Source organism: Chanos chanos, chromosome 4 (genome assembly GCF_902362185.1).
Source record: "Chanos chanos chromosome 4, fChaCha1.1, whole genome shotgun sequence".
Taxonomy (NCBI): domain Eukaryota; kingdom Metazoa; phylum Chordata; class Actinopteri; order Gonorynchiformes; family Chanidae; genus Chanos; species Chanos chanos.
Window position 1 is genome coordinate 40,740,308 of NC_044498.1, and position 71,375 is coordinate 40,811,682.

Below are 71,375 nucleotides of genomic sequence, written 5' to 3' on the forward strand. Positions count from 1 at the left end.
AGGAATGACCTCATCAATTTGACGTATAACTTTGAAACCGCTTGGTATGCAAACAAGGATGGAAACACAATGGAGCGAGCTCATACTCCAGTGCTCTGGCACTCCTGCTGCAGTGAACATGAAAATGCACTGATAAAACAGAGATCGAGCTGTGAGCTTTGGAGCGTGGAATGTACCCAATGGCTGCACGTTTCTGTTAACTGCAGGAATGTGTTGCTGCAGAACGCTAGCATGAAATTTGGAAATTCCAGAAAAAAAGCATTGAGAGATTCCACTGATTTTAACAAAAGTGAATCTTCTACGGTCTCCACTTACGACCACACTTCTTAACGGTCTTCACCGTATTCTTCTAAGATTTTCCATCAGAATAACCAGAACAAACAGATGACAGAAGACTAGGTGATAAATGATAAATGAGAGGTCACTTATGTCGTCAGCTCCCATCTGTTACCATCAGAAAACGACCCCTACAGGTGTGCCTGTGGAGTTATTACCATGACGACAACTTTAAAATGGGAGCGATTATTCACACCAGCAATGTAGAAATCACAAACATGAGAGAGATAAGCCTTAACCTGGACTCCGTAAAAATCAGGTCCTCCACTCCTCAATTGGCCTGCATAAAAGACTGGTACATATACTAGGCGATTTGTAGGGGGATGGGGGGGATGCCATTCCCCTTGTTAGCAAAATGACCAGAATGCCTCCCCCTTGTTAACCTGCCATCCCCCTATAGACTCTATAGAGTAGTGTCAGTGACCATTGGGCCATCCCCCCTGTTAAAAAATAACAAATCGCCTATTGAGTACATAATAAACATTGTTTATTGCCCTAGCTATGAGCTTTGGGGAGAGACTACCTGTGTCAAGCCGGGAAAAGGTTGAAAAACTAATGCGGGCAGATGTGGGTTTAATTATTGTAGTTTGCCATGATTTGCTGCTCTCCCTCAGTGTGAGTCGCAACAGAAACTCACCAAGTTAGGCAATGCAATCATCATAAACGTGTTCCTAGGCCAAATGTGGAGGTAGCTGGGCTCCATGGCAAACTAAGAAGGGAAGATAAGAGAGAGAATGGGGGAGAGAGGGAGCGAGAGAGACACACAGACAGATATACAGACAGAGATTCAATAACTGAAACAGAGTCAAGTCGTTTTTCTAAAGACCACATCAAAAGCCTCATCATAAAGTGGTGTCAAGGCCTACTTCACTGCTATCAAACACAACATAAGAATCAGGAGAACATAAATTAATGAACTTTTCAAAAAGTCCAATAATCATATCTGTAATACTACCAAAAATTGTATATACTGCATTATAACATACAATCTCCTTAAAATGCTTTATAGGACAAGAAGTTCTATCGTACTGTCATACACTGTCTGTGTATGAAACACTGATTCAATATGCTGAGCCTATTCATAGAAGGAATTATCAATAAATCTTATGGTTAGCTTTGAAATAACATGAAATAAGAGCTCTCTGCCTGGCACTCACATCCCCATTGCGAGGGGGCATAGTAAGCTCGAGGTATCCGTGAGGAATGTACGTCTGATTGTAGTTGAAACGAGTGCGACGGAAGAACTGCTTCCTAATGGTCGAGAATGCCCCGTCACATCCGACAATCAAATCTGCCTGGATCTCCCTCTTAGACCCATCATCCCTTCATAAACCCAAAAAGAAAAAAACATTAAACAACCACATATTAATACTTGAGAGCAATGTGGTTACTGTACTGTTCTTGACAATACATAATTATTTAATAAAGTTTTAAAACAAGTTTGAATCAAACAAAAGTTTGAATCAAACAAAAGAATAAGGATTTTTTTTTTTTTACTTTGTAATTAGAATGAAAGAGTTTTTCATCAAAAAGGATTTGATTTTTGTTTCCAAAGCCCAGTATGGGGCAAATAAGGGAAGGAAAGACTTATTTTTCTCCCAAAGTTCTAGATGAGTCTACGTGAGTGTGACTATAGTAAATAAACCAGAAAAATTACCCTTCACATGAGCAGGGCTGAATAGAACTTAGAATCTGATCTCATTTCAGTTTTTATCAGTGCTTCACAGAATATGTAAGTGCCACTAAAAATCTCAAAATGGACTGGGTTTAATATGGCTGTAAATTGTGTAACAATGTCCCAAGAACATGTCATTTCAAGCAAGTATCCAAAGGCACATGAGAGGGTTTTCATGCGCACACACACACACACACACACACTCACACACAGAGGTGCAACTATTTACCGAAGAAAGGTCATGGTTCCACTGTCAGGACTCCAGTCCAGCAGTTTGTGGCTAAAGTTCAGTTTGGTGTTTGGATATGTCTCAGCCGCTGCAGTGACACACAGAACAAAAAACAGACTAAACTGTTCCATAAGCCCTTGTCTCATAACCATGACATAATAAAACACCACCCAGTGGTTACATACTCTAATATACATTACATTATCTCTGCATGTATCATCTTAATATCACTGAAAAAAAGGTAGATTTGGGATGTGTAACACATTAGTCCCTTCTTATCCTAGAATAGCATGTATGTATGTAACTGGAGTTCATAATTAGCTATACTGCATAGTCAAGTGTTTTAGTGTTTTAAGAGATTCCCCCAAAATGAAGTTCTTAATCACTTTCTCAGTCATGTTTAATTATTTCTTGATTGATTTCCCTAAATTCCTTATATCTAAACTGGCTCTCTAAGTCAGATCCACCTCTGCTTCGAGAAAACGTCTGCACAAAAAAAAAAAAAAGGCATGCGATGTGAAGCATTTTCCAGTTCAGGCGCACTCAAGAGCTTTTGAAGGTGACTGTCAAAAGTGTTAGACTATACTGGAAATCTGCCTTATTTTAATATCCACATATTGGAGGAGAGATACTGAAAAAGAGAGGCAGTCAGTTGATCTAAGACCTGAGATTTACCGTACCTCCTGCTGCGGAAACCTTTTTGCATAATGCTGTGCTGTGCTGAGCAGTGAGAAGCAAATACGAATTAGAGCACTAAAGATAAAAGCCTAAACATCACAAAGCAGTGAACACTTAAGGAAAAAAAAAAAAGAGAGACATCATTTTGTAATCATTTTAAACAGTCAAGAGAGAGACTGTGTGTATAGAAATACGTGTGTAATCACTCTCAGTTTGGACCAGGTGCCCTTCTCCTGCTGTCTTCTAACATAACTGCATTAGACACATCAGAGCATTAGAGTCTCACTGAAATGACAGGTGCTGTCAACTGATATTCAATTGTTAACTTTGCTGTTGGTCCATCAGTATTGGTGTGCAGCGTGGAAAAAAGATTTGCAATCTTTTTTCTGCCTTTAAAACCCCATGAGAGCTGATCACCTAGTCTACTGCATTTATCCTTCTGTGAGTTGAATGTGAGTGAATACCTTTGCCCAAAGCAATACAAAACCTAATTTAGCCTATGACTCTGAGTGATGAAGCAAAAACACTTAAAACCACTTACTCATTAACAGACAATAAATGATTACCTGATAACAGTTCCCTATTGAGGTTGCTTCTGTCCACAGAGAGAATGCACTGAAAGGAGAGGAACAGATTTGCTGATAGAATCCATATCACAGTCTTCACTTTAATTTTCAGAATGAAAATGGCTGATGCTAGTGTGAATAAATCAGGCCGCAGTATTAGTATTCAAACAGTGCATCATGAGGGAATCTGTGACATTAAAAACTGTGGTACAACAAGATGAGTCTTTCCTGGAATGACCTTTCCAAAAGACTAGCAGTCTCAATTAGAGTAATGATCACTGGTGAAACTGCACTCTGTTCATGACAAATCACTGCTCTGTTAAAGCAGTCTGTATAATCTTGTATTAAGTTTCCAGAATCATCTTTCCAGTTATGACTGTGCAGGCTGCTTTACATGTTAAATCATCTTTCTGGTTAACTGATAAGTCATCCCCTTCTCCTTTTTGCTCTCTCTCTCTCTCTCTCTCTCTCCCTGATAAGAGCATTAGAAAAATACTGCAACCATAGATCATGTTACATCCTTTGACAATCCACATCTGACTTCTCTTCCATATTGTCAATATGATCTCTGGCTGACCAGAGGGTGGCTTTATGATGAACGAGGTTGAACCGAAGATAAAAGCCTGCTTATGTGTTAAATGCACTGTGCTTTTACACGTACTAGTACAGTTACAATTACAGTTACTTACTAGCACAATGCAGTATTTCCACTATGCATCACACTTTTTATTTACCAACATCATATTATCAGACACTGTCCTTGTCTTTTGACAGTGCATCATGAGAAACGTATGTTGACATGTATATTTAAGGTAGATCTAAAGACCTCTGTTATAATTCAAGACAATGAATGAAAGTCCTCTCCTTTTTTTTTTTTACTACTGTAGAAGTAATGATTAACAAAGTCATTTCACATGGAGGTAGTATCGATTCAGCAGGGAAATCTATGGCCATCGATCATGCTGAGGTCATGTATCTGCACTGAGTGTACTCAGGAGAGCCATGTAACTCTGATGTAAGGCGTCTGAACTGTTACATGTATACAACTGCTCTTTGTACCACACTCTTACACTGTTTAAAGAAAAGAGAATGTTGGAATGTTGTTTGTGTCTGCATGTGTGTGCATCTGCATGCATGCATGTGTGTGTGTGTGTGTGTGTGTGTGTTTGTGTGTGTAAGAGTATCTGTGTGTGTGAGTGAGAGACATGTTACCTGTCCCTTCTTGCCATAAGGTAAGGAATATTGTTTTCCATTCAGATTGTGGATCATGCGAGCGTACATGGGGACACCTTTCGACACAATCTACAATCAAAACAAAACACCACCCCCGTATCAGAGAGACTTTCATTGGCTGAGCCTTATCTGAGACAGCTCAATGCGGCAGACAAGTTCAGGTCTAATAAAACAACACAATACAAACAAAGACAAAGAAACAGCTTTATCACTACTCTCCCCCATCTATAGGACACATTTTATAGCCTCCAGTCTGCTGAGACATGAAAGTTTTTAACAAGAGCAACTTAAACTGACTGACTATTTGGTTTCAGATGAGGTTCAGTTCACAGCGGAGCGCTACATGCTTCTGTAGGTGTGAGATCATCTAATGTGCCATACAGAAGAGTCACGTAGGTGTAAGACTTCCAGATGCTACAGCTGCTGTTAAAACTCAAACCTGCCTCATAAGCCCACTGTGGGGCTACTAACAGGGAGGCTGCCCTAACCTGGGTTAATCTCCTATATTTAGTGACAAGTACTAGGCAGTAACACCATCTGCTGAGCTATATTTGACTGGATTTTCACCTGAAAACTCATATATAAAGCAAAGCTGTTAAAAATGTACTATGATTTGCTTTAAAGGCCTTATCTTACCCTAAATATCTTCTAATGACTCTTTATTTGTGTATTAACAAAGGCACAAATGCTATAATGCAACAAATATAAAAAAAAAAAATAAAAGATTATATATGCAGTTACTGCTGTGAGGGACATTTCAATTGAGTGTGGCTTTAAATCAGGACCATCTGGCTGTGACAAAACTCTCATTCTCTTGATATACCTCTGTTCACATACAGGGTGTAAGGACAACAATGTTTTTTGGGTGTCTAACCTCTGTTTTGGTGGTTTAGATGGTAGATCTGTGGGTTAAGCAGTAGTTTGGTGAAATTAGTGGTGGTGTTTTGTGAATTTTGCAATGGTATTTAGTGGGTTAGGCAGTCTTTTTGGGGATTAGGCTGTGTTGGGCATTTCTAGCTGCAGACACCTGTCCATGGCAACTTGGGCTTGTTTAGGCTCTCAATCACGGGCAAAATAGCAGGAGTGTCAGTTTAAAGTTCATGATTTAGTTGAGAAAGACAGTCAGAACTGTTGGGCAATACTGAGGTCTCCACTTTATGGGACAATTTTTTAATTTGATTGTTATAAAAAATTACCTGACACTGTTTGAGTTATTGAGCTACTGTTTGAGTATCTCAGCCGCACAACAGTCAGACTTTCAGTGATCACACAATGGAGTCTGCATGCAGAACTTTAATCCAATCTCTGGGGTTTACAAAAATGACTACTGCAAATTATATCTGACCATCACAGCACACTCACTAGGCCACAATTAGTCCTACATTACATGTACACAGAGTTCTTCAGAATACACTTTAGTGAAACTCTAAGCTTGGTACATTACAATGAAAAAAGCCAAACTTACCTGTTCTTCCATCCCCACCTTACCCAGTGCCTGACGCCCTCTAACGGAGAGGGCTAGATTAATGCTTCTGCCACGAGCAAGCTTAGCCTGCCGAATATCTGATGGAAATCAAACAAAATTGAAAAGGTGTCAGGTATTGTGTGATGCTTGTGTAGTATTCTGTCTGCACAAGTCTATGTACCAGACACACAATTTATTATTTAGAACGTTTGCATGATAAATGATATAGTTATGGGCAAACTGAGTCAATACATTTTCCCAGTGCACTTCAGACATTGAAAAACTAGCACCATTCCAGCATATTCCATATGCTTTCATGCTATCCCTGATTCTAAACAGAAGCCACAGCAGTGTCGGCTTATACTGTAAGGAGTTACACAATGCATCTGTTAGGAAGGGAGGAGACCAGGATTCATTAGCTGTGTTGAGGTGTCAGGGTTATCAAAAAAGGGGTTATCAATGGTAGTGAGACAATCAACCACAGTGATTATTTGAGTGCAATGGGATATTTATTCAGCAAGTCGTCTGGGGGAAAAAAGGCTTGACCTCTTAACGTCACACACGCTAACAACAGATTTCAAAAACTAAAAACCTTAGTTTTAACAAAACCGTTTCCAATTATGCAACCAAACACACAGAAAGGGGATTAAATTGTCAGAGATAGAGAAACAAAACCTGACACGACCATCAGACAAAAAATAAACAAGAAAACTGAACGTTCAGATGTCTAATTGTCTTGCATTACTGTAAAACAAAGAATATTTTCCTTACCTTCTCGGTACTCAAAGACTTCTACTTCAAAGCCTCTCTTTGAAAAGTAACATGCATTCAGAGCGCCAACCTGAAAGGGTTTTACAGTAATGAAGAAAAATATTAAACATTTCTTTGTGAAATTGTATAATGTATGCCTTCTTATAAAAACCCACAAAGAATTTCAAAAAGTACGGACGTGTTACTATAAACCATTCATTAAATTAACTAATGCCAAATCTGGACTGTCGGGGGCTTTCACAATCGGGGGTGAATCATTTATGTGCTGCCCCAACAAGTTCTAATAAAATCTGTGACTTTATTCATCATCAAACTCACTCTTCGGATGATTCCCAGAAGACCAGCTCTCAAAGAAACAAATAAATCTGTGTCAAGTTATCACAATCACAATGTGCGAGTAAATGTGTTTTGAATGAACGTGGAATCGCTCTCGATATCCTGAACAAACAGTAAAGAATCCGTGTTTAGCGGCAAGCTCACGATACATTCCAATAACTACATAGTCTACATTAGCCTACTGCAGCATAATTTATCTACAGTTGCTAACAGTTGGTAACGGGGCGGCACGGTGGCGCAGTGGGTAGCGCTGTTGCCTCACAGCACGGTTTCGGGTTCGGTTCCCGGCCGGGGAACCTTTCTGTGTGGAGTTTGCATGTTCTCCCGTGTCTGCGTGGGTTTCCCCCGGGAGTCCAAAGACATTAGTGAAGAGACACTAAAATTGCCTTAGGTCTGACCTTTCGCCCTGATAGGGATAGGCTCCAGCACCCCCGCGACCCTAATCAGGACAAGCGGTCTAGATAATGAATGAATAGCTAACATGTTAAACAGTAGTTTAAATCTATATTCAACCGACAAAACAATCTACTGCCACTGCATGCAGCGACAAAACAACCGCTCATACAAACACACATCATACACTGTGAAAAGCGATCAGCTATGTAAACTTCCTCGCTACAATTCCACTGTCCACTGCAACTTTTATCTGGACTCACCAACCGCCTTACCATCCGAGTTCGGCAGATAAAAAGGAGTTATGAGTAACTCATGGACTCTTGTGGTGTACAACGTTGTTCAGATCACTTACTCCCAGGTTACGATATAAATATCATGAGTATAACTCAAAGAGACTTCAAACTGGCATGCTACGCAATACTGTAAAATGGTAAAAGCTACATATTGCAATCTGTCTGATAACTGCATGAGTAATGAGTGCCGTCACTTAATTAAATCCAATCTATCACGAGGTATTACAGAGTATCCCCAAATGCATAACTGTTTCATAAAAGTGTTGGCATTTCTCTGTGAATTCAATTCTTACCAAACCACCTCCAATGACAGCAACAACTTTTTTCTTCTTGGATGATTTTTCTGTGGATAAACTCTCCACATTTGCGGTTACCGGAGCGCTCTCCATGTTTAGCCTTCACACGGTGGGTTCTGGTACGCGAGAGCACCTGTTGAAGCTGAAATACACAGTGACCCTCGAGACTTATAAGGGAACACGAGGTAAATACTGAGGAGGGGCGAAACTGACACTGAAAAGGCCCCCCTTTGGTGCAAACTCCGTTATTACAATGCAAATAGAGCGGAGGGCAGAGGCAGGTCCACCTTTTGCAATCTTTGTACTTTTAGCATTTTTTCTTTCTAAAGCACTTACTAGCGTAAAACTTTGGCCGATTCATCGCCCTCCAACAGGTATACATTGTTCTCATGGCCGTCAGATGACGTTAAACATCGTTGACAATTGTGGCTGTTATGAGACCACATATTTTTCAAATTGACAATCTCACAAATCTTCTCATGATGCATTTGTAGCCGGGTAGCGTCACCTCCCCTTTTTGTGTATCCATTGCTCAGTTTGCTGGTGACTAATTAGCCTGACAACCTCTTGTGCATAAATAGCCCAGGTAAACGCTACCTGAAGGTTTGTTCTCTGGACACCTGCCCCTTCTTCCACCGTTCCTTCATTATTCGAAAGCTTTTTTTTTTTTTTTTTTTTTTTGTAGTTACTGACAGCGTGACTTTCGGTATGTTCCTTTGCAACTGACACTCCCAGCTTTCGTGCTGTATTTTCGTGCTGTTACTTTCAAATATAAGGTTTATTTTCTTTTTTTTTTTTTGTAATTTCATTTTGTTCTGACAGGTAGCACTAGACCTGCAAAGGGGAATTGGCATGGACATGCCGCATCTTGGTCTAAACTGCTGTTTTGTCTCCTTTTGTTTTGTCTCCTTTTTTGTTTTGTCTCCTTTTTGTTTTTGTTTTGTCTCCTTTTTGTTTTTGTTTTGTCTCCTTTTTGTTTGTTTTTGTTTCTAGCATTCCTTCGCTTATGTTTCGTCAGAGTTAGTTGGTTTATACCGACTCTGGAATATTGCTCGCGCTGTTAGACGGTCAGTCTTTCAGCTCAGTGTATTCTGTTTATCCATTATTGTCCGGTCTGCGCAACGTTTGCGCAGGGCGTATTGTGTTTGTCTTTTCTTTTTCTCTTCATTTTAGTGGTTCACCTCTGGTATGACTTGTGGATGTGTGATTTTGTATTTATTTGTTTTGCTTACCAACTGGTATGTGATCTGGAGTTTCCACTATTCAATTAATTCTCTTGCATCCAGGCTGCAGCCGAGTGCCCCTTTTGGGGAAGCTAGTCACTGTTGGTGTCCCCTCACAGTGTGACGTTTCCTGGATCACCTTAGCTTAGTTCACCTATTGTTTGCAGTGTGTGTGCATGTGGTGTGGGACCTGGGCACCTCTCCCAATTAGTCTGCCTCCCCCAAGGTAAGCCTCAGCACTGCTGTCAATGCCCTCTCTTTCACTCTAGTTGCAAGGGTGGGTAACTGTTTGTATGATGCATGTGATGGTGGAAGTCTGACTGTGTGTGATAGTGCTGTGATGGTGTGTTAATGGAAGTATTTTATATTTTTGTACTGCTACAATTTTAAAGGCTATTGTTGTAACAAAGAATTCCTAATTAGAGGCCCACCTTGTAACTTGCAGGGTTGACTGTATCTGTAATAAATATTGTTCGCTATTACATTGAAGCTGTCACCAGAATCCTTTTTGCAGTGATTCCATTACCTTCTTGGTCAATAAAATTCAGTTTTACATCTGAAACCCCGTCTCTGGCTTCCTGGTATTAACAAACCTGTGTTCTATGTGCTGGTACTGGGTTGAAATGCTCTGGGTGAAATTCCCAGGGTGGCGTAGTTGGCTACAATTTAATTTTTTTTTTTTTTTTTTTTTTTGATTTGGTGTACTTTAAGCCCTTACTGTCTTGCCACACATTGTATGTATTTTAGGTTTACTGTCATCAGAATAAGCAATTTTCATTCACACACTTAAATTTGAGTGAAGGCTACACGAATGTTACTGTCATTCATGCTGTGGACATGACTAGCCTCAGTAAGAGCCTGTTACTGGGTAGTCATTCATGTCTTATCTGGCCACTTAAGGGATCGGGGCTAAATTAGGTGTCATCACTTCTACAGAGGGATGTGCTGACACGGATAAAACACTTATGAAGATGCTTAGTTCTCATGTTTTTAAAGGCATGGAGTTTTGTTTTTTTGTTTTTTTAAAATGCATTTTTCCATGATGCATGACACAGTTCTAGATAAACCATCCATGTTTACAAACACCAGAGCTGTTATTTTCCCCATGTTTGACCCTCACCTGTTCGTGTGAAGCTTGTGATTACCTGTTGGTCCTGTATTTCACAAGAGTTATAAAGGGCCATGCTGAAATACATGGATGCTTTGTCGTCATTTCAACCATATACAGCTAGTACACAGTGAGATGAAACAGCATTCCTCCAGGGCCATCATGCTACATAGAACACAGAACCACATGAGACTACACAGAACTTACTGAGACTATACAGGCCTACACAAGACTACATGAACTGCACGTGTGCAAACATGTACAAACAGCGCAAGACAGTGCAAAAATTCTAAGACAGACAGTTCAAAATTAAAGTCAGACAGTGCTAAATCACAGGACATCTGCTGGGAAATATAAACTGCTGTTAAAAAAAAAAAAATGTAAACGTAACTGCCATAAATATAAACAAAGTACAGTGTTAGCAGCAAAGTACAGGATTAGTAGCTAAGGTGGACAGTGCAGTACTTAAGAAGGAATATGCAAAACATAGCACGGTGAGTGGAATGGTGTTCCACTGGGTATGAGTGTGTGTATGTGTTCATGCATGTATGTATTTGTGTGTGTGTGTGTGTGTGTGTGTGCGCGTGGGGGAGTGTCAAATCCAGTCACTGGTTGTTGAGGAGTCTGATGGTTTGGGGGAAGAAACTGCTACACAGTCTGTCCGTGAGGGCCCGAACGCTACGGTACCTTTTGCCAGACGGCAGGAGGGTAAAGAGTTTATGTGAGGGCTTTCTGGATGCAGCGTGTGGTGTAAATGTCTGTGATGGGGGGGAGAGAGACGCCAATGAGTTTCTCAGCTGCAGTGTCTTGCAGTCTGAGATGGTGCCGTTTCCAAACCATGTAGTGATGCAGCTGCTCAGGATGCTCTCAGTACCCCCTCTGTAAAATGTGGTGAGGATGGCGGGAAGGAGATGGGCTTTTCTCGGCTTTCACAGAAAGTAGAGGCTGGTGTTGAGGGTCCAGGTGAGGTTCTACACCAGGTGAACACTAAGGAATTTGGTGTTCTTGACAATCTCAACAGATGAGCCGTCGATGTTCAGCAGAGAGTGGTCACTCCATGCTCTCCTAAAGTCAGCAACCATCTCTTTTGTTTTGTCCACGTTCAGCGACAGGTTGTCGGCACCTCCTCTCTGTAAGCTGGCTCGTCGTTCTCGCTGATGAGACCCACCACGGTCGTGTCATCGGCAAACTTGATGATGGGATTGGAGCTGTGCGTTCCTGCACAGTCATGAGTCAGCAGAGTGAAGAGCAGTGAACTGAGCACACATCCCTTGGGGGGCCCCAGTGCTCTGTGTGGTGGTGTTGGAGGTGCTGTTCCCGATCCGGACTGATTGAGGTCTTCCAGTCAGGAAGTTCAGGATCCATTTGCAGAGGGAGGTGTTCATGCCCAGCAGGCTCAACTTTCCAATCAGGTGCTGGAGGGGTGAGGGTGACTCTAAAAATGCCTGGGGTCAGAGGCAGTTTCCCGCGTGTGCAATTTTTGCAGTGTTTGTGTTTTTCCTCTTTCTAAAAGCATTTTTTAGTGCAAAAAATTCAGTTAACTCCTTGCCCTCCAAAAGATGCACATTGTTGGTATGACCATCAAATGACATTTAACACCATTGACCACTGTGGCTGTTGTAATCTTATGAAAATACATTTTTTAAATTGACAATCTCACATATTCTCTGTGCATGTATGCTATGTATCTTAAAGCTGTGACTATGTTTACTGTCATCAACATAAGCAATATTCATTCACTTCCTTTATGAAAATATGAGTGATCAGAGGGAGGTCCTTCTTCTGTAAACACTGCATCTTTGCATCATTTTGTCTCTCTAAATACAGAAGGGGGTAATTAACCAGCTGTTTGCCATTTGAAAAGTCTGTGTTGTCATATGTCTATTGATGGCTTGGGTAGCTATTGAATTCACATCTGATATATTCATTTAAATACTGAAATCAATCAGTATGTCATAACAGCTGTTTGATTGATTAAAAACATACCTTGCCTGACTGATTCATAGATCCGTGGTGTGAGTGTGTGCCTTGGTGTGTTAGCACTCAGAGATGTTGTATTGCCCCCAAGTGGTAAAATCAAATACATGTGATCAAGATATACATGTACCAAAGCTCAGCTCTGCCCATTGAAATATCTCCATTTGTGTGTAGTGTGCCAATAATAGAGGCACAAAGCCAAGAAACATTATATACACCTGATTTCAGTCATGAGGGAGATACTGACTCCGATGATGTAACTTTGCTCAGTTTGAATCAGGTTGGAGCACTCACATTTTATTGCTGTGTCTCTACAGTTATGCATACTCTGCTGTTCTGACTTAAATGATGAATAAAAGTGATCATTATTTGATTTAACCATGGTAAAAAAAATGATTTGTACTGATCATATCCTTGAATCTTGCTCTCTCTACACTGGAACAATGAAGACCTCCTTAAAGGGTTCCTCAAAACAAGCTCTTTGATTTAACACAACAGCCGCTCTGAAAGAAACTCTTTTTAGTTAAACAAATGGGCCCGCCTTAGACAGGGCTGTGACAGTGCGGAATAATCAAAAGTAAATAAATAAATAAAACAGTAGTGGGTGGCACATACACCATGGGCACTCAAGAGCAAGAAAAGGCTTAGAACAGATATCAGAATGATGTCACTGACTGGGAAAAGCAAACAGCAGAAACAAGGGGGTGCTGAATTCTCATGTTTAGTGAATTGACCTGAAAGTATTTTTCATCATTGTTATAGATCCAAAATGGTGGATAGATGCTATGGCTCAATACCGTCTGTGCTTTTGTACCCGCTCCGTAAGAGGACATTTTCACTGCGGCTGACGTACCCCGAGTTCAGTAATAAACCATGCATCTCTGTGCCACATTCAGTTTTCTTCTTCCAAAGCAAGTGCCAGTACCTCAACCCAGGGTTCTCTTTTTCTTTCTTTCTTTCTTTCTTTTCATTCTTCCCTGCTATCGGGTATTGGTGTCCTTTTTCAGCAGCATATTGGTTAATTTTTTGTTTTCGTTTATTTATTTGTTTAGCAAAAGGTTCTTTGTACCTTAAGGTTTCTCTTTTTTCCTTTCCTCCATATATCGTGACGAGTTCTGTGTCTTTACTTCATTTAAGATGTAGAAGGATTGAAAGTGCCCAGTCTGGGTTTTCCAGAACTCCATCATATTATTTCTCTGTGCGTCTGATTCGTCTTGCTTCGTTCTCTTTGGAGTTCTCTGCTTTTTTTTCCTTTGTTTGATGGAAAGTACACTAGGCACAGTTTTATTACACACTCTGCAAATAAGATACATTCCTTGCTCATATGTTCTTTGCACAGACAAAAACAGAGTTAATTAAAATTTATATTGTGAAAACTGATAGTATGCAAGACTGCTGTTAAAACAGTCTGAGAACTCCTAGTTGTCAGGGGTCAGATGCAGAATGATTTTATATATATATATATATATATATATATATATATATATATATACATATATATATATATATATATATATATATATATATATATTGCTGTAATGAGTTTAAGACCTTAAACCTCGCTCAACTGTTACAAAAGATTCTTGGCAATTGGTTCATGCAAGTCCTTCGTCTGACATTGAAATGAATATCGTACATGGTTTGGGAAGACAAACAACAATCATGAAATCATGAAAGTTCTAGGTTACCTCCCTTCAGTTTGTACAACTGCACTGAAGTAGGCGCTTCTTTTTTAACGGGATTTTTGACGCGTAATGAAAGGATCTTTACAGGCGCTAACTGCCACCTGCTGGACAGGAGGATGGCAATAGCCGTACCGAACAGCTGACCCTGATATGAGTTCAACGTCAGGGTGTCAACCCCCAAACTGGAATTTGCATTTTTTTTTAGTGCAAAAAGTTCGGCAAACTCTTTCTCCTCCAAAAGATGTACATTGTCTCTATGGCCATCAAACGACAATATTCATTCACTTCCTTTATGAAAATATGAGTGAACAGAGAGACCATGGGCAGAGAGAAGTTCATCTTCTGTAAACATTGATCTTTGCATCATTTTGTCTCTCTAAGAACAGAATGGGCTAATTAACCAACTGTTTGCCATTTGAAAAGTGTGTGTTGTCATATGTCTATTGATGGCTTGGGTAGCTATTGAATTCACATCTGATATATTCATTTAAATACTGAAATCAATCAACATGTCATAACAGCTGTTTGATTGATTACAAACATATCTTGCCTGACTGATTCATAGATACGTGGTGTGAGTGTGTGCCTTGGTGTGTTAGCATTCAGAGATGCTGTATTGCCCCCAAGTGGTAAAATCAAATATATGTGATCAAGAAATACATGTACCAAAGCTCAGCTCTGCCCATTGAAATATCTCCATTTGTGTGTAGTGTGCCAATAATAGTGGCACAAAGCCAAGAAACATTATATACACCTGATTTCAGTCATGAGGGAGATACTGACTCCGATGATGTAACTTTGCTCAGTTTGAATCAGGTTGGAGCACTCACATTTTATTGCTGTGTCTCTACAGTTATGCATACTCTGCTGTTCTGACTTAAATGATGAATAAAAGTGATCATTATTTGATTTAACCATGGTGAAAAAATGATTTGTACTGATCATATGCTTGACAAGATGTCTGAGAACAGAATGAATTTTGTATATTATATATACAGATGTGGACTAATTTGTCTCTACCCTTACAGCTCATTGAAACAATGCTTCATTCCTCCTGATAAGTGATTGAATTAAAAGCAGTTGTCTCATGTATACCTGCATGCCTTTGGTATTGCAAGGTGAGACAAAACTGGAGCTTTTTGACAAGTCACATCAGCTCTATGTTCACAGATGTAAAACTGAAGCTTTTAAAGAAAAGAACACCATAGCTACTGTGAAACATGGAGGAGGCTCGGTTATGATTTGGGGCTGCTTTACTGCGTCTGGCATGGGGCGCCTTGAAACTGTGCAGGGCACAAAGAAATCTCAAGGCTACCAAGGCACTCTGGGGCGAAACATACTGCCCAGTGTCAGAAAGCTCTGTCTAAGTCACAGGTCATGGGTCCTCCAACGGGATAATGACACAAAATACGCAGCTAAAAGCACCCAAAAATGGCTAAGAACAAAATATTGGAGTGGCCCTCTATGACCCTGATCTGAATCCTATCAAACTTCTATGGAAAGAGCTAAAACATGCAGTCTGGAGAAGGCACCCTTCAAACCTGAGTCATCTGGAGCAGTTCACTCAGGAAGAGTGCCCCAAACTACCTGTGTGAGAAATGTTTTGAATGTATTAATCATGGATGATTGTGAATTTTAATTAACTGCCAACTGTCGCTTTAGTTATACTAATTACTGTCTAAGCATTAATGTTCTATTCTGTGTGTCATATCATTTTATAGCTGACACTCAAAGTGTCATGAAAAGGTCGCAGTGGAAAATAACAGACAAAGGAAGTAGCACAAGCAGTAACTGGGGAGTGTGCCCCGGTCAGACCAAAGTCACGCTAGAGAGAGAAACATCAAGGATGTTTGTGGTGAAGATGAGAAGTTCTTGGAACAGGTATAGCGTGACTAGGAAAGTGAGAACAATACCTAGAAGAAACCACCCCACCCTATATGATAGGTAAGTTGTTTATTCCAGTGTATAAATGCTGTTTCTTTGTTTTTGGAGAGACTGTGCTTGAATTAAGTAGAGTGCAGTGCAGGAGAGACTGCCAAGTCTGGGCCAGGTGTGACTGAGTCCCAACGCCACACTTTATGCCTTTCTCCAATGCTACATCTTCAGTAAAATTCTCAGTCTCAAAAGCAGCCAAAGTCTCAATGAGTCTGATGCAGTGCAAGTTTACTGCATTCACTTTTAGGCAGAATACAACAAACTGAGTCAGGTCCCAGGAGTGACTGAATCAAACCTCTAAGATCACTTGCTTAAATCCTAATTCTTATCAAAGTACTAAAAATAGACATCCAATGAGCATACAAGATAATCATTAGATAATCTTACATTTCACCACCCACCGGGTTGGACACCGTTTTGTCCAAAACTTTCCAGAACTCGCTATTCTATACACCTTTCTTTCTCAGGTTTCACCCTTCTGAACAATAAAAAATAACTTGACCTTGGCCTCAGCTTACCTCAGATGACTCATTTATGAAACATGGTTTTGCTCTATGCAATGGAGCCAGGTCGTGCTAGGCTGATACTGGTGCATCCTAACCAACACAGCTATTGCACAGAGGCCCATTTTTCTTTCTCCAACAGCACTCCCCTGTGATCATGCTATTGGAATAAAATGAATGACTGATCATGCCTGAAGTTTGTTGTCACTGAGACTTAGCAAATTTCTCATGGGAGACCTCAAATTGATCTTTTCTTACACTGTACATGTAGCTCTAGTAACTAAGTTTACTTAGATCCTACCACTCAGATTTTTTATATTTATTTATTTTTTGTTTTTATATATCATTATATTTATCTTTCTCTTTTTTTGGTAAACGGAGGATAAGCAAAGTAAGAGTAATCTTCAGTTCCTGTCTTTCTTTTTCATAAAGTCAAAGTCATTTGTTGCACCTATTCAGTCACTAGTAAACAAGTGAACAAATTATTATTTGAGGAGTCTGGGATTGTCCAATAAGACCAGAACTTGTGTATGGCAATTAAAGTAAGTAGATACATTTAAAATGCAATACAATCAAATACAGTGTAATATAATCCAGTATTAGGCACTTCTCAGTTTTATTTTGAAGGATCACATTCATTGCATTAAGGCTGAGTCGCCATAAATATGCCTGTTTTCATGAGAATGGCCTCGACTCCATTCCAACCACAACTGCAATAAAAAAAAAATAAAACAGCCCATTTGTCAGAGAAATAAAACTCATACAAAAGTGATGACAGGGTGACAGGACCATCATCTAAATCAGTGTTCATACACACATTCATCTAATCTGACAAAATATTTCCTAACAGTCACATACAATTTAAACCAGCACTTTTCCAGTTAGACCAAATCAGCGTTTAAAAGATTAGTTGTCATTGATGTAGTCTACTGATGTCAAATACTATATAAACCACAGGAACAGACAATTACCAAGAACAGTCAAAAGCCAGTGAAAACTGGGAAAGAGAGCATGAGAGGAACTGAAGTTTTCCCATGTCGCTGTCATTTATTCTGTAAAATGATGAGAGAAAGGGTATCCAGAACATAAATATGACCAAACATCTGACTGTGAGCTTAGAACATTAATCAGACTTCTTCAGAAAATTCTTGATGGGAATCATACATTCTCTTGTGCTGTATAAACAATGAGGAAAGGTGGTTAGAAAGTATATTCCCAACCTCAGAGATCCAGTGATGAGCAGACCACATGACACAGAGGGGAAAAAAAAAACATTTCTCCCTTAAGCTACATCCTGTATGCTCTATATAAGTCACACTAGACAACTCTCATGCCAAAGAGAACGTCTGTGTGTGTGTGTCTTAAAATCAGGAAAGGTCAACATGGCTTTGAATGGGTTTTCAAGTGCACACTCCAACTATATTTATAAGGGAATTTTTTTCCACACTGGGAGCACTGGAAAGGTTTCTCTCCTGAATGGATTCGCTGGTGTTTTCGAAGGGTGTCAGCTCGGCTGAAGCTTTTTCCACAGTCCGTGCAGGAGTACGGCCTAAATTCCATGTGACATCTCTGATGGAGTTTGACTGCACGAACCTCAACAAACCTGAGACCGCACAGGGAACAGGGGTACGGTCTTTCTCCCGTGTGCCTTCGCAGGTGACTTTCAAAAACACCCGGACTGGGGAACTTCAACCCACACTGGTCACAGGTGAATCGTTTTTTCTTATGCTGTTTCTGTCCATTATGAGCTCTTATATGTATACCAAGCCAATCAGATCTCATGAATGCTTTGCCGCAGATTTTACACTGGTATGGCTTTTCTCCTGTGTGTATTCGCATGTGCACTCGGAGGTAACTTTTATGAACATAAGCCGTTCCACAGAGCTCACAAACATGTTTCTTATCCAGAACTTTACTTTGCTTGTTCTTCACCGTTTTCAAAACTCTTCCATTTTGCTTTCTCTCAACAAATTCACCTTTGCTATCTGACTTACTTTCAAATCTCACTTGGTATTTTAGTGTACGACAAAAGTTCCTCACATTGCTTGGATTTTCTACATCACTTAATACCAAGATCTCAGAACGCATCTCTACAGGATCTGGTTCTGTTTTGAGCACCAAACACTCATGATTAAAGTACTCCTGCTGCTCCTGTTTAAAATGAAATTCCGGCTCCTCCTTTTTAATGAAGGGTTTCATTTCATATTGGGGGGCAGAAGTCTGTCCATCACCAGGCCACTCTGATTCACTCAGGTTCCGCCACTCCGATTTAAGTTCCATCTCTTTCACAAGGTGCTTGCTGACTGTGCTATTTCCATGCCACTGTGTTCTGGATCCTCAGATGTGAACTTAGATGGCCTCAGAGAAAGGCTTCCTTGCTGAGCCTGTTAAGGTTCTGTCATTTTTTCAGAGGAAGAAACCAGAAATTACTGACTCATCTAAACACTGTAATGTAAATATTTACTGACGAGGAAGAGTGGCTGTTGATATTTCTGGATTTTGTGGACTTGGATAATAGTTTTTCCAGAAAAAAACACGAAAATAAATCTGTTCGGTTTTTGTTCTGTTTGTGTGTGTGCGTGTACCGCTAAAGTGTTCATTTACCGTGTTTTGATGTAACGCCAAATTGTGGAGGTCCGAATCCTTCAGTTCAAATAAAGTCCTTTAAGTCCTCGCTCAACTGCAACAAAAGATTCTTAGCAATTGCTTCATGTGAGTCCTTCATCTGACATTGAAACGAACATCGTACATCGTTTGGGAAAACAGACAACAATCATGAAATTTCTCGGTTACTTCCATTCAGTTTGTGCTGTTACTGCCCAATATTGTGCGCTGCCCGATTTTCGCGGAAATACGAAAGTCCGGAAGTCCGGTCTGAAAATATGAGGGAATTTTAAATATACTCTGGTGGGGTTTGGTGGGGTTTGAACAACATTGAGAAAAAAAAAAAGAAAACAAACATTTACGGGAGCCGTAAGACAAAATCTTTGAGAGTGATGTGGGTAAATCAAAAACTAATGTATACATTCATATTATAGCTACTGATTTACACTATTGTATCTCAACCACCCTGATTTATTTTATTAACTAGCACCTTTGATTAGCACCTTCATTTGTCATTACTCAGAAATTCATTTTATTTCTCCAACAGCTAGATGTGGCTACGATCCCAACCACAATGTTCACTTACTTCCAAAATAAACAATCGAAAATGCACAGAGTCAGATGCAGTATACGTTTACTGCATTAATCCAAAACAGCATACAACAAACAGGAGGTCCCGGGAGTGGCTGAAGCAACCTTCACAATGCACCAATTTTTACAACAAATTCTTACCACTTCTAAAAATAAAATATGCCTTGCCTCATCTCTTTTCGGATGGGTGAACCTGCTGGTGACGTCTTGCAAATTCCTCATAAACTCTGTAATACACCATTACTTTCATCGCGCCGGAATATTAATTAAAAGTTACTGTTGGAGAAATATTACTCTCCTTTAAGATAATGTGGGTGAAATTCTCAGCCTGGGCCAAATGAGACTGAGACCCAACGCCACACGATACCTGTTCTGTGACAAAACAACAGGAGTCTAACAATGAGTCAGATGCAGTGTAAGTTTATTGTATAGTTCAAAAGGCATACAACAAACAGAGTCAGGTCTCGGGGAGTGACTGACTCCATCTCACAAAGCACCGGCCTTTATACACGTTTTCTTAAAAAAGATACACATTCCTTAGTCTCTTTGTATGTAGGGCACCTCGGCCAGCCTGTCTTCACAGACTCCTCTTATCGTCATTATTTTCTAGTTCCTTTCACTCCTAGCATAAGTTGTCACCAATAGTTACTGCCCTGCTAAGACGTACCCTGAGACCTTGAACATTTCGCCATCTGCCTGCGTTGTTAATGACAACAACACTCTGGCAGGGGCTCCTTCCTTATCTCACAGGCAGTCCTCAAGAGCCTCACTGACCTCTTCTTTTTGAACACAGAGAACGTGATATTTCTTGTAATAAAAAAGATTGTATAGTTATAACTTTTAATATAAATGATTACATTGATTCACCCCTATAATAATGAATACATTGTGGTTACATTGTTTATCATGGTTACTATGGTTAGCTTAAAGGAGAGTAATAATTTTCCAACAATAACCATTGTAGCAACCGTGATAAACAATGTAACAATAATGTATTCATTATTATAGGGGTGAATCAATGTAATCGTTTATATTAACAGTTATAACTATACAATCCCTTGTATTGTGAGAAATGTCAAGTTCTCTTTGTTCAAAAAGAAGAGGCCTGTGAGGCCCTTTAGGGGGCAGCATGTGAGATAAGGACGGCGCCTCTGCCAGAGTGCTGTGGTCAGTCATAATATATGGAGAAAGGACGGCGCCTCTGCCAGAGTGTTGTGGTCAGTCATAATATATGGAGAGGGTGAAACGTTCTAGGTTTCATGATAAATCTCCACTACTTAGCAGGGCAGTCAATATTGGTGACGACGTATGCTAAAGGTAAAGGAAATAAACAATAATGAAGTAACGTAAACCAGCGATGAGAGGGGTCTGTGAAGATGGGCCGGCAGAGGCGCCCCACATACAAAGAGACAAGGTAATGTGTATCTTTTTTTGAGAAAACGTGTATAAAAATCGGTGCTTTGTGAGAAGGAGTCAGTCACTCCCCGGGACCTGTTTGTTGTATGCCTTTTGAACTATACAATAAATTTACACTCCATCTGACTCAATGTTAGACTCCTATTGTTTTGTCTCAGAACAGGAATTGTGCGGTGTTGGGACTCAGTCTCATTTGGCCCAGGCTGAGAATTTCACCCACATTACCAAGATCTGTCACCAGTGTGTACCTTAAATGTTTGACCGTCTACATTCTTGTTAATGACCATGCACCACAAATGTTCCCCCATCATTCCAAAGAAGTACCTATTTTACCACCAGTAGGTTCACAGATCTCATCCTTTCGAATAAAAAAATATCTTGAATATTTATTTTAATACAAGTAATTATATCGTTGTGAAACTTAATACAAATGATTGCATTGATTAACTCATATAAAAGAGACTATATAATTGCTAATTCACCAATTACTATTAACAATTTACTGTAGTTTACTGTAGAGTTCACCAGAATATCTAGTGAACTATAAATTTCTGGAAATTCGATGGCTTGGTAAAAATCCTGAATTTATTAATAATAATTATGATTTTAAAAAATTAAACCTTAAAAGTGTCAAAAGAAGTTAAAAGTTGCCTGTAAAGGATGGGTGCACTGTATGAGCGAAACAAAAATAATTTGGTGGTTTTCAAACCCCTGGACTGGTTTAATCTGGATTTCAGTTTCTCTATGTCTTTTGAAAAATAACTCACTTATTAGAGGAGATGTCTCAAAGCACGATTGTTCTTGTAATATCTATTTCCTGTTTTATCTTAGTTTAGCAGGGTCACCTTGGAGAGGAAAGAATATCAAGTAGTACTCTTGCATAATACCATAGAGAACAGTGCATTTCACACAGTCATCAGAGTCTGCATCTTAAGTGTTCTTCCATTGTTTTGTATAATGTCTCTTCATTAAGGATCACAGTGTTCCCGCTACATAGCCCAAAAAGGGAAGCCAGAACCTTCCATCTGCTCTTTGCTACGTCTTGGCAGTGGGGAAACCAGGATGGGCTGACTTCTATGTACAGTCTAGATCAGTGTTTCCTAATCTGACTCTTAGATGCCAGAAGCACTTTTAGATGCACATTTTAGATGTCTCCCTGCTTTCATACCCCATAACTCAACACATCAAGCTATTTGTCAGACCCTTGATTATCTGAACCATTTGTGCTTGAGCACAGAAAAAAAACCAAAAGTGTAATTTATGGGCTTCCAGCAGTGTTGGGAGACACTATTCTATACTGATGGTTCTGTAACCTTGACTACGGTCCTTCTAATTAATAAAACTGAGAAGTTGCTGTCCTTATTTTAATGTGAAGATATGTAATTTTTATGAATTATGAATATTTAATTTTTGTAATTTCAGAAAGGAATATGTAATTTGTTTATGAATAAATAGTCACTGACTATTATTTTTATTTTATGATTTGTCAAATATTTTATTCACTAAAAAATAATTCAATATTTTATTATTTATTTTTTTTTACTTTTTTTTTTTTTTTTTTTTTTTTTTTTTTTTAGTACAAACTTTGTCACACCCTTCGTGCACTAGTTTAGTTTGCGTTGACTGCTAAATGTTCATTCAAAATCAACATAAATAAATAAACAAATAAATATTCAACGGCCTTAACTCTTGCTGTCATCCTGTTTCGTCGTCAGTCAGATGACCGAGGTCAGCTGACTCTCTAAAGAAAAACATGGCCGAAGAGGCAGAGTATCGATAACAATCACACGAATTGCAAAGAGTACTTAAACTGTTTACCGTATTCATGACACAAAGAAGGCAGACAAACGTGAGTGGCGAATTTATACAAGGTAAGATATGTGACCCATGCTTGCTGTTTTGATAGTGTCAGTCATTCACAGTTGTGTTAGCATGCTAACGGAGCAAGCTAATGTGGTGTCTGACTTAGCCTTATGTGACAGTAAGAAAACGCATCTATTCCTTGTCTCTTTGAGTTTCTAAGGAATCGTGCCCCTACTACTTACGTTTAGCTGGGATTATGAATTAAGGTTGTCCATGCATTTGCTTGAGTTTACCTTACCACGTTTCGATTTATGCAGGTAAGGCTTGCTAGATTCAGTTGCGTTTAACTTGGTGCTAATACAGAACCAAAATTGAAAGACAGGTTATTCAGTAAAGCCATGTCTGACTTTAGGCTATATTATTATTATTATTATTATTATTATTATTATTATTATTATTAATCTTGTTAAAGAATAGAATGCTGTTGTTTAAAAATATTTGAACGCCTGTAATTCATTGTTAGTTCAGGATCTAATCGTTTTAACAGGGGTAGTATTATTGGTCTCTTCCTGAAGGTTAACAGAAATTTTCCCCAATGGAGAACGGCCCCAGTAATCACAATGGGGAAACTGGGCATGTATGGGAGAGGCCCTGGACACTGGAGGAGATGCGAAAATCCAGGGCTAACTGGTCTTTGGCTGCCGACTCTGGGGTAACTTTGTACATGTCATTGCATTAAGTAATAGCGAATGCTGGCAGGACTTTTGATGTGTTTGCAGAGTGAGATAGAAATCACAACACCGAGTTAATCTGTTGTTCTGTTTTTGTTCCGTAGCTCTTTCTATTCCTGCAAGACTTCTCTCAGAGAATGCTGTCTAAGACCCATGAGATTGAGAAGCAGTTAGATGGGCTCATTCGTGACACCAAAGCCACGGACAGCTGCCTGCACACTGTTTTTAATGACTTCCTTATGTTGTCCAACACACAGTTCATAGAAAACGTAAGGCCACATTAATTACTGCTTTGTCAGATTATTTGCCAATTTGAATGCCAGTCCAAGTAGCCACTTCCTTCATTAGTTTGATACCCTGTGGTAATCTGATTGTCTCTGCCCATGTTTTCAACACATAAGCGGGTATATGATGAGGAGGTAGAGGAACCTGTGGCAAAACCAGAGGGCCAAGAGAGACAACCTGAACAGGTATACACTTCACTCAGTTCAGTGCTTGGTGGGTGTCTGTGATTATTGCTTTGCCTGCCAGAGATTCACTCTTCTTTTGTGCACTTGTCCACAGGAGAAAACCCGTGAGCAGAAGGAAGCAGAGTTGATTCCTAAAGTCCAGGAGGCTGTGAACTCTGGCTTGAGGGTTTTAGAGTCAGCCTTTGAGCAGCTGGACATTAAGGCTGGAAACTCTGACTCTGAGGATGAGGAGGCCACAGACCGTGTGGAGCCCATTCTAGAACCCAAGGTTAGAAACCAATCGTACTGTTTTTATATACAGACCATTTTAACATGTTGATGGCTTTTAGGACCAATGTCACATAAGAATGTTTTGACTATGCAATGCAGCAATGCCACCCTGTGACAGAATCGGTTTTTCTTTTGGCTAAATTTCTTGCAGGACTTGTATGTGGACAGGCCACTCCCATACCTTATTGGCTCCCAGGCGTTTATGGAACAGGATGATGTGGGGCTGGGCGATCTCTCCAGCGATGGTAAATATATGATTGTTGCCTCACCAGATACATTCTGTTAACTTTCACCTGACTCAGTTAGTTTGAAAGCAGTTTTAAACTGTATTCAACTAAGAGTTCAGTTCTGTGAACCTGAAGTTTTATATGGACTGCCAGAAGAGTGCACTGGTCAGCTCAGCGTTCTGTCTTAAGACAAGAGGAGCTGACTTTTTAAGGTTTAAGATGTGTAGAATGGTACATTACCCAGTGTAAACGTGCGCACATTGCTCAAATGATGAATGAATATGTATCCTTCAGACAAAAGTGAACATGTGTCTCTCTCACAGACATGTCCATTAACAGCGACAGAGACAGTGTCATCGAGAGTGAGGAAGACAAAGATGCAGATGTAAGTTTTTATATAGCTTTTCATGCTGGCTTTGCTTTCATATGTGGATATTTTTAAGAGATTTTTTTTTAGTCTTAATAGATACATACATTTTTGAAACTTTCTGGAAATATACTATAGTTTTTATAGCTGCTTTTCCACTGCATGGTCCTCTGTTCGCATTTTGGGTACCTGGAACCTCGTTCGTTTTCCACTGCAGTTAGTACCCCCTTGATGTAGCTGGTGACATTGGGATTACACCCTTGAAAGAGAAGCTAGATGTTTGGCTACCAAGCCATGATAGATACTTGTTCAGCACATGTTTATTTACTTACCCCCTCTGGTTTAATAATTTCCAGTGTACTGACTGTAACTACAGGCATACAAGTCACAAATATATTTACCATTGCTTCATTTAGGCAGAGTAAAATGCTATAGTTTAACAGCCATTCCGCAATGCAGTTGAGAGCATCCTTTGTTACCATGACTTATACTAACCTTCTAGAATTAATGTTAGGTAGCAGTCTAGATTTGCTAACGACTGAAATAAACACAAACACCAACCAGAAACTCTTAGGACTCTCTGACCAATCAGTAGTCTGCAGTGTTTTCACGTCACCTTTTGGTATTGCCTCAGCTCGGTTGGAACTTCGACAGAGGTGATACCAAAAAAAGTACCAGGTGCCAGATACTAGATACTAGATTTGCCTAATGGAAAACCCAAAAAGGCGAGTCGAGTCGAGCCGGTACCATGCAGTGGAAAAGCGGCATATGTTATCTTTGAAAATAAAGTTGTGTTTTTCGACGATGTTTGTTTGTTCATGTTAGTCCTTAAAACCCTTAGCATCCAGGTGCATTGCAGTCAAAAACTACATCTGCTTATGAATAACATAGGCAAAGTTCCTGGGTGTTATTAATTCTGTAACTGATTTTTATACACAGCAGTCTGATGAAGACTTTGAGCAGGATGAAGACGGACATGACCGTTGGAAGAAGGCGAGTGCTGAGAGACTCTTTCTCACAATATCTTTCCTAAAACATGAATATAATGTATGAATGAATTTGTCCTGTCATCAGCAAAGAAAGTAGGTAAAATGATGAAAAATAGATCCTGCCACGTAAGGGCATACTCAGCTGAACTGTTTGTCTGATATTTGCATTTCTACAGAAAACCGTTTTTGACTTAGATGGATGTGTTAAGTTGTATTATGAATTACAGTGTTTAAGTTGTTTTGAACTTATGCAACGTTCACTAGTACTGATGTTAATTATCTCAGGTAATCATTCTCTCCCACAGAAAAATTCTTTGGGTAGTTATGATGAAGATGAAGAGGAGGGTGATGAAGATGAGGACTCAGACATATTTGGGGAATCAGACAAAGATGAAGATGAGGACAAAAAGGTAAGTTTGAGGTGTTTTTTTTTTTTAACCTGTCATTTTAGGGTTGGACTACGTCAAACGTTCTGCACAAACATTGCAGCCCTCTGCTCGCCTTAATTAGGGGGAAGACGTCTCTGACCGGAGATGTGTAATTGAATTAAACCCCTGCACAAATTGAATTAGTTCTCTGATGGGGTTTTTTTTTTGTACAGTCTTGACTTAGCCAGTATGACTCATGCCGTGAGCGCTGCCTAATGGAGGACTGCAGGAGCCTGTAATTATCTCTCTGATCTAAAGCAGTGACACTTACTGTGTTTTTCATGCTGTTCATTGGCAGGACTCTGCAGGACCATCGTCCTTCGCTGATGAGCTGGCAGCCCGCATTAGAGGAGGTCCAGCACCTAAGTCAGATCCAGATCAAGCATGTAGGCTCATCTGTTTAGTTCTTTTTTTTTTCCTATTTTTGTTTATTAACATTCATTGTTATTTATGTGTTTTTATTATTACTTTTTCATTTATAATGTTTAGGTTTGAGTGTTTGTTTGGGGAAGCGAGTGTAATGGTTGAATGGGAATTGTTTATTTTTCTAAAAGCTTATTTTGTCTTTTTTTTTTTTTTTAATCTCTTGTTCAGCCTTGTCATCAGGTCCCTCAGTTACCAAGAAGAAGAAGAAGGGAAAGAAAGAGGCGAAGCCGGCAGGTCAGGGCAATCTCTCTCTCTCACCCCTTACACCCATCTTCACCCGTTCCCCAGACAAACCCACTGATTTTAGCACAGACTCTAATAGACTTTAATACAAGTTCTATTGCAGACTGAATTACCATAAATGCAGAATGACAGACTTCTGGTCTCGGTTGGTTTAAAAGCAGAAGTACACCATTTTCTTTCACAAACACAGGAAATGGGACTCTGATTTAGCCATCAGACCGCAAACTTAACACACATCTTATGCACAGACCCACACAAGATCGAACAGTTAGACTTCCTTGTCGAATTCAGAAAGCTGGGACATTGTCTTTGAGTGTTGAGGGGTGTTTGGACACATTTTGGCCAACAGTCTTACATCCTTAAATCCCTTATAATTTTGGTTGGTTGGGAGGCCATTAATACGTCATTGCAGAGACAGATGTTTTTTACCACATCCAGTGCAAACACTGGACACTTGTTTAAACCACAAATAAACCAACGCTAAAGAGATTCATCTGTGTAGGCTATGAACAACACTCTGAGAACTGATATCCTAAATAGAATCGGTTGATTACTCTTTAAGAATATGACTATTTATGTAAATTTACATAAACAGAATCTCTACTCGGACTATCATTACTGAACTACCGCTCAATACTGTTCCACTTCCGTTGACCAGGTTTATGGCTAGCACAGTATTGTTAGGCACTATACCAGCCAGATTAATAGAAAACAGACATTTAGTATGCCATGTTGTTTAGTCAGGGCAGATTCAGGCTTCATGGTTCATACACAGAGACTGTGATTATAAGTGTAATCTGTTTTCTTCAGAGGAAGAAGACAATGATGAAATGTTTAAGCCTCCAAGCATGGATGATGAGGAGTTCTCTCCATTCGGTGGGAGAGGGGGACTCTTCAGTGGTGGAAAAGGCCTATTTGATGATGATGATGAGGTGAGCAGAAAAACACACTAATAAAAAATATATTGCTGTGCTCCCCTGTTGGTGTTCCTGATTATGAAACTGATGATAAAATGTGATTGAAGCTGGTTCTGTGTTTGGTTTGTTGAACTGATGATGAAATGTGGTTGGTTCTGTGTTTGGTTTGTTGAACTGATGATGAAATGTGGTTGGTTCTGTGTTTGGTTTGTTGAACTGATGGTTCTGTGTTTGGTTTGAAGGGGGATCTCTTCTCTGAAGCACCCAAGAATGAAGCAGAGAGGAGGGAACAGTCAGTGAATGAACCTACAGGTATGTCCTCTCTAAGACTGCTTCATCATTCTCCAATTATAAGACACATCCCCAAAAATGGGTATTTTAAAGGTGTAACCGGTCACTCTATTCCAGATTAATACTTTAATGAAAATTAATTAATAAACTAAAACAGCAACAAAGCTTTTCAAAAATAATAATGTAAGAAAGCTAATTATCAGCACCTTTATTTTAAGGTTCTACTTTTACAAAATGAGTGTATGAAAAGTAAACTTGAGCAACAGTTATTTAAATCTAAACATCGTTGCATTTTACGTCAAGCTTTACTTTAAGGTTCTTCAAGAGAGTGACTACAAGAAAACTAAACCTGAGCATCATTTATTTTGAAGTTTGTCTTCTAGACGATCAATATAAGAAAACTAAACTTGGTCGCAGACTTTGAATTGAAGTCAAGGTGTTCAGTATCCATTGGATAGGAGAACATAGACTTCATGGTACCCAAGTGCAAGCAGATCCACTCAGAGTGCATCTGGCATAGCAAGCTGCTAAAATGACAGTTGCTATTATATCACAGTTAGGAATGCTTAGATAACCCAGTTACAATCACAACAGTTGTTCACCAGTTTCTGTTTCAAAGAATAGCTGAAGGTGAGGGTCAAGTCACTGAAGATAATGATTTTAAGACTCTATGTCTGTCCTCTGTTTTTCTCTGTTAGAGACTGTGCAATCTAAGCTCACTCTGTTTACACTTTTTCCACTCTCTTTACATCCTTTCTTTCTTGTGGCCCTTGTGTGGCGGGGACTTAAATGGTTTCTTTACTTTTTTTCTTGAATTTCTCCTTGTATTTTTGGAGACATAACTCTAAATGTCATGTTGAATTGTTTTTTTGTAGAACCTGAAAAAATGAAAAAGATTCCATCAGGTGCTGTCTCCATATTCCCAGGTACATTTCAAATTTGAATTTGATTTCAAATGATTTTAATTTCAAACTGTTCATTTTAAAGGCTTATTTGTTCTATGAAATGTTCGATCCTTGACAGAGGGAGGTCTGTTTGGTAATGGCTCAGAAAGCCGCAGTCCCGTCAAACCCAAAACACAGGCGGCTCCTAAACAGCCGTCTGCCGGAGGGGGACTTTTTGACGACGACGACGATGATGACGATGATGACTTCTTCAGCGGGAAGACTGTCAAAAAATCCAGCTCTGGTTTGTCTCATTGTCACATTTTCAGAATCTCTGATGTTTGAGTTCAGTTGTCATGTTGTTGGACATGCGTTTTCTGTAGTGAGTGACTACACTCGTTGTAGCCGAAAATTGCGGTGTTGGGCTTGTGGTCAAAACCTCCATTGTTCTGGCCGTGGAAGGGAACAAGTGACCTTTAATCAAATGTGTTGTGACTCCCTACTGCTCAGTCAAAACCTCTTATCTAAAACCCCCACTGGCCACACAAATGACGAGCGTAATTTCAGAAGGTCGGAGGTGTGTTCCATCTTGGTCAGGTAATGTGCGCTGTTGAAAGGCTGAGGGAAGTTCTGTGTGTCTTGTAGCTGGGCAGGAGAAGCCCCAGCCGAAGAAAACGGTCGATCTGTTCGGTGGCGATGAGGATGATGACGGCAGTGACATTTTCAGCGGGAACTCCAGTGCTGCTCCTCCTCCTGTACAGAATAAGGAGGTGGAAAAGGAGGTTGCTCCATCTCCAGAGAAAAAGGTTAAAGCTCTTTATTTCTTTTGTCTGTTTCTCTCTGTTAAATCGTACAAAATACCAGTCAAATATGGGACCTTTCACATCTGTTTCGAGCTGGTTTAATGTATAAGCTCGTTCCCTCTGCCTATATGGTGGCATTGTAGTGTAGAAAATCATGCAGGCCTGATGTGCTGTTTTTTGCGACAACAAAAGAATCTATTTTTGTCATTGTCTTTCATCCCACGAGAAAAATTTTGGAACTTTGCAATGAAATTAGACAGTGATCCTTAATGTCACTCAGTTTAGCCACATGGGTCGGCTTATACCTCTCTGCGTTAGTGAAAGAATTCAGCATTGAGAGAAGAAGCCCTCTCCCGCTGTAGTCATGCGTGGATTATTCAGGCTGACTGATTAACATCATTATGTTAATTGAATGCTATGCTATATTTGTTTCCAGATGCCTACTGGAGCAGTCTCCATGTTCGGTCCCAGCACAAAGAATCTGCTGGTGGAAGGACTGAAGAAACGCCAGCCGTCCATCAGCGAGGAGTCTGAGAAATCTGAAGAGGTAAAAACAACAGCAGCTACTACAGAAATAATGGTCATACTTAAAATAACAACAGCAGTGAAAAGTATTGGTGACAGAAGTAAGTACAGTTATACAATTGCAGTAAATCTGGCTTAATCTGCTCATTTTTCTATTTTCAACCGCTCGCTCAGTAAACAAAGGAAACGGTTCTGATCTTTATTCTGTCGGTCTCAACTCAGAGTGCTCCCCCTCCTGATGTGGTCAAAGCATCACCTGCCACAAAACCAGCAGAGAAGAGTGTGAGTAAAGGACTGTTCTCAGATGATGAGGATTCTCAGGTGGGTTTTATCTCTTCACAATGTTCTGATGTGGTTCGATACTAATGGAGACATGTAATAGAGACAGTTTGCTGAGGTGGGTTGTGGGTTGTCTTTGGTGTTGTAATTATTTAAATTTTAAATTTTGGTTTTCTTCAGATATTCCCAAAGCTGACAAAAAGCCAGGCTAAACCTGAGCCGGCCAGTCAGAGCAAGCCCAGTAAACCCAGTAAGGCTGCTCTGTCTCTGTTTGATGATGATGAGGAAGAGGTGAGCAGACTCTTTGGCTCATTGTCCGGTCACTTCTAGTAAATGTTCTAGAACCAAAGCCCTTCAAACTTAAAACACGTTTATAAGCTTTTATTGTTACTATTCTCATTTTTCAGGATCTGTTTTCCTCTGCACCAAAGTCCAAATCCATTCAGGTTAAGAAGCCCTCACCGCAAGCCAAGAAACCCGTGTCCAGTGCCCTCTTCAGTGATGAAGAAGTATGCCTGTTTATTCAGTCAGAATATAGTAACCTACATTAGCCTGTGTCTTATTGTCTCTTTTACTTCAGCGAGTTTTTTTTTTAATTTAATTATCATCCCTCAGACACAAGATGCAGTCTGTCTGTGTAACTCATATTTCTCCTGATTTATTTGTCTGCGTGTGCGTCCGTGTCCGTGTACATGTTTTTTTGTGTGTGTGTGTGTGTGTGTCTGTTAGGATCAGTGGATGAGTTCCAAACCCAGCCCAGTGAAAACTGAAGTGAAGAACAGTGGGATGAAGGCGAGCACCAGCGCCCCCTCCAGTCTGCCCAATGTTAAAGCGCCACCAAAAGACAGTCTGTTCAACGATGGCGATGAGGACGACCTGTTCGCAGCCACAAAAGAGTCAAAGTACATTTCACATATAATTCATGTTTATTTTAAATTGAAGAGTTTTTACTGGGTTTAGAGCTTCACATACTGATACAGAGACCAGACAAAGCTTCTAAGATGAAGTCAAGACCCATCTTACTTACTTTAAAATTCTGAAAACAAAATGAATGCAACAACTTATAAATTAAATAAATTAATTAAATAATGTGAGAAATAAATTTTAAGTTTATCATTAATATTTGACTTTGATGTGTCCACACAGTCAAAAGAAGCCCCAGAGGGTGTCTCTCCTCTTTGAGGATGAAGATGATGATGATGATGAGAGAGGCTCTCTTTTTTCAGTTAAACCTCCTGTGAATAAAACCAGTCCAGACATCAAAGTAGGTCTAACTGTCATTCATGGATGAATGTATGTTTAAAAAAAAAGCATTACCAGATGGCTCATGGAAATTTCAGATCAGAACACTCCAGTGTTGCTTTTTTGATTAGTCCGTGCGTGTGAGAGTTTTTGTAACTCTTTGTAAATGTCTTCATGCATCATAGCTAAATGCTTAGATGTGATGCTAAATGCTAAGTGTCTCTGTTCAAATATACATAGAATCACCCAGAAGCTTTTCCTCTTCCTGCCCCAGGTATCTGCTGCTGCTTCTGCAACACCATCTGCAGTTGATGGAGATAAAACTGGGTCTCTGAAAGCAGCTTCGATTGAGAAAATTCCAGAAGAACCAGCTGTGGATGCTCAGCCCTCTCCTGAGCGAGACACGGGGCTGAAGCGAAAGCTCCCGGCAGGTGCAGTGAGTCTGTTTGGAGGGATTAACGTGGTTGACACAGGGGCTAAGGTAAGACCCTCAGAATACTGTGTAACCGATGAAAATGTGTCTGTGTCTTTATACTAGCTTCTGCATTCCTGTTAAGTTTCAGCAGCTTCTTGTGGGATTTTTGTTTTTCTCTTGATAAAAGCAATTCCATTATAACAGTCTGAACAGCGTGTATGTAACTATATAAGAGAACTGAGTTTACCCACATCACCCTGCATCATCAGCTCTCTCTTGCTCTCTCTCTCTCTCTATCTCTCTCTCTCTTGCTTTTGCTCTGGCTCTTTCTCTCTCTCTCTCCTCCATAGATACCAACCAAGAGTCCACTTGATGATGATGGTGATGAAGACTTCATCAAAGAGGCCCCTCCACCAATGGAAACGAAGGAGCCCAAGGCTAAGAAGACCACACTGAGCTTGTTCGATGATGATGATGAAGAGGAGGAAGAGGAGGCTGCCCAGACGACGCCGGACACTGTATCAGCTAAACCAGCAGCCCAGAATACAGTAAAGGTGGCTAGAAAACCCTTCAAGAATCTGTCATACCTGTCTATGATCAGAGTGCAGCATTTTCTCCCAAAGTACTTTTCAATTGGCCCAGCATTGATAAAGTGGCATCAACAGACTTAGAGACTCAACACTATTCTGTAATTACAGCATATAATGAATATATTCCTAAAGTTTTGAGAGACAAAATATTGTAAACCTTGGTTTCAACTTTGTATGTATGGGTATAAATATGAACGTAAGAATTTTAGAATGTTTGAGAATTTTTGTTGACTTTGCGCTCGCACTCACTCACTCACCTCTCGCCTCCCCATCTCTTTATCAGGAACAGAAAAGTCGTTCTAAGATGACTGATGTATTTGAGGATGAAGAGTTGCTCTTCAGTCAGACACAGCAAAAAGACAACGACCCTGACGTGGACTTGTTTTCCACCACCACCAAACCGGCTGTCAGTACTTCTGTCTATATATTTGTTTATCAATCTGTCTGTCTGTTTGTCAGTCTATTCGCAGCATTGACATGCGGTTTATAAATGGAATCATCTACAGTTATAATATGTTTTCTGAGTCTGAATCTGTGCATCCGAGGTTTGATATAGTGATTCTTCATTTTTCCCTTTTTTGTATGTTTTTGTTTTGTTTGTATTTCTATCTGTTTATCTCTGTCTGTGTTAATACGGAATACTCTACAATTATGATATAATGTGCACCTGTGGTTCAATATGGCGGTTCTTCATTTTTCCTATGTTTTTGTTTTTGTTTTGTTTTTTTCTCCCAGGTCCCTCTACCTGGTTCAGTAAAGCAAGCAGCACCTTCGCTCTTTAGCGATGATGATGAAGATGATCTTTTCAGCTCTGCAAAGCCTAAAGTTGCTCCGGTATGTGATCTCGTTTTATTATCAACGCCATCACTACTGCTGACTTTCCTTATCAGCACTACCACTGAGACCACGAATCATGTTGTTTCTTTGTCTTCAGAAAGCACCAGAGAAACCTACCAAGCCCAAAGTCGAGGCACCCAAGCCAGCCCAGTCCACCACGCCTGCCAACACAGCGGCACCAGCAGGAGATGAGGTGGGTCATTTCAAAAATCATCTCAACCTCTGTTTTCAATGTCTTTGGTTACACTGTTCCTGAATTACCGACATCTGACAACGGTGACACAGTTTCACACACACACACTAATGCAGTCGCATATTACACACGTGCAGTCAGAGTGGACGTAACTGGCAGTACCATGCTTGCTGGGATCCTTTTCCCCATCATTGTTTATTTATGTCAGTAATCCTCACTGATGCCCAGGCACCTGACAGTGTAGATATTGTCACTGGAAGAGCACTGGTTGTCAGTGGCTTTTAGTGTCACGGCAGTATTTTGATAAACATCAGGGAAACGCAGTGAGGCATATGTTGGCCTCCTTTACCTCCAATGAGATGGCTTTTGTTTGAGGGGGATTTTATTTATTTATTTTTTTTAATTTGGTGATTTTCATGATAAGAGTACAAAATGACTTCAGACTACAAACTTTTCTGATTGTCTTATTGTACAGTATAAAAATCACATGAGACAGTTGTAAGGATCGTTGGGGTCATCTTGTGTTTCAGTTGAAATCTGATTTTGTGTTATTCATACACACAGAATCCTGTAAGCCCAGTCAAAACCAAAGAGCCCTCCAAACGGATTGGAAAACTTCAAGTAATTTTGATTTTTTTTGTCTTTTTTTTCCGTCTATTTTACATTCCTCTCATTTTGCACTATCAAAATATACTTTCATTTTCTGACGTTCTCTCAGAACCTCCTTTTGAACTTTCTCCTCAAAGGAAGAGCCCTGTCTTCTGCATTTTTCTTCGCTGAATCTGATGAAATATAGAAAGCATTTTAAACGGCCTGCTCCTCTAATGTTGATCAGACTTCTAGACCGATAACCTGCTCGTGCACTGTCAGATTTTCAGTGGCATACTGTGATGTCTGAATCAAATCGTGCTTTTGTAGACTCTGCTGTAAAGCTCTCTTTTGCGAATGCATTTCTCTTGCTTTTTTACTCTTGTCTTTTCTCTTGATATTTCTATCATGGAATGATTTTCAAACAATGGCAGCATGATGAACATGAAGGCTGACGTGAACACGTTACTGCGACCTGTTCAACGTTCTGCCTGTCATGTTCTCTCTGGGAAAAGTTTATATGTGGCAGTAATGCAGAATACTCTTGTCTTAGGTGAGTGTCTGATTTGCATTTGGGTTGTTTCTATCAGGCTGATCTGGGCATTAACCCTTCCGCCCTTCTGCCTGGCATGGCACCTCGCCTACCCGGGGCAGTCAGTGTAATGCCTGGCCCGGTACCCCCGACCCTCTCCTCACCATCAGACCAGCTGCCCAGCCCCGTCAGCGTGCCCGCGACCCAAACAACGAGTGAGGGCGGAGTCAGCTTCGACACGCCCGCACAAGTCACCACACTGCAGAGTGCCAACAAGGTCAGCCAGAGCACACCACAGTGAGAGAGCAAGAATGACTGAGGCTATAGGGACAATAAGGAGGACACTGTGTGCAGTAGTGGTATCTCTTGTACTCAGTCTGTCAGTCACTGGTTCTCAGACACAGTCCAACATTTTCTGTCACAGTGGTGGAAAATGTGAGCTAAATACCAGTTGGCCTCCATCTACATCAGCTCGCCATTTATTTTCACTCGACTCGTGAACATCATTTATGAAAAGTTAGCTGGTAGCCTCACCGCGGGGTGAATTTATTCAAACCTTTTGCTCGTTTTAGAGGTAGATATAAGCAGAGACATGATTTAAAGTGTCTAAGTGAGAAAACGTCATAACACTTCCTTCCTTTTCTCTCTCTTTTCCTCCATGAAGGGTCGTGTGAAAGGCTCAGGGCAGCGGAGGCCCCAGACCAGAGCTGCACGTGTCCTTGCAGCCCAGATGTCAGAAGAGCAGAGTGGGGAAGCCCAGGGAGAGAGCTCTACTAACCAGGCCAAGGCTGGACCAGACACCACCTCCATCTCCAACTCTGCTACAGTCAGACCGTCTGCACTAACCTTGCCTATCACTACCAACCCTTCCACTACAACACACAGAGAAGAGCCTGACGGGACAGCAAAAGCACCCCCTGCTGCCAAGGCTGACCTTTTCGGATCAGATGACCTTTTCACCCCTACCACTAAGCACACACCCACCGTGAAACACAAAACCAAGCCGACACAGGAGGATCTCAACGTAGCCTCAAACAAAGACAAGACGGCCTCCATCTTTGATGACCCTGGCGGTGACCTCTTTCAGACTGTCAAGCCAAAGCCTGTGAAGAAAGCTAAGGCCACAGCATTCCTCGAGGATGATGATGATGATGACATTTTTGGATCAGGGAAAAGTAGTAACAAAAGTAAAACAGTGGGCAGCTCTACTAAACAAAACATTTTCCAGGTAACATAAGGATAATTGTCATTTTTACTCTGCTATTGTGTATTCTGGATACAAATGTTAATATGTAGCTGGCAGGATTTGTGGAGGAAATGGGTGAAAAAAACCCAAAAACTTTTGTGTAAAATATGTATTTACTATCAGTATTGTAGAGTAATTTTTTTACTGTGCCTCCTGAAAGGATAGTCTGTATATTTCTGTTCATCTCTGTACATACAGGGTCAGACAGAGGGACCTCCCAAAGCCCATAAAAAGACAAAAGAAAAAGCTTTTGACGCTAGCCTGTTTGATGATAATGTCGACATTTTTGCTGATCTGACAGTCACAGCAAAGCCAAAAGAGAAGAAAGCAAAAAAGAAAGTGGAAACTAAATCTATATTTGATGATGATATGGGTGAGTGACGTGGATATCAGAACATTGCATTAAGACACACATGCATGCACCCCCCCAAACACACACACACACACACACACACACACACACAGACTTCTTAACATATACACTGATGTCTGCTAACTCCAGTTCTCTCTTCTTAGATGATATTTTCTCGTCTACGCCAGTTAAACCAGTGGCAAAGGCTCCTCCCAAATCTAAGAAAGCCTCACCAGCTCAGGAGCCCAACTCTACAGAAGACTCCAACTCCAATATTTTTGATGATCCCCTGAATGTGTTGGGTGGAAACTGATTCTCATGCCTTAAACAATAGAACTGGTTAGAAATGCCTGTGATAATGGCAGAAAATACTGTATTAATAATCCACAGAGAATATTTATTAATAGAAGTAGATAACTGCTATAGAACTCATCATGAATACAGAACAGAAGTCCATTCATTTCTAATGGCATTTATACACTCATTGACTCTAATCAACTGATCATAAAACTGTAATGAACTGCCATGTCAATCTAAAGCATATTTCGCGTGTTTTTATCGAATGTTCGTCACAGCACTTTAAACATGAAATGATCTCATGTAAGACATGTATAGAAAGCAGTCAATGATTTATAAATTTGTGAATGAAGACATTCCTCTGACAGTGGCCTCATATGTTTGATTTGTAATTTCCATGTCAAATTGTGCCATTCAATGATATGAATGAATATAATTCTAAACTTAGTGCCCATTATTAATAGTGTTTTTGTTTGTTTGTTTTTTAACTTTAGCTTTTTCAGTTTGTATGTTTGTGTTGCATGTGGCATAATTTTTTTGGAGACTAAAAAATATATTTTATCATATCTTAAAAACATTGTTGTTTTTTATGTGACGAATAACAGATTCAGACCACTGGAAAAACCAAATTACTTTTTCATCATGTTACCTCACCCTATTTTATTGTTAAACTACGTCTTTAAATTTCAAATCACATCACTAAGAGATACTGTCTGCTTTAGGTCGGTATCAGCTCTGCACGGGGTGTGTGAGTATACACACGTTGATTTAAATGTTGTTAGAGACGGGGTCTATATCCGGGAGACGGCTGTGATGCGTTACAATGCAACCGAGCGCGTGTGTGGTGAGGGCCCGCCTTCTCGTCGCCATTATTGGACCACCGTGTCCTTACACTTAATAAAATGTGACGGCATTCGTTTCTTTGTATGTCAATCGAGACATGTCACAATAGACTGCGTTGGCACTGTGCCGTCTATGGTCTGTGATGTAAAGGGCCCGACTGACAGTGAACAGAATAACGGAGCCAGGAACTCTAATACTTTTCATGCTTTTTGGCCCTTTTAGTCGGCGGCCGCAGGATTTAAACATTACAAAATCCTGAAGTCAGTTACGTAGCAAAGAAGGAGTCCGGCCGAGGTTTTAGCCAGGTATATGTGGGCACTTACGCTGAGCTAGGCTAGTAAGCTATCCATGCTAAGTGGCTAAGTAACTTGGGAAATTGAAAGTTCAGACTTGTCACCTGAAGAAGAAAAGGTCACGGACGTTGTAGCTTCATTTCTGAACATTAAGTCAGTCATCTCCTTTCACAATCTGCGGATGGTGTCGCGGTGAGTCCACAGAAATAACACACGAACCTGTGAACACCGTTATGTTTCTATGAAGACAGTCCATTCGCCCCTTGCCAGATGTACTTATACTCCTCTCCGTTTCTGTCTGTTAGACACACATTTTATGTTTCTGTAGCGGTAGTTCCCATCCTCCTGGCAAAAGTTTGAAAAGGGATACCTCTCAGCCGGGCCGTAGGTCCACACTGACCTTTGCATGAACGATGTTTGTGTTGCTGCATCGTTGATCTGCATGATAGATGCCTTTTCAGTTTTGGCACCACTGATGGTTACCGCTTAATTTGACTGATTTCGTAACAATACATGTTAACGGTGTTGGTTTTATCTTCTCATGTGGTGTATATGATGGCATCTGGGTATTGTAAAATGTTTTGCGAGCACAAAGAAACACTCACTGGACCAGTGCGGTTTACTTCTGAAGAGCATAAGAAATTAAGTTAACAACGGAGCATAATAGAGCCTTATTGTTGACTGACTGAGCAGAGAATTGTTTTCCCTCAGTTGATGGAGAAAGTCCGTCCTTCCTGTTGGGATGAACTTTACTATTATATCAAACCACATCCATCCACTTTTTTTTTTTATAGTTGATGAATTATTCATTTTTCCTGGGAGTGTGAGGATTACTGTCCTAAAACATCCCAATTGGTTTGTGAAACAACAGCTCAATTTAATAATGAGTAGAGTTGGTAAATGTTTAATGAGAGTTACGTGTGTCTTTAATTCATTCAGCTCCAGTGGTTTGGTTACTCAGGCCAGTCACTGCCTTCTCATGCCTTACTATATTGTTACACTGTATTGTAGCCTGTTATTTGCCTGTCTGTCTGCCAAACTCTTAAATTATTTGTCCATCTCTCTGCCTGTTGATCTCTGTCTCTGTTGAGAATATGGAGATGCTTATGATTTATCCCTCCTAATGCTCCATATTTTGTTTGTGTTTTAAGTTAAATTTATATGGTGAAATATTTGCCTTTGCAATTCTGTGCCTGTTTAGAATAGTTTCTCACACTTTTAATTCCTCTCAGCTTAGAGTCCTAAGCATGATGTGCGTCTACGGTGACGCTGGTGACATCACCCCTCCACGGTGGAAAGGCCTCATTCAAACCCTCATTCAACCCTGAGAGCTCTTGGCTGACCTCACAAACATGGCAGATGAAAAGGAGCCGCTAGTGCTGAGCGATGACATACTACCTTTCTTTGACACCATGGAACTGTTCATCGAGACACTGACGGGGACCAGCTTCCAGCTGCGTGTCTGTCCCTATGAGACAGTCATCTCAGTGAAAGACAAAATCCAAAGACTTGAGGGTATGTGAGCTACTGTCCTACAACTGATCTGCAATCAGCTTGTGTGCACCTCTCTAAACACGGTCGTATACAGCTGACTCTAACTAAACCCTGGTCCTGATGTGCCTGTCAAATTCTTAATTTTGTTGTAGATCTATTTGCACTCATGGGTTAATTGGAAAGTGAAAGGATCCATAGAGACGGTCAGTTATTAAGTGTACAACATCTCATAGATTTCTAATAATGCTCTAGTAAACCGTGGTCAGCAGAAGTGGGAGAACCAGTCATGGGATTGTATATTACATACATATTAACAAATTTTATATTTTATATTTCACAGTGGAAGCAGCTTTAGCCATTAGAATCTCCCATAGTTATTCATATGTTCACACTTAGATTGGGCTAGTTAGTTCTTATCTGGAATGACACATAGTAATTACCTCTAGTGCTCTGCCTGCGTGATTAAGTACTGTTACTTCTGCATGGCCTGACAGGTTAGGCCACCCGTGTAAAGGCTTCAAATGGTCCTTCTGGTACTCCTGGTGTTGTGCTTTATGTCAACAGCACAGGCTGAACTTGTGATGATTAAGTTCTGTTGGTGCAACTGAGACATGTGACTTGCTCAAAATGTCAGAGCATCTTCCCTGTTATCTACACAACATTTTGTTTAAAACTTGAACTAATGGAAGAGCAGTCAGAAAGAAGAGAGGAGTATAAATACTCTGCGTGTCTCCCTCTCTCTCTCTCACTCTCTCTCTTTCTCTCTCTTTCTCTCTCTCACGCTCACTCACTCTCTCTCTCACTTTCTGTGTCTCACTGTCTTCCTATTCAAAGGCAGTCTGTAGTTTCTCTCTCTTGTATGACCCTTCAGTGGAGACATGTATGGAAGAAAATCAGATTTTTTTCTACTGAGAAGATGAATGTTGACTCCCCTTGCACAGGCATTATTAATATTCTGCTGTGCTGAGGCTATTTGCTCTCTCTCTCTCTCTCTCTCTCTCTCTCTCTCTCTCTCTCTGAGAGGGGAGAGGTGCTAGTTGTTTCTCAGTCACACACTGAAAACTCATTTCACCTGCACACAGCTGGAGATACATTAAACTGTGGTTTGTTTTCTCTCTGGTGCCCTTTTGTCACTCTGAATCACTGAATAAGTGTGAAGTTAAGTGAGATGAGGTACGGTGCATCTGTGTTTTTTTTCCCCCCATAGGCAATGTTTTCATGCTTTGGTTTACTGCTGCAAGGCACAGCTTGTGCCGGTGAACATGCCAACCAGCATCATACATGTAGAACTCTCTGTTCCTGCTGTCAGCTTCAGTGTTACAGCATCAGACACACAGTGAAACACCCAGGCTTGAGTGTTTTTACTCAAAACAGTGAAAGAGAGAGAGAACCTCTTTCTTCTCCTTCCTCCTGTCATTCACAGACAAGAACCGGATCACAGATTCCTTAAGGGAGATAACATTAGTGAAGGCTCGATAACATTAGTAAACACATCAAAAGTTAAAACGTGAGACGGTCCTGACTTTTGTTTCTATGCTCATATCAAACTACTGTGAGTCCTGTCATTGTGTGTTTTATCAGAAAGGACTGACAAAAGTTTTAAAAAAAAAACTTAAACTTTAAAACTTAAAACCCTCCGTGGGCCTCATCGGTTGGAATGGGGCACCTATTTCTCATTGCTTCCCTAATGGCAGTCTCTGTGTCTTCACTTGTTCATTTGGCTGAGAAACAAGCTGGCCTGATTTGTGATATCATGATTTTTTTTGTCATGTCACTGGACCCTTAGGATGAGGAAGTCATCAGGCACCTTTAGCAGATGCTTTCGTTTAAAAAGAGAAGCCTTTAAAGTCTTCTCTAGGCATGGTCCCACGCTGTCTGAATTCCCAAAAGTCCCTGGGGGATGCTTGCTCAGTTCACATGTCTCTGCTCTCTTATGGCAGTCGATTACTCAATGTTTCATTTCTTCATTTAACCTCGTAGACTCCCTGCAGCCCGTCACATAACACACTGCCCTGCCTATGGGTGAGGTCGTAGAGAACAGAAACTGCGGTTGCATGCACTGTGTGCATGTGTGTGTGCGTGTTTGTGTGTGTGTGTGTGTGTGTGTGTGTGTGGGCGTGCGTGTGCGTGTGCGTGTGCGTGTGCGTGCACCTTAGAGGGCTGTGAATATGAAGTGCAAGGCATGACCAGGCATGTCCCTGGACAATGGGTAGGCCTAGCCTACAACAATTTTATCACACATACACACACACACACACACACACTCACAACTCACAGCCGTAAACCACTGACATCTCTTTGTGTTAGTCAGGGCCAAGTCAATCTGGAGAATTGCACAGTTTTTTTCCCCTCCTTGAACAGGGCAGAGACAAATATTTAGCAATATCTGTTGTTTGCATTTTTACACTAATTATCTCATCACTGTTCCACTTATATAGGCTAAGCAAAATAGCTTCACATCCTGTCTGAAATACCAGTAATGAGAGACGCTTCTTAGTCCTGCCGCTTGCCAATTAAGACAGAATCAACCAGAACACTCGCATAGGTGATGTTATCATGGCAAGAAAGAGATCTTTATGTTCGTCTCTATCTGTTTCTTTTGTTTTTTATTTGTTTCTTTTCTTAACCCACTTGATGTTAAAAAATGTTTATATGGAGAGGCACTGTCAACACAGCCAGTTCTGTTAATGACATGGTAAGTTTGAGTCAATTTTAAGTGACACGAACCTGACACGAAACGAGTGTCTGTATTTTAAAGAGCCAGTGTTTTATCCACGTGTTTTATGGTGCTGAGAAGTGTCAAGGTAAGGGTTAAAATGAGCCTGTGATTCAGACATGACGAACTTGGCCTGTAAATTGTACTTGCTGCCCAATGTTAATTGTACATTTGCCTGTGAAGGTATTTTGACTTAAGATTCATCCTTAATCTGTGTCAGAATCATTTATGATTGGAAATGTGTACATATTGAGAAGCTGTACAGTAGTTTACCTCACAACTCCTTTTTTAAGATCCATTTAGCCAGAGTCTCTGCCACATGAAGAGAGATGAGCGTAGACCAAAATATGTTTCATGCAAAGCGTCCTTTTCATTAATGACTTCAGAGAACTGTTATTGACTTGTATAGCATTACGTGTTATTAAAACCACAGTAGATAATGGGTACTTAGAGGTTATGAATTAATTGAATGGGTGGAGATTTTCAGGTGGCAGGGGAAAGAAGTGCTTGTGCATATGATGTACAGTGGGGGGCAGCACTGAGCCATGATTTAAGCCTAGGTGACCATGACACTGAGGAGTTACTGAGAGTGAACTCATTACAATGCATTGAGTGTTGCACCAGATTTCACAACGATATGTTGACAGAGCAGTATGAAACTTTAATGTAAAGATAAAGCAAGAATTTCAAAGACCCTGTTTGTTACTCCTCTCTTTCTGTCAGCACAGTGCATTGGACATTGGACAGTATGAAACATGAATTGCCAGTCTGTCTTCCTCCATATATGTTTATGATCACGTGTGTATATTACTGAACTGATCATGTAGTGTGTAGTGATAAAGAGTGGTAATTGTCTGGTTCTGTTTGTGAAGGTATCCCAGTTTCTCAGCAGCATCTGATCTGGAACAGTATGGAACTGGAGGATGAGTATTACCTACGCCATTACAAGTATGTTTCCTTGTTGTTCCCCTTTGGGCTTGAAACGTGAAGTCAACATTTGTTTTTCCTATGAGCTTGTTGGTGATGTTTGCTGAGTTTGATGGCTGTTTTTGGTTGGGTTCACATTTAATGTAAATGTCTACTGGCTGCGATTCTAACTGGATTTGTCAGTGTTTGCGTGTCTGTGTTTCTATGCGTGTGTGTTAGAACAGGATTAGGCTCTCTGGTTTGACGTGTGTGTGCGTGTGTGTGGGTGTGTGTGTGCTTGATTTGTCATACATTCTTGCCATTGGGTTAAATGGCCCACATGAAGGCAGTTTGTGGTGAGTGTGTTCATGAAAGCGTCTGTGTGTGTGTGTGTTTGTGGTTGGGTTAGGCATATTGTACCTTTTAGGCTTTAGTTACAGAATGGCAGGCACATTCCATCAGAATTCTCAGACATGTACCTAAGTTTGGCATGATGTTGTAGTTCCAGGCACCACTGATTTTGTGTGGTCTGATGATGTTGTAGTATTACGGAAGGCTGCACTCTAAAGCTGGTGCTGGCCATGAGGGGAGGACCAATCAACACCAGGAGAGGTGAGTGTGCATCAGCTTGTCGTACAGAAATATACATTTATCTGTGTGTAACTGTGTATGTACATATAGATGTGTGTGTGAGTGTATGTGTGTGTGTTTACATTTACACAAGGGCCACTTACCCTTAAGTTATGTGTTGTAAATAAACATCAGATTTTAAGCAGTCTGATCTTGTCTGGCGACTGACGTGTTCTTCATCTTTGGTAGGCAAACACACACACAGAGAAAGAACAACACATGACGGGTACACTCCTATACTAAACCGATCTGTTTTTCACCCTGTCTGTCCCTCCTCCCTCTTGTCTGTAGTGACGGTGGATGACTATGTGAAAGAGATGGCAGACTGCTTGGACTCAGCAAGGGATGAAGTTTGGGAGAAAACGTTGCCCAATAAGCAGGTCACCTTCCTAGTATACCGTAAGGGTGATCAGCTTAACTTCTTCCGGGTAGTGGAGCGGGGGGACGGAACGCTCACCCCAGTGTCAGAGTCTGTAAGGTTAGTAGAGCACTTAAAGTCGTCCTCCAACACCCCTCTTCCACCAACGGGGAACGGGTTCTGTTCCGGTTCGCTAATTTTGAACCATTCCGAACATTTCGACCGAAAATAAATTGGTTCGGGACCTGAGAAGTTGGTTCCCAGCTGGAACCAAAAAATAGCTGGTTTTTCCAACGCGAACCGTGGCGAGATCAGTGGGCGTGTCATTCATTTACACTCATGTAGGCTGTATGTCTGCAAAGAAAACTTTTTCACGTACCATTCGTCTCGCACAGAATAATCTTTCACATCTTCTTGTCATTAGTAATTGGTCCATACTTTTTTTTTTTCTTTTTTTTTTGGATGAAAATAAATATCTGCAGTAACAAAAGCTCGCAGGTAATCAGTGTGATCCGCCATCTTGCTACTACTGTGTATTTCCGTTGTGCATTGTGCAACGCCCTCTGTTGATGACGCATCCTTTATTACAATGGTTCTGCTCAAAACTGGTGGAAACGCGGACTGGTTTGCTAGAAGGTGCCAAGGTTCAAAGAATCCTGAATGGAACCGGTTCAAGAACCCGTTCCCTGTTGGTGGAAAAGGGGTAAAAGTGAATAGGGTCTCTTGCTTTCAGTGGGTCTGCTCCTTCTCTGATAGTTTTAATAATACTTTGGTGTGTGAGGGGCTTGTCTGACACAACTGGTTGTTTTATTTATTGTTTCTCCGCGCAGTTCAGACACTCTCGGTATTTCTCAACTCATTCAGAAGAGTTTAATTTTCAGAGCCGTTTTCATGATTCCAATCATTTCTCCCTGTGAAGATGTGATATTCTGACTGTGCAGTGAAATTAGACTGGCCCAGGACACTGTAATGCTCGATAGGGGATGGAATTGTAATGGTTTTCTCGCACAGAATACTGACAGCTCTTCACAAAAAAGTGTTAGTTATTTGTACATTATAGTATTAATATAAATGTATTTTTAAGATATTTCTTATTGATGTAATTATTGATTTAATAGTTGAAGTTTGAAGGTCCTATTGGATATCAGTGAAGGGCTTGGATTATTAATAGAGTTGAGTAATTGTGTGTGTGTGTGTGTGTGTGTGTGAATGGTTGCATGTTTGTGTGTTTCAGTGGTGGCTCAGTGCATAATGTATACTCAGAAGAGGATGAAGAGGCTGAAAGCTCTTCTTCACGTCAGCTGACCCTGGAGAATTCCATCACTATGAGTAAAATGAAACTGCTGAAAACCAGGATGGAGAACATGAATCTTAACAGAAAGGTATCACAGCTCGCTGTTTCTGCCTCTGTTTTCAGCTCTGTATCCATCCCTGTCTCATCCTCCTTTATTCATTCTCTCTTTTGTTTGCATAGCATCTTCTGGCTTTGTAACATGTTTCCCTTAGACCCCCAAGCTTTTCAGTTCGTTCTTCGGGGGACTCCATCAGTGCCTGTCTGACAGTGACTGCCTCCTAAAAGAGAGAGGCGTTTCTTCATGTCGTTGATCTCTTCCAAGCATGTTGGTATTTAGAGAGTGTCTCACAGTGCAAAGGCACTTCTGGGCACTTCCATCCAGCATTCAGGGTTGGAATGTGCCACGTTTGGCTAGAAGTCCGCACACGCACTCACACACACACACACACACACACTGTGGGTTGTGTTCCCCCAGGGCTGAGATAGCAAAGGGTTGGTATCCCTCCAGGCAGTTTGTGAATCTCTGTCAGTTGAGTGCCTACAGATGTGTAGGCAGAACTGACTGATGTTCAGCTACTGAACACTTGCATAAATAAGGGCAGGTGGTATTCAGAACACCACTGCAAATGAGTTCACAGACATCTCACTAATATCATTTTCCTTATGTTGGTAAATTCAGTGCTGTAGTCAAAGAAAGATCCTTTGTGCAGTTCAACCCAGAGCGCAGAATGCACTGTGTGTGTTCATTTTCTTTTTTCCATGTAGAGAGCAAAACAATTAATAATTGCAATTCAGTTTCATCAACGCTGTTTCATTTTAAGCAGAACCACAGCAGGCCGTCACCGCTGTGGTCCATCCATCCGTGTGTGTGTGTGTGTGTGAGTGTGTGTCTTTGTGTATGTGTGTGTGTGTTTGGATAATGACAGTGCTCTGTGTCCAGATGAATTAATGAAGCTTTGATTTCTGCTGATGGGTTTTATTTAATCAGCCAAGAGTCACTGTTGTTTGTTTATCAGAGGTAACTAATGCAACTCATAACTGCTACTGTTCAGTCCGGTTTATCAGAACCAGAATATGTGCTATCCCATGTGTTATTCTATTTGGGCTTTGATTATAGAGGTAAATGATTTATGATGAAATGTTTTTTGGCCTCATGCGTCAGCTCTGGCTCCACAGTATAATGTAGCTCATAGTGTGAGAAGAGGTTGTAGCTACACACAATAGAGGAAGTGAGAGCCAGTCTTTTGAGTTCTCTCGTGTCAGCAACCATGGGATCCCGGTTACTCTAAAATGGAAAAAAGGCCTCTCCTTTCTAGACTCCACCCAAAAACTTTGCCTGTCTGTTTTCAGACTAGAATAATCACAGTAAAATCCTGTCTCACAATTTATACCAGCATTTTGCCAGGGTATTAGACAAGGTCGAGTGTGCCATGAAAAACATTATCACTAAATCTGTAGCAGAAACCTTTCAAAACACAATAAGGAATAAACCTTACTGACAAAACTAAATGTAATTGTCAGTGTGATCTGTACTATTTTAATTCAAATCCCTAAAGGGTTTTAAGAACGTTGGTGTTTGTTCAGTATTTCACACAAAAACAAAAGCGTTCTTTTGTCATTGGTGGTAAACTGCGAAAGTGGTATGGTGTGAGATTTGGGCATTTTGTCCAGTGTGCTGCAGTTGTAAAAGGGCTTGGAAAAGCCTGCTTTAAAGTCCCATATGCCCATGCCTCAGTAGTAGCAGAGGCCTTGTAGAGCAGTGAGTGCTACAGGTACAGTACAGGGCCCCACCGCCCTGAGAGTTCAGATAGATTATAGATGGGTGGTATTTCCCCACAGACTTCTTCAGTGTCCTCTCAAACACAGTTAATTAACTTTATTGAGAGAGAGAGAGAGAGAGACAGAGACAGGCAGACGGGGGCGGGGAGTAGCTTGCCTACCATCTGGGGGAAAGGTCTGTCAGTTCCATGCTGGTTTTCATGAACTGACATAGACATAACAATGAAGTGACCACAGTGGTAGACTGAAGTCATTATTTTCTCTGTTACCGTGCGAGCCTGACTCTATTTCATCTGCATTTGTGTGTGTGTGTGTGTGTCTGTCTGTATTTCTTTGTGGATGCCTGTCTCAAAGCCTAAGAAGATGGCTAAGCTGAAAATTAGGCCTCCTACTGGTCCTCGTTCCTCCAGTGGCCCCTCTGGACCAGACCAACAACACCATTTGCTCCGTCTCATTCCTCAGATTGGACCACCCTCCTCAACTCATCTACCTCCAATCGCTGACCAGCCGCAACCTGCAGCCCCACCTGCTGCTGCCGGCTCTTCACACTTGACTCTGTCCTCTGTCGCAGGCCACGCCCCGTCACACAGAATTCCTTCCTCATTAGCTTACCCTAACTGTCAAATGCTCCAAGTGGAGGAGCAAAGGGATTGGTCCACCTTCAATAAGGTCTGCCCACCCTCCAAGGTGTCCAAACTGGGCAGGGCTAAAGGAGTGACAGACAGCGTGTGCCCATCTTTTCCATTTCTGTCCAGCCGGGCCATTTCAGATGCTTCTGTGGATGATCTGGGTCTCCATAGCAATGCAGTTAAACCGGCAGAGAATCTGGTATTGTTGGACCCAAGTAAAGCTGTTCACTGTTCAGACATCCTTCCAGAACAGTTGAGCATGGATTTAGCATCTCAGTGTGAAGCCAGTTTGGACTCAGTCAGAACCAGGCCTGAGCCGGCTGCTGCAGCTCATCTGCTTTCCCCCAGCATCACTCAAAACCCACTCAGTACCTGGGCTATTGGAGCAGACCAGTTAACCTCCAAACCAGACCTAGCTCCTCTGGACTCCCTAAACCTCCCAAATAGGCCAGTCTCCCCTTCCAGATCACCACAGCCCTGTGAACTCACGCTGGGGATGCACTCCACAACCCCTCCCCTCCACCATCTCCTCAGGCCTGACCCAAATTCCCACAGAGCTCGAACACCATCCCAAACCGCGTCCGTCCCCCTCCGCAGCATCAGACTCGACCCACCCTGCAAACGCTCTGATGACTCCTCCAGAGGCGAGGCCTGTAACATCGCTAAATTAGTCAATCAAGGGCTAAAGGAGTCCCTGGGAGCAGTCAGGGCTTCAGCTTTGAGTGGACTAGGCAGGGCAGAGGGTTTAAGTAACCCTCACATGCCCCCTTCCCTCACCACAAGCTTCACTCTGCTTAGGAGACCACTACCCCCACCTCATCGGACAACACCATCCCAACACGTGGTCAGTATACAGAGATGGATGGATGGATGGATGGATGTGTATATATGAGTAGTAAAGAAAATAGATGAGTAAGCACAGGGATATCAGTATTTATAGTATCAGTATATGAAGTATCAGTAATGATATCAGTATAAGTTATCACTGAAAATGTGGGTTAAAGATTTGATCAGGTTGGTGTAATTATAGTGTTTTGACATGCTGAGAGTTAGGATTTGATTGTAAAGCTTAGAACAGAGATAATGCTATGGTTATTGAAAATAAATGAACATTTTCTCTTTTCAAATCCCGTCATTTAGTCTTCAAATATCCCGGGAGCTTCGGCTGGCCATTCCTGCTCAGGAAAGAGATTAGGTGAGTGTATTAAGTCGTGTACGCGTTATATGGAGTTCTGTGTCTTCACCAGTGATATTTCCAATTAGACATCCCTCTGAAAAGCCTATCACTTTCACACTGTCACACAGCGCAGCGGTTTCAGCCAAGAAAATCACTTAACAGCCCTGTGTATATATGTAGGCCTGTGTATTATAATGTGCAAGCTGGACTGTGACCAGTTTTTTGCTTTATTTTTATAGTGTGCTATTCTCTCCCACTCTTGCGCGCTCTCTCTCTCTCTCTCTTTCCGACTCATCTCTCTGCATTTTTTTCCATCTCTCTCTGTTTCTCTCCCTCTCCCTATCTCTCTCCACTCATCACACACAACCATTAAATGCTACACTGCTCATATCCAGAATGTCATTGTCTCTTACTGTTCCCTATCTTTTCTTCTTTTCTTATTTAGTCAAACCCCACCAGTTTAGCTCCTGCCTCCCTCTCTCTAATTATACTAATGATCCAAGTCATGTGACTAATAGAAGCTTTAATCTCCGCTCAGACTGGTGTGTTATTTTCTTCACAAATTATCTTAACTCCAGGATGAGACAAAATGGTTGTCATTGCCACTGGAATCTTAGTACAGTTCATCTCTTGTCTTCTCATCTCCCTGTGTGCTTTGTGTGAATTGTGTCTTGCAGTGTGCAGATGTGTGAGTCATCTATAATTTGTGCTGTGTTTTTGTGTTGCATTGCGAAGGTCTATAAATTGTCTGTTATTTGAGTTGCAGTGTGTGTAGAGACACTGTGTGTGTGGCTGCGTGTGTGTGTTTTGTGTCATCTGTTTTTTTTGTTGTTGTTTTTTCTCTCCTGAAATAGTCACAGGGGTGGCTGGTCTGATGACTAGAATATTACTTAGCGAGAGAGGTGTTACATGAGCCGTGCAGCAGACCAAAGATCTGTCAATATTTAATTTCATGTCTACACAGACAATTCCATCAGTTTTCAAATGTAGGACATCCAATCCACTAATAATCACCCAAGTCTCCCTTGTCACATTAACCACCTCAGCCGAGAGGAACGAGCCTCGAACGTGCCTCCTGCCACACTTACAATGCCATCCACACAAATTGACCCTATGAGTTGCATTGTATCGTGGAGCAAGGAAATGTGACTGTCACTTTCACTTGACTTTGGCTACAACTACTCACAGCTGACCTCAGTGACTGCCATTAAGCAGAGAGGGAGAGAGATGCCAGCAGACAAACCCACACAGGCACTGGAAACAGGAATCCCAGTCGGTCTGTTTGTTAAATAGATTTTCATACAGAAACAAACTAACCAGACGCACATAAAAAAAATAGAGTCATCGTCCTACGTGACCCACGCACAGGAAAATGTCTGTGTGTGTGTGTGTGAGAACTCCAACTGTGGAAACAAACGTTTACAGAAACATTTACTCATCCAATCTCATGGCACACTGCCTCACAGAGCGTCTCTCTCTCTCTCTCTCTCTCTCTCTCTCTCTCTCTTTTTCTCTCCTCTGTCTCAGCCCTGTCCTCTGTCAGATTTCCATAACTGTGACTGTCATTAAAATCAAATATGTAAGTGTGATGAGTTGGGACATTTTGAGTGTTTTAATATTTGAAATGTGTAAGCTTTATTTACAAAGTACCAAATGTTTAGTTGTTTCTAACTCTGTGTACTGATGTTTATGATGATTAGTCTGATTAGCAGAAGTTTAATTAGTGTTATTTTGGTTTGGTTTTTTTTTGTTTCTGAAACACTGTCACAGGTACTCCGTCCTATCACCTGCCCCCAGTCAAGGCTCCTGTCAGCTCAAAGAAGAAGAACTCAAAGCACTGTTTTCTGTGTGGGAAGAAGACCGGCCTTGCCACCAGCTATGAATGCAGGTACAGCCTCTTTCTCTCTCTGTCCTCCTTTCTCTCTCTCTCTCTCTCTCTCTCTCTCTCTCTCTCAATTCAGTTTAATTCAGAATAGCTCATAGCATGACTTCATTATAAATGATATGGCAATGCATGTAATATTACAGTTACACTATAAAACAACATGAATATAATTCACATAGAAAGAACAAGTACCCTCTCGCCTCAGCCTAGAAAGGTTCAGAGTAGAAAATCCACATACATACAAGTATAAATACCATTGAAAAAGAACAGGAATATAAAGATATACAATATGCAAATATACAATAAGGAATAAACAGTGTTTAAGTGATGTGGAGGGCTATCTGTCAGTCAAAGGCAGCATGTGAGATATTTGACAGCCAAGAGTAAGTATTCAATATAGGTACAGCTGAGAGAGTGAGAACTTGTGGCACACCAGTGCCGTTTGTGGTCTTTGGGAAGTTTTATTGGATTGTTAGCACTGTTTCTGTCTGAAGACTGTTAGTGACTCCATACATGACTGACACAAGTTAACTTTTGACACTCATATAAGAGATATTGCAACCAACTTTGGCCTTGTTCAGTTTTCAGAGAGACCGTACCGTTTACGTCAGCGTGTTGTCTGTCGTCATGTGCAACCATTATGATACCAAAGCTTGGCGTCAGCATGTGTCTATCTTATCATGAGCCTTTTTGACATCGGGGTGATGAAACCTCTGCCACACAACTCTGATCTCTACATAAGACTGAATTCTCAGTGATTCACTGGCGTTAAATCACTCTGAATGGCCTTTGAATGGGGATTCACTTTTATTGGCTTTGGTGAGTTTAGGCCCAGTTTGCTGGCAGTGGTAGGTGGCTTTCGTTTTTGGTTTGACTGATTGTGTAGGAACCATAACAGACTGAACTGTGGCCTTGAAAGACCCACGTGTTCTTCCTGCTGACAACGGTCTCTTAGCTGTCAATGATTGATGGAGGTTGGCCATTAAAAATTCAGCCTTATACAAACCGGTTCTGCTACGGAGGAGTGAAAATCAAACAAGGTGACTCCTCTGGCTGACATGAATAACCATGAATAAACTTGAAAATATTTTTATCTTGGTTAGAACAGAAGGCTAGATGTTAGACACACTGAGGTTTCCTTTGTCCTCTGGCTGTTTAGCTGGTTTCATAGGCGGCAGCGCTATGTCCTTCTCTCTCTGTTTCAGGTGTGGAAACAACTTCTGCTCCACTCATCGCTATGCAGAGACTCACGACTGCACCTTTAACTACAAGACCGCTGGCCGGCGTTTTCTACAGGAAACCAATCCTGTCGTCTCTGCCCCAAAACTGCCCAAAATCTGAGGGCAGTCTGTATGTCCTTCCCCAAGGTCAGAGGAGGACAGAGAGAGACGGACCGTAGTGATTTAAGCATTAAAAGGGAAGGAGCCTTCAGTCACCAGTGGATTCTTTTTTGCACCATGTTTGCTTACAAAATTTTTAAAAAAAAAGGAAAAAAAAATCTCCTGAGGGCTGGACGTGTGGTGTGGACAGAGAGTAAAAATAGCTCACGCTATCCATCAATCTTCTCTGAAGAAACAATTACCCACACCCCTGCCTCTCTCCTCTCTGTTCCTCTTTTAGCAAGAAAATACATTTACACACACACATAATCCAAGCATGTAAGTAGGTAGTTTTAAAATAAAATTCTATTCAAATTCAGCTGCAATGTATCAAACAAACAGAGTGCACGACTTCAAGCCTTGAGTGTCTTTATGTTTTTTTTGTTTGTACGTTGGTCGGTTTGTCTCTTAAAATAAGACTGAAGAACATGAGACGAGTCTTGGAGGGATGCATTTTAGAAATGATGCCTGTTTTGGGAGGGGTTGGGAGTGTGTGTGGGTGGTGGTGGGGTGGGGGGGGGGGTGTCTTTTTATGAAGTGTAATGTTCATTCCTACTGTTATAATTTCTCCGTATCTCTGATGTTTCAACTCTAAACTAATTGAAATGCCAAGAAGTGAACACTCAGTGTAGTACAACAGCACACACACACACACACACATGCACACACTCATGCACACACTCAACGTAACTCGTTCTCAATGCCACACACTCACTAGCACCACTACAATGACTGCAAGTATGCAATTTTTACATGTGCGTTATCTGAACTGTCCGAGGCGGTAAAGTCCTGTAGCAGCACTCTGAGCAAGGGCCTGGTGTACCAGGATGTCACTCCCAGTGACTCTGAATAAAGGAAGGTGGGTTTTTTTTTTTAGTTGCACAGAAATCACTGCTGTTGCTCTTTCTCAGTAAAATCTAGTAGAGGGATGAACCTAATAAAATGATGACGTGTTTCCACCCACGTGTCTTTTTTTTTTTTTTTTTTTTTTTTTACCGGTTGTCCTTATCACACATACTGGAAGGTAAGGGTGTTCCTGGAGTTAATGATTGAAGGCTTGTCCATCTCCAGCCTTATAAACATTGATGATGCAGTGGATTACCTTTTATCTTATTGTGGCTTGATGGCTTTGTCGTAACTCGTATCCATTTCTGGCAGACTAACAAAACGTTATCTTTCTGGAGAAAATCGTAACTGTTTCTCTGGATGCTCTCCCAGCAGTAGTCATTGTTATTGTTAGACGCCATGTTTTTAATTGAATGCTTAAGGATGAACTGTAATTATTGTGAGGAATTATTCTCCCGCTGAGGAAATGTTATTGTCCCGGGTTTGGCAGAACAATTGAAAGTGTAAATCAGAATAGATCTTGTTTTGGGTCAGCTGCATGTGAATACGTGGACCAGTCTCTGACAAACTGGTTGAATCTTTGTACTTCACTCCTTTATCTTTCAAAAGCTGATCTCTTTTTGTCATAGTTGATCTTCATCAAAAATTTTTCAGTTACCATCTGTGTTGATGATCATTTGGTCTGAGACATACTGGAATTGAACCAAAATGCTCTTAAAGGTAAAGGTATGTTTGTGGTGCTGATGTTGGACCAGATCATGTCACCTGTGCAAAACCACACTTCTCTACTCTTCTCCTCACTTCTCCAGTTCTTCCACATTTCTCTCAATCACACATGCATAACAATGCCAATCACAGCAGATTATGACAGTAAGAGGATCCAGCGCTTACATGAGGAAAGCTCAGCTGAAAAAAATGAAATATATAATGAGCAATATATTTAAATACTGACTTAGACAATTCAGTAAAATCCCATTTAGTTGCATTAGGTGTTTCAGTAAGTCAGATCAGGGAAAGCGGAGGGCGGGCAGACAGACAGACAGAGAGCGAGAGAGTTTAGTAAACTGAGGGAATTTCATACCTTTGTTGCTGTTAAGTCTGGTGCAGTGGTTGAGAGAGACAAAGATATCCCCTGCAGTTAAAATGGGACTATGATATAGACACAATCAGTGAGGACTGTATGAGAGCCAAAGTAAGAGTCACCAACCTCAGTTTCTCTTATAACACTTGACTCTGAGCAGTGGGTGAAAGCAGTCATTGGATTCTGGAAAAAATCCCTTGATTCACCATCAAAAGCAAAAACCTCCAGCTTCTTTCTTTCATTATACCCACCCTGAGACTGTAGCTACTGTTTGCAGAACTCTCTAAATTCCTCTCTCTCTCTCTCTCTCTCTCTTTCTTTCTTTTGCAGTTGTGGTACCCAAACCCTGGCAATGAATCTACAAAAGAAAACCAAGAGGCTTGCACTGATTTCAATGACAAGTTCTGGGCAGACAAACTACATTTACTCACATATCAGCTCACTTTTGCTACAAAATTATCTGCCTATTTTGGGATGAATTTCAAATTCTCATATCAATATCTGAGTTACAGAAGTACACAAATCAAGCCTGACTGGAAGTTTGTACATCATGTAAGCATATTGTCTAAACCTTTATTAGGCTACATTCTGCTCAGATGCATTAAGTAAGTCCTTTCTGTTCAAACCCACTCAGAGTACAGAGTACAGGGAGTCTGTTGTGCTCACCCAGAGAGGCAGAGAGAGGATGGGAATAGCTAATCTACACTAACACAATACAGCGTCTATAGTAGCCCCAAGAATATGGAGGAGCTCTCAGTCAAGGCTAGATGGATTGCCAATTTTATCTGTCAAATAGCTTTGATTTCTATCTATTTGCCTGCTTTATTTATTTACAGACATACAGATATTGCTTTATAAAGGGCCATAATTTATGAGTCTTAATCAAGGACCCTCGTCACGCAGAAGAACCCTTGGTTTGCTTTGTACTTAGAGTTTCGGAACTAAATACACGTAATTATCATGGTCATCTTCAATGTTAAAAAAAAACAAAACAATAATAATAATGCACAGTATAGCTATCGATACATGTGTGGTTTTACTTCCAAAATAATGTTCAATAAGCAACTTATAAAATCATAAAGCACGCCCTCAGCCGCGCATGCCTCATCTTCATTCCTAGTATCTCTCTCGCTCTCTCTCTCTCTTTCTCTCTCTCTTTTTTTTTTACCCGCACTAACGCGGAAGTCTATGACATGACGCACTCGATCAGATGGGGACTAGGAAATAAACAAAATATCGTCCTTTATTTGGAATAAAGCTCGGGTGAGTAATTATGTTAAACGTATATTTGCATGAACACGTGTAGTTTAATATTTTACCGTTGTCAGTACTCCAAGGTGATCCTGTTCCGGAAAATACCGAGTGTTTATTACCAAGCTTCCATAACTTGTGTCCTGAATCAAAATTTATCGACATTGAAAAGCTAGCAATGGCTAATAGATGCATTCAAATAAATTCTTATTTTTGCACTGACAGCAACCTCCATCAAAAAATTGTCAGATACATACTTTGATCTTAGCGGTGTATACGGCGATAATTGCATGATTGAATATAAGATATGATTGCCTTTCGAAGCTCATAGCATTAGTATTGGATTGTGAACGTAAAGGGCAAGGAACTGCGATACACAACTCCATATTATTGCGCTGTGTTGGAGCCATGGTCTGTCCTGTAACCCGATGCAGTCAGTGTCTGTCACACTCGAAGACAATAGCTTCATTTCAACTGATGTTTTATATTGTAAGATGTAGTCCCTTTTCAGGACATCGAGCAAGCTTTGTGTCTCCTCGCTATGGTCTCTTTGGGAGAGGAATACGGTCCGTCCGTGCGCTCTCTCTGTCCGCTGTCATTTGTTATTGTTTGGAATACATTCATATATCCCCTTTAAATGCGGCTTTAAATGTATGTATGGAAAATGAGTCAGTTAACAGATAGTGTGTGAACTGTCATTTCCGTAATCAAATAATCGGTGAATACAAAGCATTCTGTTGAATGCAGTAGGCTATTGTATGACTGCGCTGACTGTCATCCTCTCGAAAGTCGCTCCCAGTTGATCTCCTGGCACTATAGCCTTGGTCGATCTGATCTACGCACGCTTCTGCACGGGGTTAGTTGTTGTGAAATTGATTTAGTCTCTTGGACATTAACTGAAAAAAAAATCCCAAATGCCTGTAGGACAACAGCACTAAACAGCCTCTGTAAATGTATAAGACTGGATCGATTGAGCGCCGCACCTTGTAGAATTCTCATCCTGCTGTCGGATATCGGAATAAAAATTGCCTGCTTGTCATGAGAGGCGGGCAAACCCTTTGTTGCAACATTTTATGCAGATTAGGTGGGAGTCAGATTGTTCAGGTTTGGCAAGTAGGTTTGTTAAGTCTTGTTTTGTGTCATTTCAAGATTCATTCCATGTTGATTTCTATTCGCCTGTTTCAGGGTAAGATATTTCCGATCAGTTTATTCCTATATGCTTGGAAAAACAGAGTTCCTATGTTTTCTTTGCAGGTCTGTCGGCTCTCCGTGTGTGATTTCTGTGAGATTCTTTACCCGAGTCCTTCTCGCACTGTTTCTGCATTTTTATTCCCTGACCTGATGCGCTCCTGCCGGTCACAAGCCAGACTTCCTCTCCATTTATTTCTCTTTTCGGCTAAACGCCCTTCCTTTCATGTTTCTCTGCCTTGTCATATTTTTTTACCGGTGGCGACGCAACTTGTTTCGTTCTGTGTTCTATGCTCCTTGTGCCGTCCAGCAATTTTAAAGCATTTCCCCCCGGCAATGCTCTGGATGAGGTTAATTTTCCGCAGATGTGTTTTGATACTGTCTACCCTGATGTCCTGATCCTCGTGTGTGCACTTATTTGAACAGACATTTTATAGTCATGATGAGACGCCGCTTAAATCTGAGAGAGAGAACGGGGGTGCATTTCCTGTGCTACCCCTTCGTTAAGTGTAATTATAATCTAGATTTTATAGCTTATTGCCATTTGTGTCAGTTCTCACTGTGTTGCTTGTTTTTCCCCACTTACGAAAGGGAGAGTCTTCAGTTCATCAGAGTTAATTATCTTTGTGACATCTGTGGACAGTTATGTAAATGTACAAGGAGCGGCGTGTGTTATCATATGTCTGTAAATGATCTGCGGAGTTTGAAGAGGGACGCGCAGTATCTTGAATCAGTCACCTTAGTGAAAATCGTATCTGTAGATGTCAGTGAACGGGGAGTGTATCTAATTAATATGTGATCAGACATCACCATTAGTAAATAAAGTAGGCTTGGCTGTTGAAAAACAGCTGAAATAGTTTGTCCATTTTCAGTCCCTTGAGAATTGAATAACAATTAAAAGAGTTCCTATAGTTTCCTGTTAAGGCTTGGGGTTACTGTGTACTGTGGGCATTCTGCCTTCTCCCATAATGTGTCATAGCCTACTCTTTTCTTGGTGGCAGGCGCTCGGTGAAAAAGCTCTCAGGTATGTGAATAATTCTGGTGTAATTCAACAACTTAGACTAATTAAATTGAAAGAATAACGATTGTCATTTCGTCTGCTGAAGCAAACCAAATCTAGGTAAGTCAACTGAGCAATTGGACTTTATTTCTGCAGGAAAATGGCTAACGATTTATTTCACCACTAATTGGTGGAAGAACCAATTTTGATGCTCTTAAAAGCACTCATGTGTTTTAAATACTTTTTCTCATCGCAACATCTTCGTCCTCATTAATTTTTCCTAGTTAGATCATAATTTAGTCTTTGAATTTTCATTTATGTTGGTTTAATGATATAACTTGATTTTTTTTTTTGGTTGTTTGTTTTTTCGTAATTTGTAACTGGACGGAAGGTGCGTCTTACTACCATAGCAACACAATTTTATTATCTTCACCTGTTGTAGGCAAGTGTTTGAATGTCATATCAAGCTGTTGCCTGGATTTAAAAGATATCATTAGACTCCTGTCAGTAGTATCTGTTGCCCTGCATGGTATCCCTCATGTGGCGTGCTCTAGACATGAATAATTACGCGTTATGAAATTGAAAAGCCACCTTAGAGCTTTAGGTTGACACATTAATTTTCTGTTTGTCAGAGTCAACATGAAGGCTGAACAGATGGACCAGTGCTCTCAGTGATACAGTGAAAAAAAGTCCATCAGAGGTTGATAGCTCCTTTACATGTCAATACTGTCTGAAGGCCCTGCCAGTCTCCAGAAGGACATATTATTCTCACAAATATCCAAGAGGGAGGGCTGCAACCTGGTTGAATGATGAGTGAGTGTTTCACTGTGCCTGTGTGCACAGTATATTCAGAAAGTATTCAAACCTCTTCACTTTTTCCTCATCAATTCAATTCGGAAAAATTATTATTATTATTATTATTATTATTATTATTATTATTATTATTGTACCATCAGTCAATACACAATACCCCATGACAACAAAGCAAAAACATATTTTTTTTTTTACAAATTTATTAAAAATAAAATTCATAGTCTCTCAAAGTCTCCAAACCATTTATTGTGACACTCCAAACTGGGCTCAGATGCACCCTGTTTCTTCGATCATCCTTGAGATGTCTCTAGATCTTGATCATAGTCCCCCAATGAGAAATTCACCTGATGGGATGTGATTTAGAAGGGCACACACAGGGCTATAGAAGGTCCCACAGTTCAAAGTCCATGGCAGAGCAAAAACCTTGCCATGAAGTCCAAGGAACTCCTGCAGAGTTCTGAGATGAGAATGTGTTGATGCCTAGATCTGATAAACGCTAAAAAATTGCCAACATATTGAAGGTTCCCAGAAGCACAGTTGCCACCATCACTGTCAAACAGAAGAGAACTGGAACCACCAAGACTCTTCCCACAGTTGGCCATCCAGCTAAAACTGGTATTTGGGAAAGAAGGTACTTGGTCAGTGGGGTAGTGAGGAACGCAGAGCCCTCTCTTAACAGAGCTCCTATGTAGAGATGGGAGAGCCTGCTGGAAGGATGGCCATCTCTAAAGAATTGCATCAATCAAGTCTCTGTGGTTTAGGAGCTAAACAGAAGCGACTGAGTAAAAGGCATTTAGGTCAGCTCAACTGCAGTTTGCAAAACAGCTCTTTAAAGGGATCTGGGAACATGGAGACAAATTCTCCGGTCTAATTAGAAGAAAAAAAAAATTGAACTCTTGGGCCTAAATGCCGAGCATGCCATCTGGCAAAAACCATGTGCTGCCAAGTAAAATGGTTAATACCGTCCCAACAGTGGGGGTGGCAGCATCATGTTGTGGGGATGCCTCTCAGCAGCAGAGACTGGGAGACTGGTCGGGACTGACGGTAAGATGAGCAAAGCAAAATACAGAGAATTCCTCAAAGAAAACCTCCTCCAGAGAGCAGACAACCTGAGACTTGGGTGAAAATTCGCCGTTCATCATGGCAGCCATCCGAAGCACGGCCAAGACTATGCTGCAGTGGCTTCAGGACAAGTCTCAGGACAACTGACCTTCAGTGGCCCAGTTAAAGCCCATACTTAAACCCCATAGAAAATCTGTGGAGAGATCTAAAGATTGCAGCGCCATTTTTCATCAAAGACCAAGATTTGAGAGGATTGAAGGAAGGAAGAATGGGAGAAATTGCCCAATTACAGGTATGCAAAACTGGCGGAAGCATTCTCAAAACCACTTTTCATTTGCACTTTCACTGAATACTTGTGCAAATGAGAATTTAATAAAAAAAAAAGATTCTGTAAATTTGCAGTAATTTCTAAACATGTCTTTTTACTTTTTCATTAGGTGGTATTCTGTGTTGATTGGTGGCAAAAAAATCAGTTTAATCCATTTTGAAGTAATTTAAAAACATGGAAAATATGAAAGGGTCTGAATATTTTTCCCTAAGGCACTGTCTGTGTCAGTGCGTATGTGTGCACAGATCAAATTCAGGCTGATGATGTACAGATATGCACAGTGCAAGAGATACTGGGGGGTTAGTGATATTGGACATAGCACATCTTCAGCTCTCTCTCGCTCTTTTGTTTATGTACTAAACAAAGTAGGCCTTACAGTTTGACGATAATCTGCCATAATCACAATGATCTGTTCTCCACAGACAACAATGCACAGGTCAGGTGAGGAGGGTATTCTGACTGGATGAAGAATTGCTACTCCTGTCTGTGATTGGTTAATCTTTTGCGTTGATCATGGGTGGCTGATAAGTAATAGCCTTCATGTACCATGTTTGCCTTGTCTGGTTTGCTGACCTCGATGGCACTTCCTTTGTATTCATTGCACGTTTCCTGTCTTTTTCCTGATGGAAACAGGGTCAGTAAGACAGGAAGTGAACGTCCGGCCCTCTAAGGAATTTAATCTGCTTTGTTTTTGTGGGATTGAAGCGGAATCATTTTTCAGGCATGTTGTACATGCTGTTTCGAGCCAGTGAGCTGGATTGTAACATAAGGATGGGTCCTTTTGGCAAAGCGGTACATTTCCTCTGAATACGTCTTCATTGGTGGCAAGCGGAATGGATGATCACAATGGGAGTGTAGCGGCGAAGAAAGATGACACACTGAACTTTATAAGTCACTGCTGATTGGCTGCACGGTCAACAGATTGGCTTAAATCAGCATTTTATTAGCAGTTAAGAAGATCTCTCTGACTTTCCAGTCAAAGAGGTCAGGTCTGGCATGATGCTAGCACAGGCAGCATTTCTGAAGAGCGGAAAAAGAAAACATCCAACAGTAATATATAACATTTAAACACTTGCTGACAAACCTTCCTGTCACAATAGGCAGCTCATGTGAGGCCTTTTATTTTGGTTGTTTCTTTTTTTTTTTGCCACAAAATGGCCAGTCTCTCATTCACATATTCTGTTAGAAACACATTCTTTGGTTGTTCTTTAGCGGTCCTGTGGTCGGTGGACTCCAGTTTATTCCAGTGAGCTTGACCTTAATTTTTTTAGCTGATGCTCTTGTCCAGAGTGACGTATGATGTATGACTTTTCTTTGTCAGAAGCACAGTCCTGGGGTTAACTGCACTGGTCAAGGGCACTTTGGTAAAGAGCTGGCCTGTGGAGAAAATCAACACACAGCCTTCCATTTCCTGGGCCGTTTCCCTTACTACCCACAGGGCTAAACAAAACAAGGGGTCTGAATCTGGTTTGGATGGTGTAGCTCTGTCACTGCGGTTATTTCTGATTAGCCTGTTGGTAAACCTCGTGGATCATTTTTTGGCTAACGGAATGGTTGATGTACGAGGAGGACAGACTGTCTCTTCACTTGCTGTATTATTATTATCCGCTCTTTCACTTGTGCCTTGAAGTTGTTTGTTCTCACTAAGAGCTTGAAGGAAAAAAGTGAAATCTTATTTTGTATTATTTGTCCTCATTCTCAATTTGGAAAACATCTTTAAAACCATGTGGTGTTTGAATGAAGTGGACCAGTGCCATGGGTGGACAGGTGTATTTGGCTCAGTTATTCTAAATACTGACAGGTTTTAAAAGTACCCTCTGGAGCTGTGATGCTTTGTCAGGTGGTCACCTGTTCCAAAAAACCTGATTGGCCTAGGGTTGTTGTCAAGGTTCAAGGTAAAATGGCAATTTAATCTGGCACAATCACAATTACTAATGTGAGCTCCCAAGATATATATTTCAGAAACCCAGTGTCAGATTTTTATTGTCAGAGATGCAGAAACACAGGCTGCCTACCTTGGGCCACTGTATTTAACTAAAGCATAGGCAACTGAAAAGTAAAAAGAAATTCTTCAATTAATTTTGAATTAAACTTATAAAGCATCAGTAACTGAACTGATCGTTGTACAGCAGAAAACTTCATAGAAATATTTTAAGAACTTTAAAGACAAATCCATCCAGTGGACCTGCACTGGCTGGCACTATATAGTTTTGCATAGAGAGCTGGTCTGAATTCACGTGATGTGTCTGATCTGATCTGATCTGATCTGGTTCAGTCTGGTCTGGCCTGTTGTGTGGCCCATATATTTAGAGGGAGTATTGATCCTGTCTGATCAGGTCTGATGTCATGCCGCTCTGAATTGTAGCTGAGCTTGGGCATCCTCATTAATGTCTGCAAAACTGCTGTCTCAGCTAGAGGAGAGAGAGAGAATTTGATGAAAGCAGACTGAGGGAGATCATTGCTACTGCTTTCATGATTCTTCAGTGCAACCTGCTGCAAAATGAATATCTGAACCGTAACAGGGAAAACGCTTACTGGGCTAACATAGCAATATCAGTAACCAGTACAGTCCCAGGCGCAAATGTTTTTAAGCTGATGTTTTTAACTCGCCATATAAGATGGTTACCACTAGGGCTATACCCGACTCAGAATTTGTTCAGTCGAATCAGATTTGGTTCAATATGAAGATTCGATGATTCGTTCCTTTTTTTTCCCCTTTCCATATAGGCCAGACTGTCTGGCAATCAGAAAATCCATTGGCACGAGTTTCAGTGATGATTTCGACCACGTTAACATAGATGCAACAGAGTCATGGGAACATATTTTTGAGCATTTAAAAATCGATAAAAGACAGCTGCGTATGATGCAAGATTTGAATTGCGGCCTATTTGAATTTCTGACATATAGGCAATGTCAGGCTACCATATGGATTTGTTGAATTATTCAGACAGGCAGCACACATGTATTTCTGTTTAAATTAAACTTTGATAGCCTAATTTTTAAATTTCATTTTAAACATTAAAAACAATGTGTAGCCTATACGAATATCTCAGTCGACTGACGGGTCTCCGACAGATGACTCGACTCCTCGACTTTCAGGGGGCAGCCCTAGTTACCACACATCAGCAGCATAGCCAGAAATATTCATTTAAGTGTGCCAGTGGGATATAAGGTGTTCAAGAACCACAACAAAAAGTGATCTGTAGATCAACAATAACAGTCTTTTAACTCTTATTTTAAGATCTCAGTAAAACATTATTAGGGTAGCGATTTGCTTACTATCAGTTTTACGTATTGTATGGATAGCAGGCTACTGGTTTTGTTTACTGTTGCTTAGCAGCCTGTGATTGTTTCAAGAAAGAAGGTGGAAGAAGCGAGCTGCAACATAGTTATTTCTTATGGAAACCCTAAAATGCCATGAATTTACGTTTTTCACGAAATACCGAAACTTTGTGTTCTCGAGATAACGACACAATTAATTCGAGATCAGATCGAGATAACAAAATAATGGTGAAGTGGCCTGTGCTTTGCTGTATGTAGTTCAGTGTAACCAATTACAGGAGAAGGAGCAGGTGCACGTCGGCGCGCTCTCTCAAACTTGTAGAAATGGTGGAGCCGCACTATTCTGCATTAAGGGAGTGAGGGATACCCTGCTCCTCCGACATTGTTACCCTGAATGCCATCCCGCACTGGACAGGCCAGCTCGCTGACAAACAATGTAACGTTTTCTCGAAATATCGGATTAATTATGTCATTATCACGGGAAAGAAAGGTTTCGGTATTTCGTAAAATAACTCGACATATCGAGAAAACAAGGAAAAATAACACGTTATCACAAGAAAACGGAATCAGAATTAAAATGTAAACTGATGGCACCTTAGGGCTTCTATAATGTCTTCATTTAATACTGCAATGATTTTCCTAATAACATTATAGCATAAGTGTTGCATAAAAGCAATGTCAAACCTGGAATTATGGCGACTGCAATGGTCTGCTCCCTGGACATCTTGCTGTGATCTGTCACTGACCGCCAATTGACAAGCATAAAGGCAGCGTCTGAGCCAGCGCCACCCCGCGCTCATTTGAACTTTGATTACAAGTGACGTGAAGTCTCTGTCTATTAGTCTGTGTTTTCCTATTAATTTCAGCAGTGTAAGAACTATTAAGAAATAAAATTAAGATTTTTTTTCAATTTGCAGCTAACTCATACATTCCCTCATAATTATGCTGTGTGTGTCAGCCTTAGATTTAGATGGCACAGGCACATCCGGGCACACCCGTGGCTACGCTAGTGGCACACATTAAAGACAACAGTAAGGTCAAGCATTCATTAAAAGTTGTTATCAGTAAACATATGGTTCCTGGCCCAGAGATCATATTGTATAATTGCTATATTAATGTTGCTACATGACAGCTTACTTGCTCCTCACAAGGTAAGGTAAACGGGTAAACATTTGATAGGTGGGACTATAATATGGAATGAAACAGTTTTAGTCAATATGGAGTGAAACTGTCACTATAGTATGGAATGAAAATATTTTAGTCAGTCAGGGTTGGAACTATTTCATCATGCTTTTGGAATGAAACAGGAAACTTTGAAGATGTTCGCTAACAATATTGGTGGAGCATTGGAGATACCAAAGAAGTAGTGACCAAAGAAGTGTCTGCTGGCTTTGTCAAACAGTAATTTGAACATCTCTTACTGTAATAGTTCAGCTGCGATTTTGTGTCCCATTAAAAACTTGTCTTCTGATGTGATTCATGCTTTCAAGAAAAAGAAAAACACAGCAAAAAAAAAAAAAAAAAAAAGCATATACATGCACACAACATATTCATGTGCGCACACACACAGAGACACACAGATATCACCAGCAGATTGTATGAAGCAAGTAAACAAAGGAAGGATAATAGCAGAGCCCTTGCCGTCTTTGACGGTGGTGTAGTTATCTTGAAACACACTGAACTGAACACCGTGTACCATACCAGAACTGTGCACGCAAAGTGCTCTGGACTCTTCATCCTTGCTCCTATCCACAGCAACATCCACAAAACAATTCGAGACACAGCTGTCGTTGCAACTGTCATAACATTTCATTTATTCCTTTACATACACACACACACACACACACACACACAGGCGCATACATATGTAAAAACTTTTCCTTTTTTTTTTAGTCCGTTCTCCTAACTAACCAGGCCTGCCTCAAAAGTTGTCCGTTTCTGTGGTTAGGTTCGGAGAGGGAGAAACAAGAGAGATATCTTAATTAAATATTCCAGATTGTGTCTGTAGGCCGGTTGCCTGTGAGTTGTGGATTAAATTGTTGAATGCTGGGAAAATGAATCTTTATCTACATAGGCGCAATTATTTTTATTGCTAGAACCCCCCTGCAGCTACCCTCGATTCAGACATCCTAACATAGCCCCTCTTATCTGAACACCCATCGGAAATGGCTGAAGCACATGAACACTGAGGGGAAAAAGGAACCATATTTTACTGCAAAGCTGGATATTCTTTACGATGGCACAGTGTCAGCGCAGTGGGAGTTTGACTGAATTAGACCCCATCTCGTCCATCTGCCACGGTACAATATCATTTACCTTGATATCTACCTTAAGGTATCCGTGGTTAGAGAAGCGGGCTTGGGACCGAAAGGTTGCCGGTTCGATCCCCCTGGACCTGCAGGAAAAAATGTGGGCAGGGGGAGTGAATGAACAGCGCTTTCCCCTCCCTCAGCATCCACGGCTGAAGTGCCCTTGAGCAAGGCACCTAAGCCCCAACTGCTCCCCCGGGTGCTGTGGCAGAAACGGCTGCCCACTTCTCCAGGTGTGTGTGTGCTCACTGCTCCTGGTGTATGTTCACTACTCACAGATGAGTTGCATGCAGATTCCTAATTTCCCTCGGGATTAATTAAGTATCTAAAATTTTTAAAAAAATCATATAGTAGTCTTTGAGTCTCTTTGTGACTACAGATTTGAACAGACCAATTGGGTCAGTAGTCTTAGGAGGACTTTTATTGCACTCAGACTTTTCTTAGTATGGTAGTGTAGTCACATGATCTTCCAGACCTTTTTCTGGGAGAGAAACCTGTTTGGTGTTTGCCAGCAGGTATGTCTAGTGTTACTATAACATTTACCGGATTAGAGGAAAAGGCAAAGCAACATTGTCCCAGAAAGGCTATATGGAATTCCCATCATGATTTTTTTCACTATACTGGTTCAGAATGTTCTGGCTAGACTGGCCTGTCAACAGCACTCATGTGAGTAATGTAAGCATGACATCATCGTCTGATGTGGGCCGTTAAATACCAAATGTCAGGACATGGATGACACACCTCTGATAAAGATGTTTTGGCCAAGGACACAAGAACAGGGACTACATTAAAACAGAAATGATTACACACGAGTGCTTCAGTGAGTTTTGGACTCACATATATGTCTGTGTGTATGTGTGTGTGTGTGTGTGCGCGCGCGCTTCCATGTAACTCTGGTTCCGTCTGTGGTGTTTGTCTACCGCAGCACACCTGCCCATTGATGCACTGGTTGAATGATGGCGTAAAACGGTACAGCTGTCTGCTCAGCTCACAGTGTGATCATACTGTGTTATGTCAGAGTGCTAAGCTTAAGGACAAGGAAAAGTCTACACTGAAACAGAGATTGCTTTAAGTACGTGTTGACTCATGAGCGTGGGAGTACGCTCTGAAGCTGTTGCGCTTTGATTTAAAGACTGTGTGTGTGTGTGGTGTGTGTGTGTGTGTGTGTGTGTGTGTGTGTGTGTGTGTGCGTGTGCGTGCGCGTGCGCGTGCCTGTTTCGTTTTAAATATGTTAAATAGAGACTTGATGTGACAAAAGACATGCCACACATGAAGCCTTCACAAGCATCTCTGACAAGAAATAGTGAATGAACTGCCTGCCTCCTGCTCAGCCATCCAGATACTCCAGAGTCACTCAGTCCTGACTTCCGCTTTCCTGCTGGATTTAACAATCCTCGTGAAGTTTTGGAAGTAGATACATCTGAGCAAATGTGAAAGCCTACACTGTTATCAGGGTGTGTGCATTAAAACAATCCAGCTGGCTCATGTCGGCAGTGTATCTCTTGGCACGTCTACTACGTTTCTTACGGTAAACTTTCTGTACTTTGTCCTTATCAGCTAGAGGCAGGGAATGGGTTCTTCTCAATTCCAATATATTTTTATTATGAGGGAAATGAGAAATTTCCTCAACAGTCAGACAGCTGCACAGTCTGTGTGCTCTGAACCTTATTCTGTGACCAACACTTTTATTACTTAACTCTTATGGTATCATGGCAACGGCGAGCTGCATTTAAGGGCAAGGCGTCAACAGCTGTCATCTAGTACGGTATGCAGTGGAAAGTCAGTTGTGTTGAATTGCAAGGTGCCTTTACACGGACTATAATTCTGTGACAAGTCTGATATGTACTCTGGCTGTTAGAGAGAGAATATATGAAAACTGTAATGAAACCACCATGTGTGTGCATGAACATTTGTGCTCATCCACACAGGAGGTTAATATTATATTTGTTGTTTTTTGGCTTGTTGTTTTGATAACACAAGGTAAAGACTTGCAGTTTTAGTCTTATCTTTGGTTATATTTTCCCACAAATTTTCTGAATGCTTTTGGTTAGAAGAATGTGGCGTCTTTTGGTAGGTAAGACAGTATCTCCCTGCTCAATTATCAGTTTTATGTATCTGAAGAAAGAACAGGGTAAGTAATGTCTTAGCTGCCACAAAATGCCACACTCTTCTGCATATAATAGAATGCTAAGGCCCAAATTAAAATTAGAAAACACTTGTGTGTTTACATTTCTTGTCAGCTGTGACAAAATTCTTGAAGTTTTTGATGCGGTTAGTAGTTTTCCTGTTTCATGTTTTTTTTTGGTTCCTTTTTTCTGTGATGTTTTATCTTGCTCTGCTTGCAAGTAAGTGCATTCAGATGTTTCAAGGTTTTCCTCCTTCACTGTGTTCGCCTACTGGAGGAGTTATTGATGGATAGTCGAGAGAGGAGAGGAGAGGAGAGGAGGGCAGTGAATTAGAATGATCAGATTTGTCGGAGTTTTGAAGTTCATCCAGACAATTCAGTAGTGAATTCTTTTATTCTGATTTGTCTGTGATTGTAGGCAGTACTGCGTTTATCCGAAAATGCTCTCTGTCAGTTCCTGTGTGTGTAGATTTTATCGTGACCAAATGCAGATCCTCTCTCTCAGATTGGACACCAACATTACATACAATTGTGTGTGAGGAGGACTTTATTATGTTATATTGTATTATATTATGTTATATTATATTAGATTATATTAGATTAGATTATATGATTAAAATATAACAATACAGTGCTACTGAGGTCTTCTAAATCTCTTTCAACAGGTTGTCTGTAGATCTGAGAAGTACCATATAAACAAGGTGACAGAGGTTGGAGTGTTAATTACACTCTCCTTACAAAGGGATAACAATCCATTTGTTTTTCTTTTCTTGCTAGACTCGTCTCTCTCTCTCTGTTTCTCTCTCTCTCTCTCTCTCTCTCTCTCTCTGTCTCTCTCTCCTCCCTGAAGGCAAACATCCCTCATTCATTCATTTGGCCCTCACTCTGTACAGTGTGAAGAGCAACTGCTCTTTGCATAAAAATAGTCGTACAGTTTCAGGTTTTCTTCCGCTGCTGAACCAGGCAATCCTTCAAGAATCCCAAGAAAAGTATGGATTTCCACTTTCATAACAATGATGTGTATTTAATCCGTCCCTTTTCACTGTGACGTTTCTGACTTGCCAACTGCTCCCACATTAAAATAGATTGTAATTGAATTTAAATTGCAAGCAATAAGAAACAGCCTTGATATTGAAGTATTGTTGTTGTCCAGAATGAAGGAAGCTTCCAGGAGAGTAAGAGAAACAGCCATTAATCGCTGTTCTTTACTAATCTCTACATCTAAAAGAGGAACATGTTTATGATGGAAACACAAGGACAATTTGTTGTGTCTGTTTCTTTCTTTCAAAGTCTCTAAAGCAAATAGCAGAGAGCTGCAGGCACTTTTAAACTCAATAATAAGACTGTGTTAAAAAAAAAGAAAGAAAGAACTCTTGTGAAAAAGTCTAGAAAGAGAATTGGATGAAGAGAGAGTTCTCATTACTCGTTCATGGTAACTGTATTCGAGGTCGACAGTGTCTGAGTTTGTCTGTGTAAGAACTGTCCTTTGCTACTTCACTCAAACCATTTTGCTGTGCCGGAGATTGCAGGAGAGCATGGAAGAGTGTTTCAATGCTTTCTCCTGACACTGTTTGGTTTGTTCGAGACTAACTGGAGCCTAGCACCATCTTCACCATATTACAGTCAGTCAACACAGAATTCCAAACCAACCACCTGTTAGCATCTGTGAAAATAATAGTGTGCGTGTGAGTGTTTCTTTTGTGTTTGCATGTTTTGTGTGTGTGTGTGTGTGTGTAGTCGATAAGCATTCCTGCCCTGCTTGGTTATATTGTTGTGGAATGGGACGATGGTATCTGGCCTGACTCTACCTCAGACAGAACGGCTCTGACTGTTTATTCGTGTCAGAATCACAGCAGGTTGATGAGGCAAACAGAAAGCAGACTGAATATAGATTTACCTCAGAGGCCCCCAGAGAGAAACGGCTTTCACAGAATGTCAAAGTGTTCAAGCACTTGGGACGAACAGAGTAAAAATAAATAAATAAATAAATAATATAGCATATTTCTGCCTACTTATTTCTTTCTGTTATTCAATTTCTCTCTTCTTTTCTATCTTTTCCCTATGGGAATTCTCAGCCATATCTCTAGACAGAACCATGTCTAGGTTTGACACACAGTATTACTGAATTTACAAAGAAATATTTATAGAAAGTAGAAAATTCTAATTGAAAATAGTGGATTGGAGTCAGATGGATATAGTCACTGTATTATTGACCAGGGGTCATAGTGTAAGGGCACGGTTCAGGGTTGTATCGGATTTGTCAGGAAGTCAAGTGATTGGCTCTGTGATGATCATATGATCAATGCATTGAGCTACTCTTAAAGAAAACACCAGTAAATGAATAAAGGGACATTGGATCAGGAAGAGACATAAATAGCCCCTCTCCAAGTTAATGGTGTTTCTTTTCCTTGGCAGTAGCCCCAAATCAGTAGTCCTAAAATCTTTTTTTTTTTTTTTTCTTTATTTTGATTTGTAGAAATGAGATGTGTGGAGATTGACAGTCTGAGTGCTGAATGGATTTTCTTTTTTTTTTCATTTTTGAACAGGAGGAGCTTGTTAGAGCTCGTTATGAAAGCTGAATTTCTTGTTTGAGCTTGTTTTTAAAGCTCAGTTTAAGGCTTGTAATCATCCAGAACTAGTGTTAAATGGAAAGAATGGTCATCACAGAGGAACACAATGGTACTGCAGTTACTGACTGTTACGGTACAGATTTGTAGCATTTTGTTTCTAATTGAAAAGCATGGCAGTAATGTTTAGCTGAAAGGTGTGGCAGTTTTGTGTACAGTAGCTGTAAGACACAAGCCACAATTTCTTAGACTCATTCGTAGACTCATTCATACACAGCCTGTCAGGAATTTTAATGTCAGTCATACATGGCCAGACTACACAAACATTCTGTGCTGTGTTCTCTCTTTCTCCGTGTGTGTGTGTGTGTGTGTGTGTGTGTGTGTGTGTGTGCGCAAGTGTGAGAGAGAGATGAGAAACCTCAAACTATAATATTCAGCACAGTGTTTGTCTCCCTCCTCACACACACACACACACACACACACACACACACACTCACATACATACAGCTGTGGCTGGTTCCAGTGAACTGATGTGCCTGCATCTCTGTTTCCTGAGCTGACCTCTCGCTGGGAGTATAACTAATCTCCGTCATGGTTTTTCAAACCCATGCCATCAGATGAGCTAGAATCCATATCACTGCAATGTGGACAGTCTCTGTATTAGTTTACACATGATACTGGATTGGGTATGCTGAAATGTCCTGATTGACCCCAGTGTATTGACAGAATGCACCAAGCTCTGAAACAAGTGAAACATTAAAGGTGTTCTGAGAGAAAGTGGAACACTTTTGCCTTTTTAATGACTTAACCTCATTTGCCAACCCTCATGCTGATGCCACATCCTCTCATGTTGATGCAACCTCCCCAAGCTTGATTTTC

The 71,375-nt window shown here is 40.8% G+C and overlaps 4 protein-coding genes across 6 annotated transcripts in view; 2 read left to right on the plus strand and 2 right to left on the minus strand.

The window, feature by feature from the left end:
• Positions 1–8,433, minus strand: part of kmo (kynurenine 3-monooxygenase) — a 15,079-nt gene extending 6,646 nt beyond the window's left edge. Inside the window, exons 1-8 of the mRNA XM_030770376.1 lie at positions 8,272–8,433; positions 6,954–7,023; positions 6,183–6,280; positions 4,697–4,786; positions 3,485–3,533; positions 2,241–2,328; positions 1,494–1,659; positions 974–1,045 (exon numbers count right to left, since the gene is read on the minus strand). Coding sequence (XP_030626236.1) covers positions 974–1,045; positions 1,494–1,659; positions 2,241–2,328; positions 3,485–3,533; positions 4,697–4,786; positions 6,183–6,280; positions 6,954–7,023; positions 8,272–8,367 — 729 coding nt within the window. The 5' untranslated portion in view covers positions 8,368–8,433. The remainder of the gene's footprint in view (positions 1–973; positions 1,046–1,493; positions 1,660–2,240; positions 2,329–3,484; positions 3,534–4,696; positions 4,787–6,182; positions 6,281–6,953; positions 7,024–8,271) is intronic.
• A 9,649-nt stretch (positions 8,434–18,082) lies between these two features.
• Positions 18,083–18,985, minus strand: LOC115810392 (zinc finger protein 239-like). The gene has a single exon (XM_030772324.1). It carries the CDS (start codon positions 18,983–18,985, stop codon positions 18,083–18,085), a length of 903 nt encoding a protein of 300 aa, XP_030628184.1.
• Positions 18,986–23,097: 4,112 nt separating this feature from the next.
• washc2c (WASH complex subunit 2C) lies at positions 23,098–37,726 on the plus strand. 3 transcript variants are annotated; one of them, XM_030771043.1, is made up of 32 exons: positions 23,098–23,187; positions 23,695–23,831; positions 23,955–24,119; positions 24,252–24,320; positions 24,415–24,588; positions 24,742–24,835; positions 25,141–25,202; positions 26,124–26,177; positions 26,479–26,583; positions 26,900–26,987; positions 27,196–27,261; positions 28,081–28,202; positions 28,430–28,499; positions 29,354–29,404; positions 29,502–29,666; positions 30,008–30,168; positions 30,602–30,712; positions 30,913–31,011; positions 31,150–31,260; positions 31,377–31,478; positions 31,699–31,871; positions 32,116–32,233; positions 32,486–32,692; positions 32,977–33,180; positions 33,500–33,622; positions 33,952–34,050; positions 34,151–34,246; positions 34,811–34,867; positions 35,425–35,643; positions 36,031–36,594; positions 36,811–36,985; positions 37,129–37,726. In XM_030771043.1, exons 2-32 carry the CDS (start codon positions 23,715–23,717, stop codon positions 37,275–37,277), a joined length of 4,170 nt encoding a protein of 1,389 aa, XP_030626903.1. In that variant the 5' UTR covers positions 23,098–23,187; positions 23,695–23,714; the 3' UTR covers positions 37,278–37,726. The 3 variants fall into 3 exon arrangements, with proteins under 3 accessions (XP_030626903.1, XP_030626905.1, XP_030626904.1); XM_030771044.1 differs by lacking the exon at positions 23,098–23,187 and adding an exon at positions 23,347–23,436; XM_030771045.1 differs by lacking the exon at positions 34,811–34,867.
• A 2,062-nt stretch (positions 37,727–39,788) lies between these two features.
• On the plus strand, positions 39,789–52,606 carry zfand4 (zinc finger, AN1-type domain 4). The gene is made up of 9 exons (XM_030772325.1): positions 39,789–39,912; positions 43,480–43,555; positions 44,058–44,125; positions 44,435–44,621; positions 45,736–45,883; positions 47,929–49,047; positions 49,344–49,398; positions 51,151–51,268; positions 52,471–52,606. The coding sequence occupies exons 1-9, from the start codon at positions 39,810–39,812 to the stop codon at positions 52,604–52,606; spliced, it is 2,010 nt and encodes a 669-aa protein (XP_030628185.1). The 5' UTR covers positions 39,789–39,809.
• Positions 52,607–71,375: the final 18,769 nt, after the last annotated feature.

What these genes read in the sequence shown, in the direction of transcription:
- LOC115810392 (XM_030772324.1), bottom strand. Translation starts at nt 18,985, where the DNA reads ATGGAACTTAAATCGGAGTGGCGGAACCTGAGTGAATCAGAGTGGCCT.
- washc2c (XM_030771043.1), top strand. Translation starts at nt 23,715, where the DNA reads ATGGAGAACGGCCCCAGTAATCACAATGGGGAAACTGGGCATGTATGG. An exon ending in CTCCATCTCCAGAGAAAAAG is followed by an intron (nt 30,169 to 30,601) that starts GTTAAAGCTCTT and finishes ATTTGTTTCCAG; the next exon opens with ATGCCTACTGGAGCAGTCTC. An exon ending in TGGTTGACACAGGGGCTAAG is followed by an intron (nt 32,693 to 32,976) that starts GTAAGACCCTCA and finishes TCTCCTCCATAG; the next exon opens with ATACCAACCAAGAGTCCACT.
- zfand4 (XM_030772325.1), top strand. Translation starts at nt 39,810, where the DNA reads ATGGAACTGTTCATCGAGACACTGACGGGGACCAGCTTCCAGCTGCGT. An exon ending in CCAGTGTCAGAGTCTGTAAG is followed by an intron (nt 44,622 to 45,735) that starts GTTAGTAGAGCA and finishes TGTGTGTTTCAG; the next exon opens with TGGTGGCTCAGTGCATAATG. An exon ending in GCCACCAGCTATGAATGCAG is followed by an intron (nt 51,269 to 52,470) that starts GTACAGCCTCTT and finishes TCTCTGTTTCAG; the next exon opens with GTGTGGAAACAACTTCTGCT.